Source organism: Antechinus flavipes, chromosome 3, assembly GCF_016432865.1.
Source record: "Antechinus flavipes isolate AdamAnt ecotype Samford, QLD, Australia chromosome 3, AdamAnt_v2, whole genome shotgun sequence".
Taxonomy (NCBI): domain Eukaryota; kingdom Metazoa; phylum Chordata; class Mammalia; order Dasyuromorphia; family Dasyuridae; genus Antechinus; species Antechinus flavipes.
Window position 1 is genome coordinate 339,797,118 of NC_067400.1, and position 72,089 is coordinate 339,869,206.

General features: G+C 35.3%; 1 protein-coding gene across 1 annotated transcript; it reads right to left on the minus strand.

Annotated features, from left to right (window-relative positions):
- Window positions 1–5,352: 5,352 nt before the first annotated feature.
- PROC (protein C, inactivator of coagulation factors Va and VIIIa) lies at window positions 5,353–24,987 on the minus strand. Its single transcript, XM_051990625.1, has 9 exons — window positions 24,942–24,987; window positions 23,763–23,849; window positions 20,906–21,066; window positions 18,914–18,938; window positions 18,264–18,374; window positions 16,662–16,802; window positions 13,248–13,360; window positions 11,363–11,480; window positions 5,353–6,544 (listed from the first exon to the last, which is right to left on the minus strand). The coding sequence occupies exons 1-9, from the start codon at window positions 24,985–24,987 to the stop codon at window positions 5,964–5,966; spliced, it is 1,383 nt and encodes a 460-aa protein (XP_051846585.1). The 3' UTR covers window positions 5,353–5,963.
- Between the last annotated feature and the right edge of the window lie 47,102 nt (window positions 24,988–72,089).

Consider the following 72,089-nt stretch of genomic DNA (forward strand, 5'->3'; position numbering starts at 1 on the left):
GAATTAATGGCCAAAGAAGAACTGAAGAGCATTATGAAAGACAAAATGAAAAATTTTGGTTACATTAAATTTTTTAAATTGCACAAATAAAGTCACTGCAGCCAAGATTAAAGATTTTAAACAGAAAACTAGGGAAAATTTTTACAGCCAGTATTTCTGATAAAGACTTCATTTATGAAACATATAAAGAGCTGATTCAATTTATAAGAATGCAAGTCATTGTTCAATTGACAAATGATCAAAGGATATGAACAATTTTCAGATTTAGAAAGACATTTCTAGTTATATGAAGATATTCTAAATCACTATTGATTAGAGAAATGCATATTAAACAACTCTGAAGTTGTTTTTTTAATACATTATTGGTAGAATTGTGAAATAATCCAACCATTCTGGAAAACAATTTGGAACTATGCCCAAATGGCTATCAAAGTGTGCATATCTCACTGCTGCGTAGTCCCACTGGGTCTGTATCCCAAAGCAATCATAGAAGAGAAAAAAGTATCCATAAGTACAAAAATGTTTGTAGCAACTCTTTTTGTAGTGGCAAGGAACTAGAAATTGAGTGGAGGCCCATCCATTGGGGATGACTGAGTAAGTTAGAGTATATGAAAGCAATGGAATATTATTGTTCTATAAGAAATGATGAGCCAGCTAGTTTCAGAAAAGCATGAAAAGACTTACATGAACTGATGCTGAATGAAGTGAGCAGAACCAGGAGAACATTGTAACAAAATTATGTGATAATCAACTGTGATAGAATTTGCTCTTCTCAGTTGTGATTCAAAGCAATTCCAATAGATATGGGATTGGAAAATACCATCCTTATCCAGAGAGAGAACTACAGAGATGGAATGTGATTGAAGCATAGTATTTTCACCTTTTTTTGTTTGTTTCTTCTTTTCTAATGGCTTCTTTCTTTCTTTCTTACAGTTTTTTCCTTTTGGTCTGATTATTCTTGCACAACTTGACAAATATGGAAATATGTTTAAAAGGATTGCACATATTTAACCTATACTGGATTTCTTGCTGTCTTTGGAGAGGGGAAGTAAGGGAGAAAAATTTAGAACACAAAGTTTCACAAAAATGTATGTTGAAGATTATCTTTACATATGTTTGGAAAAATAAAATATTATTGGGGAAAAAAAAAGTTCATTTCAGGAGTCTTTTCTTTCCCTTGATATGTCCTATGGTGCTCATCCTATACACCAGAATTTCTTGGTATCACTCTGACAGAGGCAACATGGAGAAGTAGAATGAGTACATTATGCCATTACTAGCTGGGGGAATTTTGGGACTGGCCTCTATAAAATGAGGGAACTGAACAAGATGATCACAAAGATCCCTTTCAACTCCAACATTTAATGATTCTATGGCAAGGATTGTGTTTTATCTTCCCTAGTGCCTAGCAAAATGACTCACTTGTACTAATATCTCAATATTTGTTGAACAAATGAATCTCATTCTCCTATCTTGGGATTTGAGGCTAAATTTTCTTACCTACTTATTCATTCTATATTTAAATTTTTTTTTGACAGTTAACTCTTATCTCTTGTAGTTTTAATTTATGAACTCTTGAAATACAGCTCTGAAAAACCTGACTTCTATAAAAAAAAAACCCAATGGGATTCAAATGCAGCTATTTGACTATGCTTTTAAACCCAAATCACTCAGGCTCTCGCTGATTGGCCAATAATAGGTCCCAGTCCATGTCTCATTTACTCCTTGTTTTGGTTTTGATGGCTCTAAGTGAGGGAAAATTGCAATTGTCTCTGTTCTGTCCAGAAACTCTGAGGGTCTTCCTGTTCCAGACTGATGCTTTTGAGAGGACAAACTAGATCATCTTTTTTTACCCTCAGTTCTTACCTAGCTTTTAACCACTGAATGGGTGTTGTTTCAGACAAATTGAAACCTGGGAAACATTTTAATTTTAAAATGGCCACAATCTTTTATCGGGAACCATCACCAATCATCCAAACCTATGTCTCACAGGAAGGAGAACTGAAATTAGTACTCAAGTCTCCTGACTTCTAATCTCATCTTCTTTCCATGATATGTTGTTTCTTCCAGTCCCCACTTTTATAGATGGGCATCAAGAAGGACAAAGAGGAGAATCACAGGACCTGGGTCTCAGTTTCCTCACAGATGATATTTAGGGCCCCTTCCTACTCTAAAATTCTCTGATTCTATGAAATATGTAAGATAAGTTCTTAGGCCATGAATAACTAAAGGTTATTTGTATCCCTGGATAGTTCAATGGTCTCTCACATTTCCAAAAAAAACACACAAAAAAACCCAAAAAACCTGGGGCAGCTAAGTGGCCCAATGGATAGAGCATCAGTCCTCAAGTCAGGAGGATCTGGTTCAAATTTGGCTTCAAATACTTAACACTTCCTAGCTGTGTGACCCTGGGCAAGTCATTTAACCCCAATTGCCTCAGCAAAAACAAAAACAAACAAACAAACAACAACAACAACAAAAACAGGGCAAATATATCCTCTTTTGACCATCCAAAACTTTGTAGTATTTGTTGTTTCCCATCTGTGAAGTTTTGGTATTCTCATTTTAGGATAGAAAAACTAAGGCCCAGGGGAAAGCATTAAATACCTTGTTCAGGGTCACACAACTGGAATTATATTAGAAACTGGAATAATATTAGAACTCATGAAACATAGAAAAATATTTATGTTGCTTAATTCTCTGAGACTTAGTCTATGTCTTCATATATACTGAACACCTATTATGTATATCACACTATCCTGAGTGCTGGATATAAAATGATATATTGGAAAAAGTACTGGTTCTGGAGTCAGAGAAACTGAATTCAAAATCTGACTGCTGGAAAGGTCTGGAGAGACTTACATGAACTGATGCTGAGTGAAATGAGCAGGACCAGGAGATCATTATATATTTCAACAACAGTACTATATGATGATCAATTCTGATTGACGTGGCCCTCTTCAACAATGAATGAGATCAGTTCCAATAGAGCAGTAATGAATTGAACCAGCTACACCCAGGGAAAGAACTCTGAGAGATGACTATGAACCACTACATAGCATTCCCAATCCCTCTATTTTTGTCTGCCTGCATTTTTTATTTCCCTCACAGGCTAATAGTATACTATTTCAGAGTCCGATTCTTTTTGTATAGCAAAATAACTCTACATATGTATACATATATTGTATTTAATATATACTTTAACATATTTAGCATGTATTGGTCAACCTGCCATCTCGGGGAGGTGGTGGAAGGAAGGAGGGGAAAAATTGGAACAAAAGGTTTTGCAATTGTCAATGCTGAAAAATTACACATGCATATAACTTGTAAATAAAAAGCTGTAATTAAAAAAGATACAATATGAATGCATAAAGAGGGAAAAAAAACCTGACTTCTGGTTATGATCTTAGAGAAGCATTTAAACTGTATAAGTCATAATGGAAAATTAAAATGAAGAGGCTGGACTACATGATTTATGATCTTCCACCTCTCAAGTCTATATCAGGATGGGGAACATCTGGCCAACTTTTCAGCCAGCAAAGACTCCTAAGAATTGAACTCTACTTTCCCCTATTATCCTTTAATGATTCTTACCCAACCTTTTGTCAAATAGTTACAATGTAGAGTTCCAAAGGACCTCAGTTTATACAGTCCAATGCTTTTCTTTTCCTTACACCAATGAAGAAATGCAGAGAGTTTCTGGAACTGTGTAAGGTCTGTGAAATCATTTGCCAAGGCAACTACGGTCAATGATGAGCTGAAAGCTAAGTACAACAAACTTCTTACTGCTTGAGTTCCATAAACTGATAATTTTGCAAGTCCCTTGAATGATGTTATGAATATCCAAATGATCCTTGGCAGAAAAAAAAAGCTCCCCATCCCTAATCTATGTCCTTAGTACCAGAAAACATAGGAGATGAAACCTTTTCCTTTTGCCCCTAGTTCTACTAAATATAGAGTAAAGATAAAGGAGTTACTCCTAACTTTACTTTACTAACTTACTAATCCTAATTTTACTTTACTCCTTATTTTTATAACTAGTAAACTAGAAGTTAAGTAAAGTAAGTTACTAAGTAGAGTAGGAGTCTACTCCTCTAATACTTAAGAGTCCTTGGCTTAATGCAATTGATGTGGAGCTGAAAAACTGGTTTTAAATCATCACACTTATAAGTCCCTTCCTTGCTTCTCATTGATTTACACTGTGATTTCTGATGTGAGTTATCTTATTTCCTAACCAACATTTCAGCCAGCAAAGACTCCTAAGAATTGAACTCTACCTTTTCCTACAATCCTTCAATGATTCTTACCCAACCTTTTGTCAAATAGTTAAAGATCTACAAATAAAGGACAATGCAAAGTTCCAAAGGACCTCAGATTAAAGTTCAATGCTTTCCTTTTCCTTTCACCATTGAAGAAACTCAGAGAGAGGAAATAATTTGCCTAAAATCATTCAGTTATAAATGGGATAACTAGGTGGCAAGTAGATGGCAAGTGTTGCATATGGAGTCAGGAAGACTAACATTCCTGAATTCAAATATGGCCACAGACACTTATTAACTGTATGAACCTGGGCAAGTCACTTAATCTTGTTTGCCTCAATTTTCTCATCTGTAACATGAGCTGGAGAAAAAAATGGCAAACCACTTCAGTATTTCTGCCAAGAAAACCCCAAAGAGGGTCACAAAAAATCAGACATAACTGAAACAATTGGACAATAAAAATACAATTAAGTCTTTTAAGACTCCAGTCTTAAATGACACCCAAGTGTTATTTCTTACAGAAGATCTTTCTCATTTCCTCCCAGCTTCTAGAGCCTTCCCCTCTGAGAGGTTTTCTCCAATCTGTTCTGTACATATCTTGCTTGTACCAACTTTTGTACATTTTGCCTCCCCATTAAAATGTGATATTCTTAAAGGAAGGGACTATTAATCATTAGCACAGTGCTTGGCACATAATTGGATCTTAATAAATGCTTGCTTTAGTTGATTGATAGAGCCAGAATTTAAACCCAAGTCTTTAAACTTTGTCTTTGACAAGTCTTTGACTGAAATTTACAGAAATCTTTTTTTTTAAATAAATAACTGTATGTCAAGAGTTATGTATATGGAGTTCTCTTAAATTAGGGTTCATCTCTACTTTGTCAATTTGTAATTATGGATATGCTTTAGCTATCATATTTGAAACTCAAGAACCTTAGTAATAATCTAGTTCAGACCAGTAATTTTACAGATGAGAAAACTGAAGTCTGAAGAAGTGAAATAATTTGTCCATTTTCACATAAGTACTCATTTATAGAGTCCAAGAGTAAAATCTGGTCATCCAAACACCAAATCCAGTGTTCCACACATATCATTCCATTTTCAATCAATAAAGCATTTATTTAGGTTAATTAATTGAAAATATTTATTATTACACAAATATCCTCCAGGCATTGTGCTGGGTGTTGGGCTACAAAGAAAGGCAAAAAAAAACCCCAAATCAGTTCCTGCCCTCAAGGAGCTTACATACTAATGGAGGGCTCCTAAAGAGGTGACAATATATAAATAAATAGGGGCAGTAAGATATGTACAGAATAAGAGGAAGAAAACTTTGAAATGGAAGATTCATGTGAATGAAAGGACCCCTACAGCAGGTGGCATTTGATTTGAATCTTGAAGGAAGCCAAGAATGTCAAAAGGATAAAGAAAGGAGGGAGAAAATTCCAGGCATGAGGGAGAAGTAGGTCAAAGGCATTATCTGGAGATGTGTATGTAGGGAGATGCTAGATGACAAGTTCAAAGGGAGGTAGGTTCTTGTCATATTCTATTGGCATCTCCTCTCCATCCATCGTAGGTGCTTAATAGCTTTCAGATTAAGAGAAAAATAAGGATGGACATGGGCAAGCTTTGCACTCTGTTTAATGCCAGCGGAAGGCGCATAATCTCACTTTGGGCTCTGAACTCCACTGAGTCCTTCTCTAAGGACTAAGGTGTTGATTCACTCTTTGATGAAAGTTCTTTTGCTTTGATGTGGTCCTGCATCCAGCTGAGATACTGGCTGACTTTGGTGTAGATGCCAAAGTTGTTTGGTCGCCCACAGCCCTCTCCCCAACTCACCAGGCCCACTAGGAACCATGTCCCCCGGTATTCTGTAATCATAGGACCCCCACTATCCCCCTCACAAGCATCACGCTGGTCACCAAGGATTCCTGCACAGAGCATATTCTCTGAGATGCTGTTTTGCATGGTTTGAGAGCATTCGGTATGAGAGGCCAGGGGGATTTTGATGAACCTGAGAATATAGGTGCGATTCTTGGACTCTTCAAACTGACGACCCCAGCCTGTTATCACCATTTCCTTCCCCACCTTCATGAGCTCTCTATGGGCCAGTCCCTGGTTGGGAAGGCAGATGGGCAGGATGTATTTGGAGAAGACAACGGGCTTGTTCAGGTAGAGCAGTGCAATGTCATTGTCCGAGGTACTTTTGGTGTAGTTTGGGTGCACAATAGTTTCCTGTATCCTAAAATCCATCTCTGAATTCTCAAACCGCCGCATGTTGTATTCACCTGGCACAAAGAAGGGGTTTCAGGAGACCCAGAGAGAGGGGGAGAGAGAGGAGAAAAAAAGCAAAAAGAGACTCAGAAACTGTTCCTCCACCTATTTCTTTCCCCCTGCAAATGATTGCCCACATAAAGAAATATACAGGTATGCACTCCTTCAAAGAAAGTCTGGGATTAGAGTCTCTCTATTCTGTGTTTTGACTGTAGTTTGGTATAGAGTAAAAAGTGCTAGAATTGCAGATCAAAGATCAGAGTTAAAGTCCATCTATGCTATTTCCTACTTATATGATCTTAGGCAATTCAATTATGCTCAGTGAATCTCAGTTATCTTTCTGGGGAAAATGTAGTCTGCTCCAGAACATATTAAACTCAGACAGAAATGGATACATACAGCCTCATATTGCCTTAGAAAACCACAAAGTAACATTATCTACAATGTATCGAATCTTTGTTTTCTTAAATATTTCCCGGTTACAGTTTAGCCTGGTTCTTGCAGTAGAAAGTTTTGTGGATTGCATGCTGCCGACAAGCAGCAAGTCTGACTTGTCTGAACATTCTCTTGGGCTCGCTCTTTTCACCTCTCAATCTTACAAACAGGAATAATAGATAGCCTGCTGGACTTCAAGTCAGGAAGATGTGAGTTCAAATCTAAGCTCAAACACTTCCTAACTCTGTAATTTGGAAAATCACTTTTGTTCTTTATGCCTCAGTTTCCCAGTATATAAAATGGGGATCTTACTAAGAGTATCTATCTTAATAAGAGTATCTATCTCCCAGGGTTGTTATAAACTGAAATAATATTTGCAAAGTGTTTTGGAAACCTCAAGTAGTTTATAAATGTTAGCTATTGGGAATCTCTCCATAATCACACACAGAGAGGGTTGTCTTTATGTTTATGTTGAGTGGGTATTCAATTAATTCATTCAACAAATACTTATGAAGCACCTATCATATATGCTAAGCACTGGGAGTAGGAAGATATTCACAGAAGCCATCATTGACCTCCAGAAGCATGTGTGCAGACATCAGTAAATACAAAGTATTTGTATAAATATATATGCATAAGCATGATAAATGTGGAAATATGTTTAGAAGAATTGCACATGTTTAACCTGTATTGGATTACTTGCTGTCTAGGGAAGGAAGTAGGGAGAAGGGAAGGAGAAAAATTTAGAACACAAGGTTTTGCAAAGGAAAATATTGAAAACTATCTTTGCATATATTTTAAAAATAAAAAACTTATGTTTTTTAAAAAATAAAACTTAATCTAAAATAAAATATATATACAAACATAACAAAATATAAATACAAGTAAATTCAGAATATAGTTGTGGGAGGAAAATGCTAGCAATTAATGTTAGGTTTGGAGATCAAGATGAGCTTTGTGTAGGTGGGAGGATTTGAGCTAAGCCTTGAAGGAATGAAGAGATTCCAAGAGACAGAACTAGGCAGAAGGCACAACCTTGGTAAGGACAAAGAGATGAAATATCAAATAGGAGAAAATCAAATGGATCCATTTAAGCTACAATGGGGAAACCCCATTACCTAAATATTTACTAATTGCTAGACCATCACAGTACCTGAAAATTCATCATTATAAATTCATTTATTTGAGTTAAGGAGGCATCTCCCAAAAGATACTCTATAAAATCCTGTTATTTTACATAATGAGAATGTGGCTTCTCTGGGAGAATTACAGTCCTAATAATATTTTCCCCTATTATATAGACCAATTAGTTCATACAAAATATGTTTAAATTTCTCCAAGCTCCTTTTACCCAGGTGGTCATCTAGACCTGTAGGCCAGTCAATGAATTCCAAAACCCCAAATGGAGCTCAGACAATTAATAAATACAGCTTGCACTAAATCATTATCTTTCTAAGTATAGCTTCTTTTGAAATCTAAATATTCCTGGGAGGTTAATACAGTCAGAAATCAATAATATCTTATTCAGATTTTTGAAATCAGCACACTGAGGGAATGGGAATCCTGAACAAGAGGGAGCTAAAAAGACAGTTTTAGAGCATGGGATGTTCACTTTTCAGTGAGGACTAGGACCTGAAAAGAGCAATATGAAGAATAAAGTGCAAAAGAACAAACTTTGATCATCTGGACATTTCTGTAGGATTTATTTAGCATATACTTAAATATTGCCTTGTATTAGTAATTTTTTTATGAAGTTATGTCTGATCTCCTAGATTTAAATCATTAGTCTCCTCAAGGCCAGGACCTGATTTTAATCTGATTATATTTTTATTACCCAGAGAACCCAGTAGGGTGTCATATAAATAATAAGGGTTCAATAAGTGTTTGGTGGACACATCTAGCATCCTGGAGCTGAAATGTCCTTGATGCTATTATTTCATTTCTCCCTCTTTTTCCTATAGGGTAAACTTTGGTTCAAAGAATTCAAAGGATGAAAGAAATGGATCACTCCCACAAACCCTCACTTTCTGTGCCTACTCTGTGCTGTAATGGAAAAAGTAATGAATTTAGAGCCAGGAAACCTGAGTTCCAATCCCAAATCTGCCAATTATAGCTTAAGAGATACTGGATAAATCAGTGAACCTCTTTAAACCTGTCAAATTAGGAGATTGTTCTAGATCATATTTTATAATCCCTCATTGCAGCTCTAAATCAGATTCCTATTCCCATTTTAAGCTGCTTATCTCAGGAGAGCAATAACAATAATCTGATGAAATTCTTTCAAAAGGTAAAGAACAGACTAGCATTCTCCATATAGATTATTTTAATCATAACAGATTTGGACAATAGAGAATCATTATGTTTAATGGAGGGATGCTGAATCATAGATTAAAAACCTTAGAATTCACATCTATTTACTTGATATTCTAAATAAGGAAGCTGAGATCTAAATAAAATAAAGTGAATTCCCATATTTGCTTAGGTAATTACAAAGTCAGGGCTAAGACCTAGATTTCTTGACTCTCAGTCCAATCAATGCTCCTTCCATAATAATACATTGCTTATTATTATTTCACCCATAATGTTCCCACATAGGAACTGTTAAGTCCTGTTTAATGGAGTCTCCTGTGTCTTTTCAAGTAGTGTTTTTTCCCCTCTAGTTCTGTAATAACGAAAAGAATGCTGGTTTGGGAAGTAGAGAATCCAGGTTCAAATTTCATCCCTGAAACTATTTGTACAGCCTCTTGGACCCTCAATTTCCTAATCTATAAAATGGGAGGGTTGGAGTCAATGACCTTTCAAATCTTTTGTAGTTCTAAATCTATGACCCTATGGACCTCTTGCAATATAGTAAAAAAGGACTCCTTTCATAATAATATATTGCCTCTTATTATTTCACCCATAATGTTCCCACATTGAGCTCAATGACTTCTCAAGTCCTTTCTAGTTCTAAATCTGTGAGCCTATATGCCAGATTTTTTTTTTGAATCCTGGTTCTATTATCTATATGATCTTGAACAAGTCACTTCCTTCTCTGAGCTTTAGTTTTCCATCAATAAATCTAAGAGGGTGGATTAAATGCTGTCTAAAGTCTCCTCCAGATCCAACCCTATGACTATGACAGGATATGATCCCTTTATCTTCATGGGATCCCTGTTTGGGGAATTGTCCCACTGTTATGATCCTAACTCACATTTGTCTACCCCATCATATTTGGCAAAACTGTTCTGATCCTTACAATAGCCCTTTGAAAGAGGTAGGGCAACTATTTTCTCCCCTTTTATTGAAGAGGAAACTGAGATATACCAAGAGTTTGAGTAATTTGTTCAAAGATATACAGAACATTAGGTCAAGCATTTAGCAGTAGAGAAATCACATATCACCTTGGAGAGAGCAGTTTCAATCATGTTGATGAGAATTAAATCCAGACTGCAGGGGATTGGAATGTGATAGAGAAGGAAGCGGAGATGATGACTGTAAATATTTTACTGCAAAATGGAAGTCTAATATCTGATAAAGCCTTTTATCACTTCAATATTCAATATTTTTAACAAAAGGGATTATATACAGGGCAGGTATTTTATAATTACCATTTTACATGAGGACCATAGATCATAGAAAGAGTTAAGTGATTTAAGTCACAAAGCTAGTAAATAACAATCAGAAGTAGGACCTAGATTTTCTGTCTTCAGTCTAATTCCATTTCCCTTACAGTATAATGGTAAATATGTGACATGGATGGGAAGTGCTGTAAAATTTAGACACTTCCTATTCACTTAAAGTCTTCTTTTCATTGTGTCACATTACCATTTCATAGTAGAAGACACTGCTAGAGGACAGTTGTTTAACTAGGAAAAGTAACAACCAGAGACCACACAGTTAGTTAAGGCAAAGTCAGAAGTATAAGTCAGATGGCTTTATGCCCTGTTTCTTGCCTCTGGAAACTTAGTGGGATAATGTGACTCAGATTCAGTCACCCTTCCTTGATGAACTGCTTGGTCTGGATCCTAGTGAATCCTTTTCAAGGATGAACTACTTCTTCAAAATCAGTTGGGCATCTATACAGAAATAAGCAGTCCCTGGAAACTCAGACCACTGTTTCTTCCTTTCCCTCAATCCTGATAAAAATAGAAATAGTTCAAATTCCGAGGGAGAGTCTCAGGAAAAAAAATGACTATCTCTTCAGTATTTTTCTGACTCTAGACACACAGGATCACAGGCACATAGAAGTTTCTAAAACCTCATGAAGGATCATAGAAATTAACAAAAAGAAACTTAAAGTTGTCTCTTAAATATCAGATATTAGTTGGAAAATGATTAGATGTTTTCCAATCTCTCCCACACCCCAAGCTTGCCTTCACCAACACAAGCAGAGAGACCATGTGCAATTTCCTTACCAAGTCTTACTGTAAGGTATTTTGGATGTTCCACACAGTGGGCTGCAGTTAGCACCCAAGAAGAATGAATAAGGACACCTCCACACTTTAATTTTTCCCTGGAGTCCAACAGTATCACCTGAAACAAGAGTTTACAGGATTCAGAGATGAAAAGAACACTAGAGATAGTTTACCCATTCATTTGGCAGAGGAAAAGAAACTAAGGCCACTTTTGTCTTTGAAGAATATGTTCAGCTTTGTGGAACAGCTGATTTGGGTATGAAATCCAGTTTCCCTTGATTTTCAGCTTGTTATATTCCAGTTCTGTTATTCCTAATTTCTGATATGGAGTCTTTCTTTTTTGGCTGCTTATAAAACAATCTACTTATCTTTATAATCCTGAAGTTTGTGTTTAGTTAGGTTGAATTTGTGAATGTGGGAGGTCTGAGGTACAATGTTGAAGAAAATATTCCTGAGACATTTTCTAATATTCTTTCTTTTTAGGAGGCATCAATAACTTAATACTTAGGTTGTCAGTATGAATTTTGTAATATCTCTACCCCCTCCAGATGTATTACTTTTGTTTGCAAAACTTCCAAGTACCCTTTTAGATGAATATTTTTGGAACTTGTCCACTCCATCCTCTAGAAAAATTACTTCTGGGGTAGCGAGGTAGTGGTGGATAGAGCACCAGCTCTGAAGTCAGGAGGACCTGAGTTCAAATGTGGCTTCCGACACTTAATACTTCATGGCTGTGTGACCCTGGGCAAGTTACTTAACCCCAATTGCCTCAACAAAATAAATAAATAAATAAATAATGAATTATTTCTTTTTCTCAGTGAATCCATTGTTTTACATGCACTTGACAACAAGTTAACACTTAGGTTGTCACTCTGAGTTTTGTTGCACCCATCTACCCCCATCTAGATCTATTACTTTTGTTTGCAAAATCTCCATTCTTCTAGATGAGTAATTTTGAAATTTATCCATTCTGTCCTCTAGAAAAATTCTTTCTTTTTCTCAGTGAATCCATTGTTTTACTTGAAAATTGTCAAATTTCATAATTTTATCTTCATCTTTTAAAGAACTTTATCTTTGATAATTTTCCTCACTTCACTTATTCCTTTATCTTCTTCAGTGTGTTTATTATTCACATTAATATATCTTGAGAGCTCCACCTTCATTTCTGGGGGACTATCACTGATGCTAAGGAGGTAAAAATCTTTCAATTCCCTTTCTCTAGTCTTCACTCAAATTTCCATATGCTTCCTATACATCTTACCTGGGTGCTTTATCACTCCTTGAGTTTAATAGTTCTAAATTAAGATCATAAAGCCAGCAGAAAGAATTGATTTTTTTTTGTATAAAAATCTTATCTCTATATGTATGTCATTTGTGTATTTCTTTTATTCCTTAGCACCCTGATTAGAGTGTAAGCTCCACAAGGACATAAAATGTGTTTTATTCATGTTGTATACAGAGGGTATGATATATTATATTGTACTAGGTGGTATAGTGGATAGAGCCCGGTCCCTGAAGATATGAGTTCAAATCTACCCTCAGGGAAGTGAATTTGGGCAAGTTATTTTACCTGTCTGTCTTTTTCCTCCTCTGCAAAATGAGGGTGATAGAACTTACCTCCTAAAATTGTTGTGAGGATAAAATTAGATAATATTTTTAAAACTGAGATAACATTTGTAAATTTCTTTGTAAACCTAAAAGTACCATTAAATGCTAGCTAGTTATAGTAGTAGTAGTAGTAATAATAGTAGTAGAAGTAGTAGTAATAATAATAGTAGTAGTAGTGAGGAGGAGGGGTAGTAGTAATAGCAGTAAAAAGTTGAGAATTATTTGAATGAATAAACAAATTAAAGGTGGTTATAATTCTGAACGGAGACTTTCTTACCTGCCATGGGCTGTCCCCTTTGTTTGCTGGTCTCCCTCCTAAGATTCGGATTTGTAATCCTTCAGAATTTGGCATTGGGTAACTCACCTTTGGTTTCCCACATGGAAAATTTGCTAGAAAACAAGGAGACACTGTCAGTGAGAAATCAAATAGGCAAACTGCTCAGTCCTCAAAAGTCCTTTACAGGAACATCCAGCCAGGTCAGTATCTTTCCATCTATTCATAGTCACCTCCTTCTTACAGATTTACTGGTGATGCTGACCCAGCTGTGTGATCTCAGGTAAATTACATCCTCTACTTCTTCATTTGGATCAAGGGTCTCTAAAAGCCTTTCCAATCCAAACATTTCATGGTTGCGGCTATTTCGCTTCAGAGATCAGTCAGTATACCAACAATAAGCACTTATTAGGTTGCCTGGGCATGTAGCTTGTTAATCAAAAATAAAAGCTACCATATGCCCAGTTAGTTCTATACTAGGACTGTGGTGGATATTGGATCAGTCATAGTCCTTGACCTTAAAGAATTTTCAATCATAAAACACAAATATATAAAAATTAGAGAACCATTAAATACCTGGGTTGTAGACTTGGAATAAGGTATTATATGGCAAGCACTGTAAGAACAAAGGTAGCCAGAGTGATCTGGGAAAGCTTCATGAAAGAGGTAAGATTTGAGTCAAGATTTCAAGGGGAATGGGGAAGCATTTAGCTAAGAGGAGACATAGGAAGAGCTTCTGAGAATAAAGAGCAAATCCTAGAGAGGCTTGAGAGCAAGAATGTGTCTTCAAGGTAATTGTTCTAAAGTAGAATGTATGCTACTTCTGAGATGAGACACCCAAGACAGCTTGAAGAGAATAAAGAAAAGATGGGCCATTCAATATTCCTATTCCATTTTTGTTTTCTTTGTCCTGGAAATAATAGGATGAAAATGGCTAACAGGGAGTTTATATTCAAAATAGTTCAGAAGATAATGAGAGGACATTATTATCCTTGATAAATTCTAGTCACTATCCAGGCCTTAAAAAATTGACAGGTGGTGATTGCTGAGCTCCTATTGCTGATGTTTGAAAGGTCATGGAAAATGACTGATGGAAAAGATAAATGTCCTGATTTTTTTAAAAGGAGAACAAAGTCAGAAAATTGTAGGCAGCAAATTTATATTTGATTCCCAGAAAATTCTATTGTAATGACAAATAAATGGCAGCAACCCCTCCATGCTACCCCTACCCCACCACCAAAATAAAAAGCATAGGCTATTCTTCCTAGAGTCCAATTGGTGTGGTACTGAACCTATGCCCTAGATACTTTCAGGAAAATATATGGCTCAATGCTGAAAGGACTTGGTGCTTTGATATGATATAGTAAACTCTGAGTATTCTCTGGACCTCTCTCTGAAGAGACGTGAAGTATTCTGTCATTAAAAGGGAGAGACAGTTTCCAGCACACTCTCTCCCTTTGACTTTTCTAGGTAGCAAGTTGTTTTCCCTGAATTCTCTGTAAGAGATTGAGGGCTGGGGATAGGAGAAGCCATTCTTCCCCACCTCAGCAAAAATGGCAAATTCTAAACATATAGCAACTAAAATAGGAATGGAAGAGCTAAGCCTGGGCCTTTATACTTCTTTCTTTCTTTCCTGAATATGAGTGATTAAGTAATCACCCTGAGATAGATAGTTCCACCCTTAGAGTCAATCTTGTGATTTCAAGAGATTAAAGTTCAGTAAGAACAAATTGGCAACAAGAGGAACTCCAGAATCAGAAAATATGACTAATAGCAAAAAGAAGAGCTTATCTCCTAAAAGGCTTACAAGAAAGTATGGATCTGAAGGGGATTGACTGAACAGTGCAGAATTGAGGTGAAGTGTAAAATGCCTATTTATCAACTCTTGCTTCATATACTAATGTTTGTCCTAATTTCCCTGGAAAGTATAATGATCATAATGTTACTACTATACTTAAGTATTTCAGCCGATGAGCATTTGTGAGGTTTGTATTTATTTAAAATGTCATTTTATAGAAGAAATAAATACCGTCCTATATATGATTTATATTGTACCTTAAGAACATTTCACTCTACCTTTGGGGAGATCCTGAACATAAGCCTAACAAGTTAAAATCACTCTCTCTAGGATTTTGAGCCAATCATCATAAAGCCAGAGAGTGAAACAAAAGAACCTCACTCCTATCATTGGAGATTAGGCTCTATTAGGACTATGCACATGTAGAGGGTCCAGAATTCAGGTCCCTCAGTGGAAAAAGAAAGTGACTCAGTCTTGTCTCCCTCTTCTGGGGGACTGGACCTCTTCTGGGTCCAGTGGCAGCTGGTTTTTATTGTTACACTATTCCTTAAAGAAATAGTGAATATCTTACAAAAGAAGTGGTATGAGAATTAATTGAAGGACTTGGGTGTGTCTAATCAGGAGAGGAGAAGACTCAGAACATGGCAGCTATATTCAAGTATTTAAAGGGAGGTCATTTGGCAAAAAACAAAACAAAACAAAGAAAAAAACAAAACTAGATTGTTCTGTTTAGCCCCAGAGGGGAGAATCAAAAGCAACAATGGAAGCTACATAGAATCAAATTTAGGCTTGATATCAGGAAATTTCTCAGAATTAGAACAACCCCAAAGTGATACCTTGGAAGGTAGTGGGCTCCTCTCTTTAGAAATCTTCAAGTAGGAGTCTGGAAGACCACTTATCAAGAAGGGATTAGATAGGATGAACAACCCATAAGGGTTGGCCATAAGGACAAACAAAATAAGAGTCCACCTTATTATATTAGACTATAAGGTGGACTCTCTACTCAACTCCCAGCCAAAATGTGCCTCCCCTGTCATTCTTTGATATCTGAGATTCCACTATTGGTCTGGGAATGCTCAATGGGAACACACTAATCCAGAGGTTCTTTGCCCCTCAGCATCCTGATGAAGCCTATGATAGTCTTGGAAAAAATGTTTGTTGCTTACATTAATTAAAAGGAAATGTTAAATTTCATTTAGTGATTAGTGCATTTTTCCCATCCAAGTTCATATACCCTTTTTAATCTATTTATGGGGATTGATAACCCCAAATTAAGAATTCCCATTTCAAGTCATTATGGATTATCACTTTAGTTTAGATTACTTGACCAACAGTTGAGAATTAAGTTTCTGAAGGAATGGAACATAAGAAAGGCACCATAAGAAGACGTGTCAGATCAAAAAAGAAAAGAATTTGATCACTAAAGACAAACACAATTCAATGATTCCTAATTTTCTTGGGTTGGCTCTCAGTGAAATGACATACTTATATGACAATGGAGCCAAAAATTATGGCTAGTTCTCTCACAAAGATCCAGTTCTGCCCTATCTTCTCTTTTTGTATAAATAAAAGGCCCTGGATATAAATTCCCCCATCCTCATTTCTGTTTCCCCACTCACCAATAGGTTTGCACACCATAGGGTTGTCATCCTCCTCGTATCCAGAAGCACACATGCAATAACGTTGCTGATTCTTGAGGTCCTCAATGCAATAGTGAGCACAGCCACCATTGTTTAAGGAGCAATTGGTATACTTCACAACTGAGACAGAAACAAGAGCAGGAAGTTAATCAATCAGGCTCTGGAGGTTCCCAACACTCTGAAAGGGAGTGGTCATGGGGGGTGGGGGGGGGGTGGAGGGAGAAAGAAGAGAAAGTAGGTTTTTATCCCTAATCAACAATACTGAACTATGTCTGAGGGGGTGTATGAACAAATAGATGATGGCAACACTGATAAGTATAACTTCATACAAATGGAAAAATGTCTTTCACATGATGGCCCTCCTAAAATGCTCAGGGAAAGTGTATGCCAAAGAAAGAATGTACTTCTCAGTTTAATTTAATGAGCATTATATAGTCCTTTAATCTATTATATGAATCAAAAGACCTGAGTTCAAATCTTTCTTCAGATGCTCACTATCTGTATGATTTGGGGACAAGTTTCTTAACCTTCCTGGGCCACATTTTCTTCATTTGTAAAATGAAGGAGTTGGAATAAGTGGCATCTGAGCTTCCTAGCTCTAGGCAGGGATTCTTAGCCTGGGATCCTCCCCTTCTCCCCCAATAGAATTCTGGGGTGAGGGGTGAACTTGGATGGAGAAAAATTACATCTTTATTTTCTTTAATCTCTAACTGAAATTGATTATTTCCTTCAATTATTTTAAATTATTAAATTTAATTATTTTAAAAGTTTAGCCTGAGAAAGGGTCTATAGGCTTTACCAGGTTGCCAGAGGAGTCCATGACTCAAAAAAACGTTAATAATCCCTACTGTAAGAATGTGATCCTATGAAAAATCCTGCTTCTCAATTCAACAGCATCAGGTAGAATTTAGAACCGGAGACCTGGAATGGAATACTAGTTCTTATATTTGCCACTTTTGTGATCTCAAATACTTTGTGACCTCACCTCGCTGGGTCTCAGTTCTATTTGTAAAATGAGAGGGTTTCATGAGATGAGTTATAAAGTACCCTCAATTCCAAACCCTATGATTTTTTCCTACATTTATTAAGCACTTATTGTATTATCACTGAGGATACCAATTCAAATCATTCTTGTCCCCAAGAAGCTTACATTCTACTTAGCCACTCATCAATTTCCCATCACTAATACACAAATCTGTGTCCCAGCCAAGCTTGCTGCCCCCCTCAGACTTGCTCCTTCCTGTTTGAGCTCATTGAGCTTCTCACTTTATCCCCTTTTTCCATGCTATGCTCCCCACCTCAAACATGTTCTCTGACTTCCTAGTCAAACACTGCCACTGCCACAATTTTAATCATCTTTCTCTGAAATACCTGAGGAAAGTAGGCAGGGATTTAGTTAGAAAAAAAAGAAATTGAAACTTAATTTAGGGTGAAAAGGGACCAGAGTCATTCCTGCTATAAAGCCCTAAACCCTCTCCTGTTGGGAGGGTTCCCAGTTCTTCCTTAGCAAATGCTACTTTGACCTACCATGTTGGGTCTCTGGTCAAGAGAAGAAATCAAAGATAAGCTTCTGAGAGTTACCATGCTCACAAAGGCGTCCTTCCCAGCCTTTATTGCAGATGCACTGAAAGCTACCAATACCGTCAATACAGGTCCCATTATTGCAGGGATGGGGCTCACACAGGTCTCCATCTGGAAGATATTTAGAGGATGGGAATTGGGAGAATAATGAGGTGGGGAAGATTGTTCATAAAACAGTCTTTTCTTTATCCTCCCAGCTTTGGCCAATTTCCTAGTGTTTGATTTAATCCTGGTAGGCTTGGCACAGTTTGGAGAGAGAAAATATATACCAAAGTTCTTAAGGATGCCCCAGAGAGGGCTGGTTGTCAAGGGTTTTTGCAGATCTAAAACATTGTGTGAATGTGACAAAGGAGTAAGTACTTTTCCTTAAGGGTAGGAAAATGGACTGGGGCTCTGAGGCCAAGAATACTCTGTACATCTGTAAGTCTGGTTCAATGGGCCAGATATTGTCACAGAAGATATTCTGAGGATAGTAACAGGTCTCAAAAAGCATGAAATCAATTTTCCATCTCCAGATAGAATAAGCTTATAGTGTTTTCTCCTAATTTTCCTTAAAAATTAAAGAAAAAGTCAGGCAAAGCTGGAAGAACCCAGAAGAAATTAATGTCTATTGGAATAGCAAAAGTCACAATAAGAAATTTGATACTCACCCATATATTTTGACCAGTAAGCTAACTGTGAAGGGAAAAAACACAAGTTTTAGTGGAGGGTTAGATCAAGACAAATGCATCAAGTATAGGTAAACTTATCTGTCTTTCAGGCTAGATTTCTTCTCAAAACAGCACTGTTTTACATATCTGCCTGCAGGCCCATACTAAGTCAGAAATGGGAAAAAAGTTGCTGTGTCAATAAGACCAAGCAAAGGGTGGCCTATACTGTGCCATAGGACAAGTTCTCCTTGGTCTCAACTTTCCCATTCTGTAAAATAGGGTTATTCTGACCCTATCCATGAACATTTGTGATTTTGTGACCTTCTGCTTTTAATTCTAGATCCTATTCTCTAGGCTTTGTCCTGGGGATCACCATTCACTTACCATAGGAACAAATCAGAGGCAGTTAATTAGGGCAGTGAATAATATGCTAGCTCTAGTATCAGGAAGACCTGAGTTTAGATCCAGCCTTAGATCTTAGATCTAGCTTTGTGGTCTTGGGCAAACTGCTTAATTTTTGTTTGTTTCAGTTTCCTTAAGGAAACTATGTAATTCCTATAATATAGGAATAATAATAGTACTTATTTCCTAGCATTGTTTCAAGAATCAAATGAGATAATATTTGTAAAGTGCTTAGCACAGGACCTGGCACATAGTAGGTATTTAATTAATGCTTCTTCCCTTACCTTCCCACAGGTAATTGTTCCAAGATTATTGCTGATTAGTCAGATTGTCCTTAAGATTCTTTCTTCTCATCAGTCCCTTCTCCCTTTTCTCCAAGCAGAGAAAGGAGAATTTTTGTTTGGGAACTTTCTCCTGGTCAAGGAGATGAGCTAAGCGATCTCTAGAAATGGAAGTATTCTAGTAACACATGGGAGCCTCCAACTGGAGACTGATACTTGTTTTGAATCAGAATGGATCTCAGTTTTCTATCTTTGCAAAATGAGAAGTCCTAACTCAGCTACAGCAAAATAAAATAGTATCTGAAACTGGACTTGATTCTTTGGAAGAAAAAACTCATCCTATTTTGGAGTGCCATTGTCATTATTATTCACCAGCAGTATTCCTTTCATCTAGCTCCCCAGGATAAATAACCCAGTTTCTTGTCTACAAGGAGTTGTGGAGGGGAGAAAGATCCATTTTTTCCATGTTGGTGTAGTGAATAGGAAGGAATGGAAGAATTGAACACAAAGATCTCCATCCTCCAGAAGTTTGAGAGAGAAATAGAAACACAGATAGACAGAGAGAAGGCAGGAAGGGACAGACAGAGAAGGAAAAAGGAGCGAGAGAAAGAGGAGAGAACAAGAAGAGAGGGAAAAAAAAGAGCATCTCTAAGATTCTAATTCAATCTAGTAAACATTAAGTGCTTTCTATGTGCAAGATACTACACTGAGTTCTGGAGACATAAAAACAAAGCAAAAAAAAAAAAATGCAACAAGGAAAGTTCCTACTCTCAAGGAAGTTAAATTTTACAAAGCATTCAATATCGAAATAAATAAGTCTAAAATAATTTGAAAAGAAGATAAATTAATATTTACCTACTAATATAAGTACCTACTACATGCCAGCTGTTGTGCAAAGCACTTCACAATTATTACCTATTTGATCCTCGAAACAACCCTGAGAGGCAGATGCTATTATTATTCCCATTTTATAGATGAGGAAATGGAGGCATATGGAGATAAGGTGATTTGCCCAGAATCACACAGCTGGTGAATATCTGAGAAAGAATTTGAACTCAGGTCTTCATAACTCCAGACCCGATAATCTATCCATTGCACCACCTAGATGCCTCTGGAGGAGAAGAGAAGGAGGAATGAGAGCATTAACAATTAGATAATCAGGAAAGTAAAACAGCTCCTCTGCTGGTTTCAGAATAGCATCCAACTGACCTCTAACTTGACTCTGAACTTGATTCCTTGCTCAGTATAGAACCTCTTGTAGTGAGTGTTCATTGACGAGAGGATATGACATATTGCAATCCCAACTTACTGTTTCTTCCCTAGTTGGAAAAATCTCCCGGACTTCTTCCAGGTCACATATCTCCTCATGGCATTCCCGCTCCAGGTTGCCAGGTTTAATCTCTTCCAGGAACGAATTAGCTCGTTTCTGAATCCTCAAGACTTGGTTGGCTTTCTTGCTGCTAGAGAACACTAAAGAAAGGAGGAGTGGTGGGTGCAGTAGGAAGAGCATGAGTAGAAGTCTATGTAAGCCAATATTTGAATCCTGACATTGAAGTCAGAACTTCCACCACTCTGCAAGACTGTAAGCCTGAGGGTGGGTGGTGATTCATGGCCAGGAACCCAGAACTGGCATCAGCGAAATTGTGAAGTCCACAGAAGTTCCTTTGATTTATCCCCAGCTTCCCTTTTCAGAATCCTCTTTTCCTTCCTATGATGGGTCTTTTTGGCCACCAGTATCCTTTTTATTTCTTTCCTCTGTCTCCAGAGGAGAGATCAGAAGCAGGAGGTGTCAGGCTGGTCTCCTCACTCTCCCCTAAATTTTATATTTTTTTCCAAGTTAAGGGGCATAGATTTATTATACTGCTTGAGAGTGAGTTAATTCTGAGGAAATTTAGCCCCTAAATTTCCCAGGATGTATGCTTCATTTTCCTAATTAGATGGTAGACTCTATTCATGGCTAGGACTATAATAGTTTCAACATTCAATATTTCCTTAAAATGTATTGAGCTTCTTCTCTGTATAGAGCTGTGTATTGAGTGAAGGGAGTGTAAAACATTTAGAAAAGGTATTGTCTGCCCTCAGAAAACACATCGTCTAGAATAGGGCTATGGCAGCAGCACATTTATAAAACAGACTGCTATGTGAAATCTCTGGGGCAAGATCACTATTGTATTAAAGAGAACTTCATGGAACTGCTGAACTTTGGGGTGAGTTTTAAAGGATAATGAAGAATTCAACTACCAAAAAATATTCCATTTCAATAGAGGTTTTAAGTAGGTAAAATAAGATAAGTTCTTGTAATATGGAAATGTTTTGTATGATCACATATGTATAATCTATGTTAAACTGCTTTCTCAATGGGGGAAAATTTGGAATCAAAATTTGAAAAAAGAATGTTAAAATTATTTTTAATGTAATTGGGAAAACAAATTATTTTTGAAAAGTATTTAATATTTAAAAGTATTTTTAAATGTATTGCTAAATTAAGGAAAGTTTTTAATGCCAAGCAAAAGAATTTGAATTTTATTTGCTAAGCAATAGGGAGCCACTGAAGTTATTGAGCTGGAAAGTGATATGATCAAATGTATGCACAAAGAAAGCCATTATGACAGTATCTTGACAGATGGATTGAGGCAGAGAGGGTGGATCAAGATAAGAGGCTACTTTAATAGTCCAGAAAAGTTGTATCAAACACCTGCATTAAGGTGTGCTGTACATTTTTGTATCCCTCAGAATGAGTAGCATATAGTAGTGTACAACAATCATCCATATAAAAAGAGAGGACATGGAAGAAAAGAGGAATAGTAACTAACATTAGTATACACTTGGAACATTGGATGGAAGAAAAGGGGAGACAATAAATTTAATCTAATGTCACAAAGTTAAATCAATTGATAAGGGAGAGATGGAAGTATGAGGAAAAAACAAAATTAAAGGAAACTCTTGATTACCCCAATAAATCAACCAATAATTATTGAGCACCAAACTGCCTCTCAGGGCAGCTAGATGGCATAGTACACAGAACACTGGACTTGAAATCAGGGTTCAAGAAGACCTGAGTTCAATTTTGACCTCGAACAATTACTACTCATGTTATCTAGGCAGGTTACTTAAAACTGTTTGCCTCAATTTCCTTATCTGTAAAATGAGCTGGAGAAGTAAATGGCAAACAACTCCATTTTCTTTGCCAAGAAAACCCCAAATGGGGTCACAAAAAGTTGGACATCACTGAAATGTTTCAACAACTGCATATTCAGATATATGTTAGGTATGTTGATAGTACAATATAGTATATTATGAAATATGCTTCCTGAATTCAGGAAACTTGACATCATGTTGGGGAGACCCATGAAACTGCAGCAAATAATCTAAGGAACTAGGTAATTAAATGTCCATTTTTAAAAAATAAGGGATCATTGACCAAGAAGACTCTTTAGAGAGTCCAGTCCCCCTCATCTTAAAGATAAAAAAACCAAATCTCAAAGGACCAACTTCCAATTCTGACTTTTTCCAAAAGCTTTGAATTAAAAGGGGCCTGAGAGGCCACTGAGTCTAATCCCCAAACTGAAGTGTGAATTCCCTTTGCAATAGGCTAGAGCTTCCCAAGATAGCATCCTGTACCCACCAAATAGCCTTTTTCTACATCCATCCATCCTCTGTGATGCATCTTGCAAAACTATAACTCAGGCATACAACTTCCTAATTCAGGGTTCTTTCCACTATAAAAGTTTTTCTGGTCAGTTAACTGCACATTTATTCATCAGCAATCATTTTTAAGTGCCTACTGTGAAGCAGGGAATAGATGCTGGAGACACAAAGACAAAAATCAACTAGTCCTTGATTTGAAGGAGTTGATAATCTATGACAGATGTAAATTGGTTGTTGGAAGTAGATTGGCTACCAAATCCCTATCACTGGAGATCCTCAACACAAGTAAGAAGGTCACCTCTAGGGAATGGAAAGGAGATTTTTGTCCACATTCTACTAGAGCACAATCTTGCAGGAATCCATTCCAATTCTGACCCTGGGAACTAATTTGAAAGCATCATCATAATCATCCTCCTCATCATCATTATAGTATATACCCTGTCAGTGTTACAGCAGATTTGATTAACTGCATATTTATTGTATTGTATCTCTTTATGGGATGAGAATCCACCTTTTACCTGAGTTGGCGTGTCCACCAAGTGAATCCCAGGAAGCCACAAACACCAAGAAGCTCACCAGATGCCACATTTTGAAAGAACTGATACCTGGCAAAGAGAAGAAGTTAACACAAGTTTCCTTCTCTGCCCTTACTCCCTTCCATTCCCAACTATCCCACCTAGAAGAAAAATGGAGGTACTGAAGTCAGTCTGAGGAGATAAAACATAAGAATTAGTTAATTGGGTAGCTGAACTATTTCTAAGTAATGGCATTGAGGTGATGGTCCTCTGCCAATTCTTTGAAGGTCTCTGTCCTAAGTGATTAGGCCATCACTTAGAGAAACACCAACCAAAGTTGATCTTTCGACTCTTGTTTCAAAAGACCTGAGATTCATATATGCAAAATATTCTGACATGTCTTCACCCCAATTGTATCCAAGTTGAAATGGGTGGGATGGCCTCCCTCCCTTTACGATTCACACCCTTATAAGCAATAGCATTTTCATTTTTCTGACTTATTTTTCTCCTTCAAGACTACTGATATTCATTTTAACCTGATTTTACCTGATTTAAAACAAGGGAGGAAAAGGGGAAGATAAAGAAAAACTACATGGTGAGATTTGTACAGAGAAAGCTGAACTTTTCCAGGAAGGACCCACCTAATTCTTTTCCCACCCTGTCCCCCTCCCACCACAAATTTTTCACCCACACAGAAATAGCTCTGGCCAGGAAGTCATGGGTCCTAGGTCTAGGTTTTCAATTTCTTTATGCCCTCCAGCTTCTTCTAGACCTCCAATACTCCTTGGGAAAAGAATTAAAATCCTAATAAAATCTCTGACAAAACTGGAAGAATGACATTTGGTTCCTTTGCATACCCATTATCATAGAAGTGTCAACTAATCACTTAGTTCAGTTCATTCTACGAACCTATTTCATTTTCCAATTATGCCCCCTTCGTTTCAAAAATTGTTTGTTTCCTTGAAATATTCCTTGGCTTTCAGACCCACCCTGTGAAGATACCAAGAATATCAAGCTTCTATCTCAAGTCATGCTTACTTCTATATTGCTCTTATCCTCCTGCACTCTCCCTTTGCCTCCCTCTCTTGTTTTTTTTTTTTCCCTCTCACACTTTCCTTTCTATGTTTTGCATTTTATATATTCTACTTTAAAGGTTTAGAAATCATTTTGGGGAGAACTTACAAATGTGGGCAGTGGAGGACTGGCTGTATCGTCTTCTTGTCGCCATGATTGCCTCAGCTGCCTGAGTTAATCCATAACCTCAAATATTTGCTCATCACTGTTGCACTAAGGTCTTCCTCTCCACAGATAAACAAAAGGACACTGACATTACCGAACTATGCTAATTGGATTTGTCTTTTTTAGGTGTAGATTATGCCTAGTATAGATCTGCCTATCTCTCCAATATCTAGAAGAGTAGCATAGTATTATATACACATTTAGGCATTTTTACAAATATCTGTTGAATTGAACTGAAGATATTTTGGTTCAAATTCTAGCTTTATTCCTAATCCACCTTATAATCCAGGATAAATCACTTAATCTTTCCTAAATATTAATTAATTAGTTAATCCTTCTTGAGTTTTATCTCTAAAATGGGTATACTTCATTATCACCACTATTATTCAATATTATACTAGAAAAGTAACTATAGCAATGAGAAGAAAAAGAAATTGAAGGAATTAGAATAGGAAAAGAGGAGACAAAACTATCACTCTTGTAGATGATATAATGATATACTTAGTGAATCCTAGAGAATCAACTAAAAATTAGTTGCAATAATTAACAACTTTAACAAAGTTGCAGGATATAAAATGAGCATACGTGTACTATTTGCCTTAGAAGGTTGATGGGAGAAATGCACTTAGCAAATTTTGAAGTGTTGGAGAAGTGTTAGTTATTATGGAGGCAGCAAGGTAGCATAATAGATAGACTTTGGGTCCAGAATCAGAAATTCAGTTTCAGTCTCTGACACTTATTAGCTGTCCTGGATAAGTCACTTAATTCCCATCTACTTCAATTTCTTACAAACATGGGGGATGGGAAGTATAATTATATAGTGCCTACTATATGCTAGATACTATGCCAAATGCTTTGCAAATAATTCATTTTGTGCTTTGTAAATCTTAAAGCACTACATAAATGTGAGTTGTTCTAACATTCTTCTCATCTTTTTCTATGGGCTTATCACTTAGCCCAATGCCAAGCACATAATAGTTGTATAATAACTGTTTATTGATTGATTAGATTCACATAGAAATTATATTGAAACAAGTCACTAATCTGTTGCTATTCCTACATGCTTGATCTCTTCTAATCCTGTTGCATAGCTGAATAAAAATAACACTTTTCCAAAATTGAATAAAGTTGTTTTTCAGTTGTTTTCATTCATGACCAATTCTTTGTGATTCCATTTAGAGTTTTCTTGGCAAAAATATTGGAGGAGTTTGCCATTTCCTTCTCCAACTCATTTTACAGGATAAAATTATTAGGATGGAAATTGTAAACTTACTGATAACAGTTTTTGTACAATTCTAGTACGACAACAGGGATGATATGTATTTCCCACATGATTTTGATCTCCTTAATGAGATGTCCATATTTTCCATTCCATTTAATTTGGAGGTTATGAGAATTTTGAGTTGTTCTTAAGTTTTTATGGATCAATGTAATGTCCAGGCAATTGTTCTGTCTATGATAATGAATAATTTGGTTCTTGTATAATTTATTGGTTAAGTTCTAGTCCTCGCCCTTCTTAATCTCTGTGCAGCCTCCAACTATTAATCACCATCTCTTCCTAGACATCCTTCCTCTCTAAACTTTCATGATGTTGTTCTTTCCTGGCACTTTTCCTACTTGTCTTACTGCTCCTTCTCAGTCTTCCTTGCTAGATCTTCATCCATATCATTATCATTAACCATAAATGTCCCCAGAGGCTCTAAACTGGGCTTTCTCCTTTATCTATACTGTTTCACTTGGTGAACTCAGTATCTCCTGTGAATTCATCAACTCTATGTAAATGGTTCTCAACTCTGTCTATTCAGACTTAATCTCTTTCCTAAGTCCAATTTTACATCACTAATTTTGCAATACTTCAAATCAACTGTGCAACAGGTATTTAAATTAAATGTGTTCAAAACAGAACTTAGTATATTCTCTTCACTCCTATCCTAATCCTTCAGATTCACAACCACAGGATCATCCTCAATTACTCACTTGAACTCTTACTTATTATACTTTACTTCCCTCAATGTAATATACATTTCAGCTATGCCAGCTCACTTGCTATTCTTTATACATGATAGTCCATTTCCCAATTTCATTTCTTGGGCATGTGTACTATACCTGGAATGTTCTTATTCTCACCTCCACCTCTTACAGTCTGTAGTTCCTTTCAAGACTCGCCTTCTACAACAGATCTTTCTGTCCTTCCCTCCCACCCATCCCCTTTCCTCTATCTGTGGTACCTTCCTTCTGCTAGTAGTATCTTCCCTCTTTGATTCCCTTTTATATATTCTATATATATCTGTATGATGGCCATCTACATGCTGTCATTCCCTATTACTATGTGAGCTTCTTGAGGGCAAAACCAACATTTTTGCCTTTCTTTATATTCTTGCACTAGCAAAATGTCTAGCACAGATTAAGATCTAAATAAATGTTTGTTGATTAGTTGAACTGACCGACTATCCCAAGAATATTTTAAGATGGGTATCTGGAGTACAGGGTTATGATCTGGCAATCCATGAAAATTAGAGAGCTTCTCACATATAATTTTAGCCATCAGATCATGCCTTACTAGTTATTATTATTATTATTATTTTGTATTATATTGGGGTATGTGAGATATTCAAGAGGACTAACACCTCTAGTGTGAGTGCTTGCCAAATCTTTTTAGGACTTTGTTCATCCATTTTGATGTCTACCTGATTCACACAGCTCTTACCTTTGGCTCTAAGAAGCTATACTATACATAATATCCATACTTTGGTAAACTATCTCTGGGTACTGGGTAAACTAGGTTGAAAGTAATTTACAGACCTCAAAACCATTGACGAATTAGAGGATTATCTACTCTAAGCATGTGAAAACTTTCCCCAGTAGAATGGGTGGATAAAAACGTTTTGTTCCTACAAGCATGAAGGCAGCTGAGGTAGGTCCTGGAGAGTGCTTAGAGCTTGGTCAGACTGCAAATATATGTCAAGATCATCCACTGCATCCTGAGCCATTGTTAAGGTGTCTTGACTTTTGTCCTGCCAATGTACTTGGATGACTCTAGAAGAAAGAGTGACGCTAATGAGTGTACAATTCTGCCTCACTTAAATCCAATCCATGAACATTAAGACATCATTTTTGATATTATTGATCTTCTTTGAAAATGAAGTACATACATTTACTAAACTGAAGGATTCTGGAGTCCTTCAGGTCAAGAATAAATATGACTAGGGTACAAAATTGAATTATTCTGTGAAAGAAGGAAATTTTCAATATATATGCTCTCCTTACACTATTCACTGTTACAGTTCTGATAAACATTAGTTTTATTTTAATGTTCTGGTAAATATATTTTTATTACAATTTGTACTTTTTTAAAAATACTGCTAAATTTGAAACCACATCATTAAAAAAGGACATTTAATTTAAAAAAAAAATAAAGAAAATGAAGGAGAAACAGCAAGAATTTTAAATAGTTTTTTTTCCAACATAAACTATGTCTACATTTTTCTTTTATTCAATTTGTACTGAATTTTACTTGTACCTCTTACTTCTTAGCCATCTAGATACTTGTCCCTGCTTTATAGATCCAAATCCCTATAGAACACTAAATAGACTATATTATTACATTTATAATTATTGCACTCTGATTATCTGCTCCCTTGTTCTAAAAGCTCATGTCTATTGCCTCCTGATATAGCAGCACATTCCTGATATTTGCCCAAGAAAAGAATCAATAGACAGGTAGAATTTATGTGAAAGGCTACAAATTCTACCTCCTGAAGAAAAAGAAAGCAAAATAATTCACAGATGCTGGGTTTGTTCCCTTCGTCTATACTGGAAAAGATCATGATGGCCCAACAAGTACCCTGCCACCACCTAGTTTGACAGGATCTGTCAGGTGTGGCAAGTGGCTGCACTGGCTCTCCGGGCTCTATCTTCCAAACCTGCTCCCTAGATTAACTATTATCCATTGTTCAATCTGACAGGAAGGAAGAGGCATAACCCTCTGTTTTGTCTCTTACCCCTTTTGATAGCCTGTCATTGATAGCATCCCACTTTCAGACCAATCATCTTATAAACAAGAATGAATTTCCTAAAGATGTTGACCACCTTAGAAGATGATAAACTCCATTTGAGCTAGTAATTACAGATAAAATCAAGTTTAGCTTTATCAAATTAAGACAGTCATGCTCTTTGGATTCTTCCATTTAACAACCTAAATTGACTTCCAAGCCCAGAGCAATGCAGGGATGGGAGGGTCAAGGGTATGAGGATGAAGAGACAATCAAAACAAAACACTGAATTTGAGTCAGAAGAGCTGAGTTTTCAATGTTCCCACTTCTGCTAGTTCACTCTCTTGTGAAATTTTGGATGAGCCCTTTTTCTTCTCTAGGCAATCAATTTGCTTATCTGGAAAATGAGATTAGAAAAATTATTTCCAAGATTTCAAAAATATATGATCCTAAGATCCTTCTTTCTGAGCTCTGAGAGTTCAATCTTTTCTACTTTCAGTTTCATTTTGTTCCTACCCTTGGTCTAGATTCTTAACATTATTTTTTGTATTGTGGATCCCTTTGGCAGACTAGGGAAGCCAAGTAATCTTCAAAATAATGTTTTTAAATCACTGAAGGAAATGCTCATTCCAAGTAGATATTAATGAAAATAAAGTTGTAAATTTTCCCCTATTAAAATTCATGGGTCCCCTAAAATCTATCTGAGGACCCCTCACACAGACCACAGTTTAAGAATCCTTCGTGAGATTCTCTGGTTATCCATGTGCCCAACTCTTTTTTTGAAGTATAAAACTGCTCTTCAACTCACATTTTCCTTCATCCAGGAATGGGAAGCAGTTTTCTTCTTTTGTTTGCTGAAATCTAAAATTCCTAGATTCTTCTAGAAGAATTAGAAAGCTATCTCTTGTTTAACCATCAGGAAATAAAAATAAACAAAGTGACTTTGGAATTTGAATAGAGGTAAATAGTATATCAGTATTGCTTTTACTTGGTGGGATGGAATTCATGCCTAGATTTTGATAATTGGAGGTTTTACTTCAATGAAGCATGGTGTCATTGATAGGGACATTGACTCAAAGGAATGTAATACAAAGCCATTTATTTCTCTTCAATTGCTGTGATCTTGTAGAGGGGATATGTCCAGTATTTTAAAAGTTTTCCTCTAGATCTGATGTGGGAAAGATTCCTTTCTTTGTGATTTCCCAACCCCGCCTTGTTAATGTAATTACCCTTTGACTCACAAATCCTGGTCCCTTTGAATTCCAATAGAAGATCCAAACCTGTCCCAATCCCACCCAGATCTGAGCCAACTTTGGGACTACACCCAAAAGCCCCTCAAGCTAAATCTCCCTTTATAAAAGGGAGATACCAGGACCTCCTCTTTGCAGAGGTTCCAAACACGCTAGCCATGTGAGACCCTCTGTCCGGTGCCCTCCTTATCTCAACCTTCACCTATCTCCTTACCTCCAAACCCAATAATAAACCTCTTATCAATCTAGGTGTCGGGCCAATAAATGCTTTTATTGGGGACTCGCGCCACTACTAAATCTCCTTGTACTGAATCCAAGGGGGTTGCAAGGGAGCTCTGTTTGACTCCCTGTACCCCAAACCTGTCATTAGACCTCAACTAAACCCTAATTTCATTTAGGTACCCCAAATCTAAACCTCAACAGATCTTTTTACATTCTGTGGCTATCACGGTAACTGTAATAGTCAAAACAGGTACTAGGTAAGAATGTGTGGGTCAGAAACCATTAATAAAACAACTGGATAGATCTCTAGAAGCAAAGCAAAGTTTATTTACATTCTCGAGAATGGGTGTCCCACCCATCGAGCAGACAATCGAAGGGAGGAAGCACTATAGGGAGCAAGGTCGATGCTTTTAATCCCTAACGCAAATTCCCCTCCCACCACTGACCCTCATCCTTATTGGCTGAGGATCTTACATTCTAAACGGGGGAACTATTCAAGAAATTGAACTAGACCAATAAGTACATAGGTGCCCATATTTGGCTGAAATAGGGAGGATAACAAGAAGGGGACTTAAGTATGACCTTGGGGGATAATAGGGAGGAGACACTTTAAGTATGCCCTTGACTTAATACTTAAAGTCCTTCAGGCCTACTCAAACTTTGAAATAGATGAAACCTTACTCAATTTTCACAACTGTCTTGAAAGATCTCACTTTATCTCGTTCAAGAAATAGAATGGTTGATTAGTAGAATAGATTAGGTATACACTATACAGAAGCAAATGAGCACAGTAAAGAGCTCACTTAAAAGGGAGGCAAGTACTCACTTTTTGATAAGAACTATAGGGAAAACTGTAAATTAGTGTAGTTGAAACAAAATAGAGCAGTATCTCACACTATGTACTAAGAGAAGTTCAAATGGATACATGATTTAAATGCAAAAACTGATATCATAAATAAATTATTGTAGCATAGAGGAAATTATCTTTTAGATTTATGGATATAACAAGAAGTTCACAGAAGGTAAAATAGAAAATTTTGATGACAAAATTCTTCACAAATAAAATCAATGTAGATAAAATTAGAAGAAAAGGAAATGGGAATCTTTGCAGCAAGTTGTCTGATAAAGGTCTCACTTTAAAAATGCATAGGGAATTGAGCCAAATTTAAAGAATTAGAGCCATTCTCCTGACAAATGGTTAAAAGATATGAACAGGCTGTTTTTAGAGAAAGAAATGTTATCAGTAATCATGAAAAAAATACTCTAAATCACTAATAACTAGAGAAATTAAAATTAAAACAACTCTAAGGTAACCACCTCATACTCATTAAATTATCTAAACTCACAAAAAAAGAAAAATGACATTTGCTAAAGTGATTTGTGAAAATTAGAACAAAGATGCATTATTTATTGAGCAGTGAACTATTCCAATCATTCTGGAAAACAATATGGAACTGAACGAGATAAGGTGAGATCTTTCAAGACAGTTGTGAAAATTGAGTAAGGCTTCATCTATTTCAAAGTTTGAGTAGGCCTGAAGGACTTTGAGCATTAAGTCAAGGGCATACTTAAAGTGTCTCCTCCCTGCTATTCTCCTAAGGGCATACTTAAAGTCTCCTCCCTGCCATTCTCCTAAGGACATACTTAAAGTCTCCTCCCTGTTATCCCCCTAAGGGCATACTTAAACCCCCTTCTGGTTATCCTCCCTATTTCGACCAAATATGGGCAACTATGTACTTATAGGTCAAGTTCAATTTCTTGGGTAGTTCCCACGTTTAGAATGTAAGATCCTCAGCCAATAAGGATGAGGGTCAGTGGTGGGAGGGGGAATTTGCGTTAGGGATTAAAAGCGTTGACCCTGCCTCCTATGGTGCTTCCTCCCTTCGAGTGTCTGCTCAATGTGTGGGATTGCGGATTCTCGTGAGAACGTATAATAAACTTTGCTTTGCTTCTAGAGATCTATCCAGTCTTTTTTTTATTAATGGTTTCTGACCCACACAGAACTATGCTCAAAAAGTCATTAAACTATATATATCCTTTGATCCAATGATACCACTATTGCTGTCTAGACTATTATAATGTGAAGTATAGTCCATTTAGAGGGTGTATTAATACAAATAGTTATGACAGACATTGCAAATTAATAACGAACTATACCTCAAAGTAAAAAAGTCTCTATGTATTAAAAAAAAAAATTATAGCAACTCTTTTTGTGACACCAAAGAATCGGAAGAAAAGAAACTTTCTACCAATTGGCAACTGGTTAAACAAATTGTATTACATGAATGTAATGGAATAATGTACTATAAAAAAAGATGAATATGAATAATTCAGAGACACATGGGAAGATATGTGAATTGATGCAGAGCAGAATAAGTAGAGCAAAAAAAAAAAAAATCCAACATAAACAACATTAACGAGAATGTAAATGAAAAGAACTGAAACACAAACTGAAATTCTATGTAATTATAATAGCTAAACTTTTCCCAGAGGGAAAAAAAAGAGGAAATGAATCCTTTCCTTTGCAAAGGTGGAATACTATAGAAGTACAATGTTTTGTAAATTGTCGAATGAGATAGATGTTATTTTTATTAAGCTGCTTTATTTATTTCTTTTTATATCATTGCTAAAAATAATTTATTGCCTGCTGTGTAACAGTGGGGGAGAAAACTTCAAAATAATTGTAAATAAAAATAAGATTTCTTTTTAAAGAAGCACTTTTGTGAGCTAATTACAATTATTAAAAGTAATACATACTCTTTAAATGCTACCCAACCCACTATCCTCCTCTTGTTTTATTCTTAATCCAGTTCATTGTTAAATTATACTGTCTGTTATAGATAGATGTAGTAACACACTAAACGAATTAGATTTAACATTATAATAGTCTAGACAATAAACATTTTTTTGTACTTAGTTTTTTCAGTGTGGTCTCATTTGAGTAATTGTGGTTCACACTAAGGAAACCAAGTAACATTCTAAGCCTTTATTCAATCAACACAGTATTATCCCCAAACAGAAGCACTGAGAGAATTCTACTGACTAGAGAGAATCTCTTTTCTAATTTTATCTTGAACATAGTATCTTTCATAATAGTAGCAAACAATTTTGCTAGGCAAAAATGTCCATTTTATGTTTTGCTTGATCTTAATAATCAGAAGTCTTCAAAAAGTTATTTCTGCTTTGGAATTTATCAAGAAATCTTTTAAGACATTAAAATATGCTCGAGAGACTAATCTTAGGGTTCCATTCTGCCTGAGTCAATATTTTTTGCTAGTTAAACAATTAACTAAGAAGAATGTTGTATTTTCCACCCCTGACATTCAATTGTGTGACTCTAAAAATATTGTGTCCAAGAGAATGTCATTTGGGAAAACTTGCCCCCTTTTCAACTTTTCTTCAAGTATATTCATAATACATGCACAGATCACTCCTAAAGATTTTTCAAAAATGAAAAAGTAGGGTAGTTATTGACATCCTTTCAATTGTCATTTGGGATGATAATGGTGCCTGCAGTGTGGCCTGTGGGAGGTATAAGCAGGATATAGCATTTTACAAAACAGAGATTACTTAGAATCCTTGAAGAAATATAGGAGCAGAAGCAAAGATGAGCTGGTCACAAGTGAAAATGAAAAATAATGCACCATTAAAAATAATGCTTTAGCTCCAACTCATGTGCTGCTGAAAGCTAGAGAAATCGAGGAGAAAAAATCATGAAAACATGCTGACTGGATCCACTAAAAATGATATTGTACAATTTCAAATGGGCCCTTACTGTGACCAGTCAATTCTTACACACTATCCCAATTAACTCACTGTTGTCCTCACCACAGTGACTTTTTCTAATCTTTTTATCTCTCTTCAAACTTCCAATAGATCCTCCTCTCTTTACACTTAGCTGAGAATCTTATATCATATTTCATTGAAAAAAAAAATTGAAGCCATTCACCATAAGCTCCCTCTCCTCCTCTCTTACTCCTTTTACAACTCTGATGCCCCCTGCCACTATCTACTCCTTCACCTCAGCCTCATACAATGAAGTGGCCCTTTTCTGCACAAGTGGTCCTATTCCACCCTTCTACATGCACAAATGATCCCATTCTGTACCTTGTGTTCTTAACTGGACACTTTTGTTTCCCCAGATTTTGTCCTTGACCTTGTGCCAATCTGTATTTTTATCAACAACCCAAAAAAGACATAGAAGGCATGTGTACTAGAGCTGTACTTTTTAATATTTAATAGTATTTTTTCCTAGTTACATATCAAGACAATTTTTAGCATTAATTTTTACAAGATTTTGAGTTCCAATATTTTTCTCCCTTCTTCCTTTCCCCCCTCTTTTCCTAAAATGATAGACAATTTGATATGAATAGTACATGGGCTGTCATGTACTATATATGGAAATATTTCCATATAAGTCACAATTGTGAAAGAAGAAATAGATCAAAAGAAAAAAAAATGTGAAAAAAAAAAAAAAGAATAAAGTGAGTGGGGAAAAGTCTGCTTTATTCTGCAATTAGAGGCCATAAGCTCTTTAATTGGATGGGGATAACATTTTTCCTCATGAGTCCTTTGCACCTGTCTTAGATCATTGTGTTGCCGAGAAAAGTTGAGTCATTTATAATTTATCATCACACAATTTCTGAGTATGTGCATAGTATTTTCTTGGTTCCCATATCCACATCTTTCCACGTTTTTCTGAAATCTGCTGTTCATTAGTTCTTGTTGTACAATAGTTTTCCATTATATTCCCAAATTGATAGGCATCCCTTCAATTTCCAACATTTTGCTACCACAAAAAAAGCTGCTATATATCTTTGCACAGGTAGGTTCTTTCCCATCTTTTATGATGTCTCGGGGATACAAACCTAGTAGTGGTATGCTGAATCAAAGGGTATACACAATTTAGTTGCCCTTCCCAATTGCTGTCCAGAATGATTAGACCAATTCATAATTCCATCAACAATGCATCAGTGTCCCAGTTATCCCATATCCCTCTTGAAACATGCTATTCAGGGCCTTCTTTTGATTACAAGTCCAGTAATTCTGACATTGTCTCTCCTGGATCTATTTTCCAAATCAGTTGTTTTCCCATGAGATATTTTACATTTTCTTCTATTTTTTAAATTTTGTTTGATTGATTCTTGATGTCTCATAGTATTATTAGTTTTCATTTGCTCAATTATAACTTTTAAGGAGTTGTTTCCCTCACTTAGCTTTTGTACTTCATTTTCCATTTGGCCAATTCTACTTTTTAAATAATCGTTTTCTTTTTCCAATCTGTTAACTCTCTTCATTATCCTCTTGCATCTTTCTCATTTCTTTTCCCAATTTTCTTGTAATTTAAAAAGGTTTTCTTTTTAGTTCTTCTTTGAGTTCTTTCTAGGTTTGATACCACTTCCCATTTTTCTTTTAGCTTTTGCCCCTAGGTGTTTTGACATTGTTGTCTTCTTCTGAGTTTATGCCTTGATCTTTCTAACTTTCTAAGGTCAGGTTCCTTTTGTGGTTTTTTTGGAACTTTTTTTGGACTTTTGCCTTTCTTTTAAATTTGATTTTTGTCTCCAAGGTAGAAGGGACACTGCTGCTGGTGCTCCTGGAGGCTGTAGGGGTCTGCCAGCTTACCTGGTGCTGAGTTGGGATCCTAATGCTGGTGATTGGCATGTACTGAGGCCAATGGGATGTTTCTAACCTGGGTTTATGCTGAAATATATGGCTTTCTGGCTACTGGAAGATGTTTGTTTGCCCTGGGCTAAGCTGAAGGACTTGAAGGTTTTTGAAGCTGGAGTCTGCCCATTTCCTGGCTATTATGAGGCACATAGAGGGTGTAGGTGATGTTTGCCTACTCTAACACACTATGACTCAGGATCCCTAGCTGATTTGCTAAAGTGGGACTCTCTGCTAGTTTAATGAAATGCTTCCTATCCTGGACTATGCTCCCCAATTATTCCAGTGAAACATCTTTCTTGCCAATCTTCCAAGTTTCTTGGGCTAAAAGATTGTTTCACCCCATATTTTTGCTGACTATGCTGTTTCAGGATTTGTTTCAGGGCACAATTTTATGGTTGTTTAGAGATGAATATGGAAAGTTACAACAACTTACTGCCTACTCCGTTATCTTGGCTCTAGATCTGCACTTTTTATATATGAAAAGTCCTGTCTTAGGCTACAAAAATTGATTATATACATATGAGATATGAAAGACTTGAAGAGAACATTTTGGGTGAAAAAGAGAAGACATATGTTTTAGTTGACTACAAGCTCAATATGAGGCAACAATGTGATGCAGCTGCTATAAAGGCTAACACTAGCTTAGTCTAAATTAATTAATAGGATATAGTCATTTAACTTCTCACTTATTTGTGGCTATACAAGCTAAAAGTTAAATATGAATGTTTGTATCCAAGATTTATGATTTCTTTTTTTAATATTTGTTTTTATTTTGAACTTAAATGGAAATAAAATGAGCACATATATGTTGTGTGTTTGTGTGTGTGTGTTAGATAAGAAAAAGAGGTCTTTATCTGCAGCTATGAATTTCTATTATGCACAGGTTGTTTTTCTTTTAAATATGTAATAAATTCAACATATAAGATATCATGTTTGTTCCTCTTTCTATTCTTTCTTCTGCTTTATTGTGCATTTTTTTAAAAATGTTTTACTAGATCTCTTTTCTTTTCTCTCTCATCTTTCTGTCTTTCTTTTTCTACATTTTCTATTATTATTATTAATAATTGGCATTTATTTGCTTCAAGGTTTGCAAAGCATATGTGCTATCTCATTTGATTCTCATAATAACCCTACAAGATAAATGCTATTATTATCCTCATTTTACAGGTAAATTTGAGATTTAAAGAGATTAAATGATTTAGCCAGGATCATAGAACTAGTAAGTATCTGAAACAGGAATCAGTATCAGTTCTTCCTGATTCCAAATTCTGTGCTCTATCTGTTGTGACACTGAACTGCCTCTAATTATGATTAATTATTATATGATTATATGTATGTAATATACATATAATCTAAATATAATAAATATATGTGAAATATGTAAGCTCCTCTCCCCTTTCTTATCTCGAATAAGATATAAATTCTCTCTTCCAATGTGAATTCTCCTTATTTGTCACAGCTTTTCTTCCAGCCTTGACTCAAGTTCACCCCTTTCAAAGTTATAGTCATGAGAGAGCATCAGGGAGTCAATATCTTAGAAATTATTCATACATCTAAGCTGGCCTTTGAGTTTGCCTTTAAAAGACACAGATGAGACTTTTTGTGCCAAGATGGAGGATCAAGGGAGGAACCCTCTGAAGTCTTCCCAAATTCCCCTCCAAACAATTAGAAAAAACCATCTCAGCATTGATCTAGAAGTAGGGAAGCACTTCACCAACATAATAGGAAAGGTCAGTTTCATTAGGATGAAAAGAAAGCAAGGTCAAGAGCAGCAGCAGCAACCTGCAAAAAAAAAAAAAAAAAATCCATTGAAGAAAACAACACCTTCAAAAATAAAATTAGCTAAATGGAAAAAGATACAAAAGCTAACTGAAGAAAATCACACATTAAAAACTAGAATGGGGCAAATGGAAGCTAGTGACTCTGAGACAGCAAGAATCAGGCAAACAAACTAAAAGGAATGAAGAAATGGAAGAAAATGTGAAATACATTCATTGAAAACACCTAAGCAAAAGAGCAGTCTGAGGAACACAGCAAGGCCCCCACCCAAAGACCCAATCTCTAGCACAAGCCTCTTGTTAGGCCTTGACTGATATCACTGCTGATCAGAAGCTGTTGGAATACACAGGAGCTGGAATACATGGGAGCCACCTGACAGTGGCTGCTGGAGATCCAATCCAGAATGGATCTCCTTGTATGAGAGGATGATAGAAGGAGACTGAGAGGCTGTAAGGTTCTCTGACCTTTCTCCTCTTCCCTCTGTCTCCAATTTATTCATTCCTGGTCCACAACACCTGTGTCAGCAAAGGCTGCCCTGCAACTCCTTCAGATGTTATGATTCACAGCTGTGGAGGCTCTCGGAGAACTGATCTGTCCCTTAACAAGTAGCAGAAATCTTACCCTGCAGCTAGTCAATGGTAAGACCTTACCACTGAGGTCTGTCATCAGAGAGACCCTGTATCCATAGCAACTCAGCAGCAGGGTCCCACCTCTGGGGTAGACCAACAACAAGATCCATCCTATAGGATCAGACACCAGAAAGATTCTGTTACAACAGCAACCCAGAAGAAAAATCCTATCCCTGGGACAGCCTAGCAGGAAAAGCCAAAAAGGGAGGCCCCTAGTAGAAACTAGAAGGATACTCTCCAAGGAAAGCAAGTAGCTAAGTCCTAAATCCCAGTGAAAGTCAGCAGCAAGAATCTGTTTTTTTGTTTGTTTGTTTGTTTTTTAGCAGTAAGAATCTGAGCCCCAGCACAAAAAAGAACTTAACTCGCAAATTAAAAAAAAAAAATCACAAAAAAGTAAAAAGAAAATGAACAAAAAAAGAATTTTACTTTAAAAAGTTTCTAAAGTGAAAAGGATCATTTAGACATAAACTTAGAAGACAACAAGAGTGTCAAAATGGATACATGCAAAGTTTCAAAGAAAAATGTAATTTGGTCTCAGGCCCCCAAAATTTTCTAGAAGAGCTTAAAAAATGTTTTTTTTTTTTTTTTTTTTTTTTTTTTTTTTAAAGCAAATTGAAGAAGCAGAAGAGAAATTGGGGGAAAAAACGAGAGTAATGCAAAAGAATCAAGGGAAAAGAGTCAATGGTATGGGAAAATATATGCAAAAAAGAATTTCCAAGGAAAAGAACTCTCTGAAAAATATAATTAGCCAAATAGAAAAAGAAGTATAAAATCTCACTAAAAAATTAACTGTAGAACTTATGATAAAAAGTGCTGTGTATCTCCAGAGAAAGAACATGAATCCATATCAACAATACTTTTTCTTTACTTTATTTTCCTTTGAGTTTTTTGTCCATGTTTTCTTTTACAGAATGAGGGTAAGTAGAAATGAGTTTTGAATGACTGACATATATAACCTATATCAATCTTGTCTTCTTAAAGTACGAGAGGAAGGATGAAAATAATTTGGTGCTCAAATTTGAAAAAATAAAAGACAAATGTTCAAAATTTAACTTAAGCAAGTGGAAGCTAATGACTCTATGAGATATAAAGATATGATAAAATGAAATTTAAAAAATGAAAACAATGGGGAAAAAATGTAAAACAACTGACCTAGAAAAAGATCCAGGAGAGAGAATATAAGAATTATTGAACTATCTGAAAGCCATGATTTTTAAAAAAAGAAACCTGCACAACATTATTCAAGAAATTATCAAAAAAAACTACCCATATATATGAAGATCAGAAGACAAAATAGAAATTGAAAGAATCCAACAATCACCAGCTGAAAGACAGCCTAAAACGCAAGTTTCCAGGAACATCATAGTCAAATTCCAAAGCTCAGAGATCAATGAGAAAACACTAAGCAGACAAAAGGAAATAATTGTGGAGCTATAGTCAGGATTTACAGGAATTGCTAGCTTCCACATTAAAGAACCAGAGAGCTTAGATGAAGGCAAAAGAGTTAGATTAACAACTAACTGTAAAATTGAATATAATCTTTCAGGGTGGAAATGAATATTTAACAAAATAGAAGACTTTCAATCATTCCTAATTAAAAGACTAGAATTGAATAAAAAAATTCAATCTCCAAATAGAAGACTCAAGGGAAACATAAAAAGTTTTAAAAAGATAAAAAAAAAAGAAAAGAAATAAGAGAAAATATAAGAAATTCAAAAAAGTTAAGCTGTTTAAAAACATACTTGTAACTCTTAAAAACCTTATTACTATGAGAGCAATTAGAAGGAATATAGACAGAGGATGTAGATATCAAGTGACTCTGATGGAATGATACCCTCCAAAAATAAAACAAATGGGATAGGAAGAAGGAGAAGGGAGATGGGATGAGGGAAATTATTCCACACCAAAAAAGGTATGAAAGAGATATTATTATGAAGGGGAAGATTGGGTAGGGGTAATGGGCAAAGCTTAAACCTTACTCTCATAAAAATTGCCTCAAAGAAGGAACAACACATACACTCAGTTGCATATAGAAATCTACCTTATCCTTTAAAGAAGTAAAAAAGGAATAATAAAAGGGGGAGGGAGAGCTGATAAAAGGAAGGGTATCCTGGGAAGGACATAAATCAAAAGTAAAATAGAGAGATTAAAGCTTAATTGGAAATCAAGCTTTACTTATTTACTTTTTTAAAAAGTGAGTAAAAGAACAAATTGTAGGAATAATAAAAAAAATTTTTTTGAATTAAAAAAAAAAAGGAATAATCAATAATTTCATTAAAGAAAATGATAAAAATGAGACAACAAACCAAAATTTATGGGATGCAATCAAAGTGGTACTTAGGGGGAAATTGTTTATATCAATAACTTTATATCAATTACTTTGTTCCTGATTTCTAGGAAGACTTCTAGCTTATCCTATTACAGATAATGCTTGCTGCTAGTTTTATATAAATATCAAATATCACATTAAGGAAAGCTCCATTTATTTCTCTGCTCCATTATAACATCTATTGTTTAATAATATGCTAGAAATGCTAGCTATAGCAATAAGAGAAGAAAAACACACTGAAGGAATTAGAATAGTCAATGAGGAAACAAAACTATTGTTTTTTAAGATATTGATCTTAAGATGATTAAGACATGATATTACACTTAGAAAATTCTCAAGAATCAACTAAAAAGCTACTTGAAATCATTAATAATTTTAGCAATGTTGCAGAATGCAAAATAAATCCACATAAATTATCAGCATTTCTATGCATATTACTAACAAAGTCCAGCAGCATGAAATAGAAAAATTCCATTTAAAATAAATGTAGACAATATAAAATACTTGAGAGTCTAGCTGCCAAGAAAAATCTTGTTTAAATATAAGTATAAAACACTTTTCACAGAAATAAAGTCATATCTAAACAATTGGAAAAGTATTAATTGTTTGTGGGTAGGCCAAACCAATATAATGAAAATGACAATTCTACCTAATCTATTTATTTAGTGCTTTATCAATCAAACTATCAAAAATTATTTTATAGAGATAGAAAAACATAATAACAAAATTCATCTAGAAAAACAAAAGCTCAAGGACATCAAGGGAAACAATAAAAAATGCAAAAGAAGATAGCCTATGTGTATCAGATCTCAAACTATATTATAAAACAATAATTATCAAAACGATTTAGTAGGCTAAGAAAGAGTGCTAGATCAGCGAAATAAATTGGATATAAATTACATTATAGTAAATGACCATAATAATCTGGTATGTGATAAAACCCAAAACCCAAGTCTTTTATCTGGCAAATTCATTATCTGACAAAAAGTTCTACAAAAACTGAAAAACAATGAGACAGAAACTAGATATAAACCAGCATCTCACACTGTATACCAAGATATGATCAAAATGGGTACTAAAGGATGATACCATAAGCAAAATTTTTTTTAATATTTTATTTTATTTTATTTAATAATAACTTTATATTGACAGAATCCATGCCAGGGTATTTTTTTTTTACAACATTATCCCTTGCACTCGTTTCTATTCCGATTTTTCCCCTCCCTCCCTCCACCCCCTCCCCTAGGTGGCAAGCAGTCCTATATATGTTAGATATGTTGCAGTATATCCCAGATACAATATATGTTTGCAGAACTGAACAGTTCTCTTGTTGCACAGGGAGAATTGGATTCAGAAGGTAAAAATAACCCCGGGAAGAAAAACAAAAATGCAGATAGTTTACATTCATTTCCCAGTGTTCTTTCTTTGGGTGTAGTTGCTTCTGTCCATCCTTGATCAATTGAAACTGAATTAGCTCTCTTTATCGAAGAGAACCACTTCCATCAGAATACATCCCCATACAATATCGTTGTCGAAGTGTATAATGATCTCCTGGTTTTGCTCATTTCACTTAGCATCAGTTCATGTAAGTCTTGCCAAGCCTCTCTGTGTTCATCCTGCTGGTCATTTCTTACAGAACAATAATATTTCATAACATTCATATACCACAATTTACCCAGCCATTCTCCAATTGATGGGCAGCCATTCAATTTCCAGTTTCTAGCCACTACAAACAGGGCTGCCACAAACATTTTGGCACATACAGGTCCCTTCCCCTTCTTTAGTATTTCTTTAGGATATAAGCCCAATAGAAACACTGCTGGATCAAAGGGTATACCATAAGCAAATTAAGAGAGAATTTGTCAGATTTATGGATAAGGGAAGAATTTAGGACCAATGAAGATATAGAAAATATTAAAAATGTAAAATAGAAGATTTTGATAATTTAAACTAAAAAGGTTTTGTACAAATAAAGTCAATGTAACCAAAATTACAAGGAAAATGAAAACTGAGATGAGAGAGGATTTTGCAACAAGTATCTCTGATAAAGGCCTTATTTCTTAAATATATGTAGAAAACTAGTCAAATTTATAAAAAATACAAGTAACTTTCCAACTAATAAATGGTCAAAGGATATGAGCAGAAAGTTTTCAGATAAAGAAATCAAAACTACCAACATCAGATGAAAAAATGTTTTATATAACTATTGATTAAAGGAATTAAGTTAAAAATTACTTTGAGGTATCACTTCCTACCTATCAAATTGCCTAAGCTGACAAAAAAATGAAAATGTTGGATAGTGAAGGGAATGTGGGAAAACTGAATACTGTTTGTGAACTAATCCAACCATTCTGGAGATCAATTTGGAACTATGCCCAAACAGTTATAAAAGTATTCATACTCTTTAATTTAGAAGTATCATTGCTAGGTTTATATTCCAAAGACATCCCCCCCAAAAAAGGAAAAGGATATATTTATACAAAAATATGTATAGCAACTCTTTTTGTAAAGAATTTATAAGAATTGGAAATTGAAGGAATGCCCATAATTGGAGAATAGCTAAACAAGTGTAGTATATGATATGTAATGGAATATTATTGTGTTATAAGAAATTTCAAGCAGTATGATTTTATTTTATTTATTTATTTTTGGCAGAAAAGCAGAAGTATTTAATACATCCTTTTCAGTCCATAAGGTAACAATGCAGTAGAATCATGCAATGCAAACCATTCAATAAAAGACTATAGAAACATGATTGAAAAATTAATTGGAAACTAAATAACAATCATAATGAATGATTAAATGGTAGAAACAACAAATTAGTTCATTAAAAAGAATGGCAGCAATGTGACAACATACCAAATTTTATGGGAGACAGCAAAAGCGGTGATCAGAGAAAAATGTGTATTTTTAAAGGCAGTATGATTCTAGAAAAACCTAAAAAGACTTAGGTAAACTGATGCATAGTGAACTGAATAGAACCAGAAGAACTTTATACTCAGCAACAATAGCATTGTTCATTGAAAAATTGTGAGTAACTTAATTATTCTCAACAATACAATGATCCAAGATAATCCCAAAAGACTGATGAAGAGGCATACTATCTGCCTCCAAAGAAAGAATTGATATTGTTTAAATACAGATTGAAACATGCTACTTTTCACTTACTTTCTTTTTTTTTCTTTTGAGTCTTCTCATATAGAATAACTAATGGAAATGGTTTACATAATTCCATATCTATCTTATTCTATAAGAAACGATCAGCAGGATGGTTTCAGAGAGGCTTGGAGAGACTTACATGAACTGAAGCTAAATGAAGTGAGTAAAACCAGGAGATCATTGTACATGGAAACAACAAGATTATACAATGATCAATTCTGATCAGCTGCAGGCAGCTGAAGAGGTTTTTAGGAGATTTTAGCCACATACTATTGCTCCCAGTCTGAAGGGCACAAAACTATTATTAGAGACCTCCAAGGTGAACCCATTTTGTTATGTCATCTTGACATAACATAAATGACTAAGATTCACTTAAATACAAATTATGTATATATTCTACTTAGTTGATATGTTTTCATATAAGGAAAATGTACCCATAAAGTTGCTGAGCAGAGATATTGATAATCCTAATCATTCAGAGAGAGTCCTGGACTTCAGGTCTAGAATCGAAGGGCTCTACTTCAAAAGACAGAGACTTTTGTAAGTCTTGGTATTTTAACTGGAAAGTTTTAATTCACAAGATTTCCCCTAGCAGCAGACCTCAGGAGAGGTTTATACAGTGAGCAATACTGAAAAGGAAAAGTCTTCAGAACTCTGATTCATTTAACCTTATTTGATTTTTTTTTTCCTCCTATGATGAAAGTTCTTTCTTGCCAGAGCTTATTTTTTGTGTGTGTGCCAAAAGATAAGCCTGTTTTTATTTCAATGTTTTATATAATTCTATGAGCATAAAAAGAGGATAAATGATGCTATATACAACAGTGGAATAACTATATGAAATGTAAGTAATTGCAAATATATAAATGTATACAAATATACGTAAGTAAATGCAAACATATAAATATGTACAAGTATACAAATATATTATGTCAGAGAGATATTTACTGGAAAGACTCATGCCCTATGAATCAGACTGTTTAAAACTAGGTAGGTTTCATGGAAGAGAAAAACTTTGATCTACATTTGGGAGTTGGGGACTGGGAATCTATGGAAATATGGTCCCCAGCCTTGAGTGCCTGCTGGAATGCATCAATGTTTGCCATGGTCTGAGTTATCCTGTGTCCTTATCTGTTTGGAACTAATCAGAAGGACTTGGCTTCCAATTTGTAAGACAACTCTACTTTGTGAGTTAATGATTGTAATGTTGATTTTTATCAGGGAGAAGTCTTTTCAGTTACTGGGTATTTACAATTACTTTTGTTTCTTGCTTCTAGTACTTTGCTTATAAGTATAATAATTATTATCATCATCATTATTAGGTTATTATTGGGAAAGCCCCAGAGTGAACCCAATTCATTATTATCAAGCTCAAGACCAACTTGAATACAAGTTATGCATGTATTCTGTTATGCATGTATTCTACATAATATGCTTTCAAATAATGAACATGTACCCATTAAGCCACTGATGTAGTCATTTAATGCAAAAAATACCTACCAGGATGGGATCTGAGCTCTACTACTTTGGACAGGTCCCTTGAATTCTATGGGCTTCAATCCCTCATTTGCAAAGTAAGGGGATTTAGGTAAACTATTTCTATGGTCCTTTCCAGCCCTAAATCTTAAGATCTTCTGAGTCTACGTTCTATGTCTGACTTCAGAATGAGTCTTAGATCCTTAAGGGGAAATGCTATCTTGCTTTTGCCAATCCTCAACTTTACTGTGATTCATTCTATCTACCTTCCCTTTTAGATTGTGGTTAATTTACTATCTGGGGTCACTCATCTTGTTTTGCTACCAAGGAGCAGGTGATTCATGCTAAGTTGTGGGAATAGGGGGTCAAAGATTACATACATTCCGTCTGTGGAACTGGTATATTTGATTGGTCTTTTCTCTAGGTTGCCCTTCCCAGGTCTGAATTCCCCAGCTGGCTATGTTGTTCTGTATCTGATCGACTCTGCTGAGAAATACAGCAGTGAAATGCCCTCAGAGAACTTTGGTCCTGGGCTGCCCATGTACCATGAATAACATTATTCATTCATTAGCTAATCATTAATTAAGATTTTATAGCACTTTTCTGCTTAAAGAATTCAGGGACTTCCCAGTCTGCTTGTTGGTATTCTAACAGTATTTTTACAAAAAAATTTTTTTCTAAAGTTAGGAAAGTAAAAGAAGAAGGGAGGTGTAGAAGCAAGAATTGAAAGTTCTTCAGAGAAAAAAACAATTATGTCCAAAGTATAAAAGGAAGCACATGACTCAAGTATCAGAAACTAGCAGCCATCATTATGCTTGCAGACAATTTTTTTTTTACTGTTCTATTCCCACAGCTCTAGTTTCATCAGAAGGTGTTTTCTTTTCCTCTAGACTTATGGCAATATTTTTAGCTTGTACTAGTTGAAAGGTTGACCTTTAGGTATTAATGGAAAAGGTGAGCGCTTAGATTGTATAATATGGGGGATACTGGAAAAGCCCCATCCAAACAATATATGTTTTTAAATTGGCATTACTTTATTATTTGAGATCCATTTGTTTGGATTATGAAAGCTTTTCAATATTCTATTGAGGGCTCATGGCATCTAACAAGATATCAGTACCTCAGAGACTAGAGAATTGACTCAAATGGTTTACTCAGAAATTCAATGATCTCTGACTATAATATAAAGTCACAATCAACCCAATTTTTTGGTGTTCTTTGTGCCTCAGGCAGCTCATCACAAATCATCACCTAGCCCAGAAAGCTTCCTCAGAGACACAAAGAATTGTAGCCATGGGTCCACAGAGGAAGTCACTCAGGAACTCTCTTCTTCCCTTTTTTTGTCCCTGACAGCATAGATTAATACAGTCTGGACATCTAATGGGCACTATGTATTTATACTTATTAAATTGAAATGAGGAGCTGTTAAGGCTGACCTATAACAGAACTCCCTACCAGGCCCAAGTCTGGACAAAAAATAAAGTGTAGAAATGAAATGGTGTTTATTCTAATATCTTCGACTTCTGCATGTGTGTCTACATTACTTCCTATCTTAGACTGTAAACTCTTGGAAGGTAAAGACTCTGAAGTTCTATTAACCTTCCATAGCATTACAGCAAAATATTTAAGAAAGACTTTTCCACATTAATTACTGTTGGCTACCTCATCACCTGCTCAATCATGAACTTCTTGATGTCAGTGGATTGTGCCTAATCTTTAATATATACTGCTAGTGCCTAAGAAGGACAACAGTGGGCTTATTATTTGTGAATTCCAACCTAACCCCAAAAGCATACTGTGATTACAAAAATAAAATAAAAAATTTAAGACGTTTACATTCTATCACAGACTTGTATTAAACCAGATATCAACAATCTTTCTGAACTGACACACTAACCTGTTTCTACATATCTAGTTCTATCACATCTCTGCTCAAAACATTTTAGTTGCTCTCTGTTGCTGAGTAAAATTCAAATGTCTGGCAATTAAAGGCCTTTGGTCATTTGATACTACCGTACCTGTTCAACTTTATTGTGTGTCATTTGTCTCCATAGCTTCTATATTCCAGAAATATTAGCTTTTCCCCAATATGCTTTGTGCTCCCTCACCTACCTGACTTTTCTTATATTGTTCCTAAGTCTGGAATATTATTCCTCCTCTTTATCTGATGATATCCCATCAATCTTTTAGTACTCAGTTCAAATGCTGTCTTCTTCATGAAGCTTTCCCTAACCTCCCCAGTCAATGACATTTTTCCTCCACCAACCTCTTACATAGTATTTTTGTTTTATACTTAATATATTTATAATTTTTAAATTATAGTTATATCCCCTTTGGAGGTATTTTCATGCCCTCTAATGTATTCATTTCTAAGTAGGGATAAGCATAAGGAATAAAGCCTTAAAAAAACAATTTAACTGGTTGAAAGTTCCTGTGGTAGAAATACTTGGTTGATAAGAATATTGAAACTACTGGTTAAAATGTATTTTAGGAATTATCTGTGCATTTCAATTACTCAAGTTCTCTCTCACTCCTCCACAACAGATTAGACTATCAGCTCTTTGTGAGTAGAGATAGTTTCATTTTTTAATATTTATTTCCCCAGTGCCTAGCCCAGAAGCTTAGAACATACAAAGAGGCCAATAATGGGTTGTTGTACCTTTCTTTCTTTTTGTTCCCAGCTTCAACTGCTGTAACTCCTGCCTTGTTCCCTTTTGATTTTGCTTTAATAATTGTAGTTTTCGGGGCTAAAAGGGAGTAAGAGGACATTTTAGCCAAACTAGAAAAGCAGGGCCTGATGGAGTTCATGCTGTGGGATTGTGCAACAGAGACACATCCAGCCCTTGGCTTCCATCCCATCCCATGTACAGGAGTTGACTCTGCTTACTCCCTTGATAGAGGTCTGAGAACAGCAACAACATTAACGATTTCAGTCTTCCAGTGAACAGTTGCCAAGAACTTGCCTTTCTCTGTGATGGCTGAGGAGGGAGCCTGTGCGTCCACTGCATTGGTTGATCTTTAGCTTTCCGTCTCCTGGCCATGAAATCTTTCACCCATCTCTGACTCACGCCTGTGAGTCAGCCCCTGCTGACTTGCCTTTGGTCCTTCTGTGTCCGTCTGGAACCCATTTAGCAACAGACCCAAAAAAATTTGTTTCCCAAATATGGAGGTACCTTATAAAGCAGCATCCAGAAGCACACACAGTTAATGCAGGCACTTGTGTTATGATGGATATGATTGTGTCTGTTTGTAAGCTAGAATGCTATAGGATAAATTGGCTAAGTCTTGCCACTAGTCACACTTAGGCTGGGAATAAAATTCCAGATCCTTACAAGGACATAAAGCCCTGGTAAGGTCTTTTTTGATGAGTTACTCCTTTTCAAATCTATGAAAGCAACACAAGACAGCAGCAAGACCACTGGATTGCTTAACAGTAGACCTGGTATGGTTTTGCCATAACTTGCTTTGTAAACATTGGTCCTCAATCTCTCAGAGTCTCAAGTTTCCTCCTCTGTAAAATGATAGAGTTGAACTACATGATTTCTAAGGTCTAAGTGAAGTTCTTCTCTTCTTAAAAATTAAATAATATCTATGAAATTGATAGACTGCCCACACATGTATTTGTACACATTAGTATAACTATTACTTAAAAGCATTTATCTCATAAGAGGGCTTTGTTAAAAAGGAAATAATGGATTTAAATAGGAGGAATAATGGAAGATATGTTTTAGACCTATAATTTCATTGGTATGGAGAACTCCTGATGAAGGAACTTCTTTTACTAGTCCACATAAGTAACTGTAACTTATATTTTTAGAGAGTTTTCTGGGGCATTCAAAAATTCACTAACTTATTTATCGTCACAAACTTATGTGTCAGATGCAGGATTTGACCGTAAGGTTAGCTCGCCATCCATTATACCATATTTCCTCTCAATGGATGCAATATATATATTTATATACTGTAAAGCACTATTTTGTTTTCAGGGATTATTTGCATAATCCAAACTTCTTCCCTTGACTTTCAGGATCTCTTAGACATTCTTTCCTCAACCTACATTTTCAAGCTCATTTCCCATCATTCTCCTACACAAACATGCAGATCTGCTTGACTAGCCAGGCATAGCTCTTTAATCCCATTTAGCTGTAGAAATATCCTAGCAGTGTTTCACTTCTCCTCAGAGAAACTATTTCAGAAATCACCTCATGCTGGCTAACCAGCTCCTCCCCTTCTTGTTGGAAGTCCAAAGGGAGGCTGCCTCAATCCCGAGTTACACCCTCAAATGAGGAAGGAAATTTTCTCTTTGGTCCTTTATATAGCTTCCTGAGAAGACTCCACATCCTGGCTTATTAGTAAATAATATTTGACAGTCATTAATTAGGGTTACCTATACTTCAATAAGGTCTCCACGTATGTGATTACTCTAAGGTTGCAGATACCATGTTCAGCCCCATCATGCACATAACAACCAGAATACTAGTCATTAGGTGATGAATTTTTGTTGGAAACAGTAATTCCTGCGGCCAAGCATTGAGATCTGCTCTTCTGGAGAGTATATGACTGAGGCATTCTGTTACAGGAAATAGAGCATTAATTTTGGAACCAATGGACTTGAGTTTAAATCCTGTTTCTGATGCTTACTACCTTTATGTCCTTGGGCAATTTCTGTGGGCTGTAAATTATTCATCTGTAAGATAAGGGGGTCTGTAAGATAGGTGACCTCTCTGGTCCCTTCAAAGCTAGGATCCTAATAAATATTTAGTTGATGATTATACATTTTGTTCTCAGATAATTTTCAAATTAAAATGTTTTCTTGCCTTCTCTTTCTCTCCCTCCCTCTTTCCCTCCCCCCCTTCTATTTTTTTTTTTTTAACATGGATTTTATCAGTTTTGGGAGCTCCCAAGGAGGAATTCTTTCTTTCAGAATAGATTAGCTCCTTCTCTGCAACTTATTTATTGTTTCATGAAGTGTTGAAAGGTTACATGACTTCTCCAGAGTTACACAATCAGAATGTGGACAGGTAGGATTAGAATTTAGTTCTTCCAGATTTTGGAGCCAGTTTGCTGTCTTCTCTACTGCCATGCTGCCTCTCCTAAAACATTGCATCCATGGAAAGAGTAGATAAGAACTTAGAGCACAATGGTGATGGCACATGTGACCAAGATAACTTACATCTCTGATACTACTCGGTCAAAATGGTCTTTCTCTTCTCCCCAATCCTCTCCACAGACTGCTCTCAATTGCCAGGTCTAGTTTTCTTTTGAGTCTATGATCAGATCTTTTTTGTTGTTGTTGTTTAAAACTGTTTCCTCTCAAGTTTTTGTCTTTTTGTGTATGTATCTGTTTTGAAAATACAGGTCACTTGCTCAGCTACTGGCTCCCACCTAAATCCCTCATACTAAAGAGTTCTTGAACTTTTGAATGAGATATTGTCTCCTGGTCTCTAATGCTAGAAGCTATGGCCAATAGTGGGAGGAAGAACACAGGTGAAAATGTAAATCTTTTCAGGGGCTGGGTTCTTCCTCAGCTAGGGGTTCCTGCCTGGAACTTCAGAGATGATGAGTTTAGTTTTTTAAGGGACCATGAGGGGCACATCCAATTTTTATCTAATGATATTGCTTCATCAGTCAAAGAAATTTTTCACATTTCATAAAGGCATGTAAGTTACGGACATGTTTTCACAATTAATTTAACACATCATTATCTACTCCTTTATTTTCCAAAATTACATGCTTGACTTCTGGGGCTAAAAGTTGGTCAAAAACCAATATTCATATCTATATCTCTATATCTACATTCTGTGTATGTGTGTGTGTGTGTGTGTGTGTCCCAAAATCAATTTCCTTTAAAAATCATAATCCTGTGGGATAACTTCAAAGACGAAATATGGTACAGATTTTAGGCAACTCACTGGAAGTCCTCTATTCTAAGATCTAATTCTCACTGTTTTAACTCTTAGCATTCAGTGAGATTTTAGACATATTACTTTACAGGAATGGCAACCTCCTCATCTATCACAGATGGGGCTAGTAATACCAGTTTGACTTGTTAGACTGTTATATATAAGAACAGTTGCAAGCTAATGTTTTACTTGCATGTAATCCCAAAGAAAAATAAGCTCAGCATACATATCCTAGCCTTATGGAATAGTATCAATTTTCTAAGTAGTATTTTGCTTTTTCTTCTTTTTCCTGGTGACTAAAATGCTAAAAATATGATACTCTCAAAATCTCCCTAATAATATTTGGTTTAGCTGAATGCTTCCCCAAATGAGTAAGAAATGAATGGGAATACAAAACTTTGGAGCTAGAGAAGCTTTTAGTTATCAAAATTAAGTTTTTCTGGTATCTGTGCACTGGACCTCCAGAAGCCAAACCCTGAATACTTGGAAAGATTAATTCACTCATATTTGAATGAATTAATGCAAACTAGCCAATTTAGTTCACAATATTTACTAGTGAACTTAGATTCTGAGCAATACTTCATCTTTATGTATCATTCAGCTGTTTACCTAGGTCACCTAATCATCTTCATGGTGCTGCTACAGTAATCAAATCAATTGACCACACTATATATTAACTCACCATTTCTCCTCTGGCCACTATGTATAATATGTCCCCTATGTACAATAGCAACTTGTGTGCAGGGACAATTTCTTTTTATATTTGTATCCCAACTGCTTAGCATAGTACCTGGAACATAAAAATCTAATAAATGCTTTTTGATTCATGTATGCATTCTCTAGCTTAGCCTTTTTTCACTTGCTTTAATTCACCATTTCCAAAGAATTCCACTATCCCCTTACTCTTTCCCCTTTATCCCCTAAAAATATTTCTCAGATCTTTCACTTATACTAAAGTGTGAAAATACATTAAAAAACATACTGAAAAAAGTATAAATTATTATAGAAGTTTGCATTTTAATAGAGATCCCAGCCTTAACATGAAAGGATAAATCTGTATCCCATGGAGTTCCAGCCTTCTGGGAGAAGATTTCATGGGAGGAAACTTCAGATCAGAACTCTGGAGCAGATAAACTAGTAGTCATCCTCCTCATTTTAGAGTTAAAGAAAGTGTCTCCCATCTTTCTTACATGTAGGGAGGGACATATCCTGCTTACTACATAGGTAGAGAGAGAAACGCATGGGAATTCAAAGCGTTCATGCTGTATCTGTGTATACTTAAGCCATGTATTTTCAAAGTATAGAAACAGGACAGAACTTCCCACTGAAGAAGTAATGATGTTTGCTATCGAATATAAGGCTTCCCTAGGGAAAAAGCAAAAACTTTTTACCCTTCAGCAGTCATATTACTTGGTTGAAAATTACCTGTGGCTTCTAGGCTCAAGGGGAAGAAAAGAGGAAAGATGTTATTGTTTTATTGGGGAGGTTTTTTCCCCCAACAATCAGACATGTTTTAGATAGAAGCAGGAACAGTGTGGTACCTAAACAATTGTATTGGGCCAGTGTCCAAGGCGTGGGTGACTGGAACTGATAATATTTTACATAAAGAAAATATCAATTTGTCTTTGAAATAGAATTGTAAATTATTGAGCACCAGTAGCTCATGGAATAAACAGTCTCTGCCTTATAGACTGGGCCTTTCACCTGTTGTGTGATCAAAGAAGACTTAATATTGCCAAAACTCCTGGGCATTCTCCTTGATTTCAAACAGGAGAGCATTTTTTTCCTCCTTTAAGCTAAGAGTCCTGAGTGATATTATGGTTGTTGCTGACGTCTGGGTTGACTTTAACTTTGGTTAGTAGATGTTCATGGATATTGTTATCCATTAACCATCTGTTCTTCAAAGAATGTTTCAATGAAATTAAATTTTTGAGTTTATTGTCAACTTCTAGGAATTATTACACACTTCATCACCTCAGTCCTTAGACAAACTGTCTTGGGATTTCTGATGTTAACATTTTAAAGTGTGGTTTAAGGAATAACATTAAAGATAGCTTTGGGCCATGGCAGTGGAAACTGTCTTCTCCTGTCTTTTAGTGTGAGTATTTATGAAGATTAAAAAAATCAATGTCATTCAATCAATAAGCACCTGTTGTATGCTCAGTACTGACTCACAGATGTCAACTCCAGCCCCTTCAATTTTTTTTATATAGCTTTTTATTTACAAGATATATGCATAGGTAATTTTTTTCAGCATTGACAGTTGCAAAACCTTTTTTTCCAATTTTTCCCCTCCTTCCTCCCACCCCCTCCCCCAGATGGCAGATAGACCAATACATGTTAAATATGTTAAGGTATATGTTAAATGCAACATATGTATACATATCCATACAGTTTTTTTGTTGCACAAGAAGAATCAGACTTTGAAATAATTTACAATTAACTTGTGAAGGAAATCAAAAATGCAGGTGGACAAAAACAGAGGGATTGGAAATGCTATGTAATGGTTCACACTCATTTCCCAAAGTTTTTTTGCTGGGTGTAGCTGGTTCTATTCATTATTGAACAAATAGAACTGATTTGGATCATCTCATTGTTGAAGAGAGCCACTTCCATTAGAGTTGATCATCGTACAGTATTGTTGTTGAAGTGCATAATGATCTCCTGGTCCTGCTCATTTCACTCATCATCAGTTCATGTAAGTCTCTCCGGGCCTTTCTGAAATCATCCTCCAGCCCCTTCATTTTACAAATAAGGAATTAAGGCTTGAGTGGTTACAAGGTTAAGTGACTTGCCTAAAATCAAACAGATAGTAAGCTTCAGAGGCAGTATTTGAACTCAGGTTCTCTGGCTCCACAGCCAGTGTTATTGCTACTCTTTCACCTTGATTCACTATATATACACTATTGAAAATATGGAAGAAATAAAATCCAATGGACATGTGATCTAACTAACATGAATGTTCCCTCCAGAAATTTGGATCACGATCCATCTAAGCCTGTTCATTCATCTTATACACATAGTGACATAAATTTGCTAAACAGTATTCACCCAATATGCTGGAGATCTTCGAGTTTTCTTGACATTATATGAATACAAGAAGAATGCTATTCATAGTTTATCTTTCAATTTCATTGTGTGATGAGGCCATTCTTTTTCTTTTTTGTAAGTTTCCTTGATAATGTCTTTTAAACTATTGCCTTCATAATTATTTGTGTATAATTTGTTAAAGTTACTCAAGCCTGCCATGCACAGCTCCATTGCCCTCAGCTTCATTTCTTTGGAGAATATATTATTTCAAGACTTGCAAACATACAAGATCACCAAAGGAATATTATTCTATTTTTTAATGGGCTTTCATTTTTAAAAAATAACTTGGAGTTATTAAAGGAACAGTACAAATTCCCAAAGGAAATCTAGCCCACTCTATTCCTTCTGCTTCTATTTAATGTTGGACACAAATCATAATCCATTTGTGATATCTGTCACAAATATATGTATTGCTGAAATAAAAAACTCTCTGTATAGATTGTCAATGCAGACCCAACAATAGATATTCTTCATTCACTTGATTTTTTTCTTATGTGGATAGTTAAGCTAAACTCTTTTGAGGGATTATGAATTTTTTAGGTTTTGCCAAGTTTTGGAGATTGATGCAATGAATACAATGTCATCCACAAACAGAAGGATTTGGAGGAACTCCTCAATTATTAGGAATCTCTCTTTGCTTAAAGTACTGTGCTTTATCTACACCATGACAAAGAAAACATCTTTGGTGAGTATGCAGTTCCTTTATTTGAGCCTCCCTTAATATCAGACTAAAATTATCTCTGGTGTTACATGTTTACATGTTATAGGATTTTGATTTATGTATAAGAGACATTGGTTAGAGGAGAGATTGGAAGGTGATGTTTTTGCTCTAAGGAATCCTGGGTTGTTGTTGTTTTTTTTTTTTTTTTTTTTTATAGCAAATGATAACCATGACTCAGGCCAGTTTCAATGATCTTGTGATGGAGAGAGCCATTTACACCCAAACAGAGGACTGTGGGGATTGAGTGTGAATCACAAGACAGTATTTTCACTTTTTGTTGCTGTTGTTGTTTGCTTGCATTTTGTTTTCTCTCATTTTTTCCCTTTTTGTTCTGATTTTTCTTGTGCAACATAATAATTGTGGAAATATGTATGTTAAAAATGTAAGAAATAATGTTCAAGTTGATATCAGAAAAACCTTGAAAGACTTACATGAACTGTTTGTTACTGAGTGAAATGATCAGAAACAAGGGAATATTGTGCACAGTAACAATAAGATTATGTGATGGTCTGTGATGGACTTGGCTATTTTCAACAATGAGGTGATTCAACACAATTCCAATAGATTTGTGTTGGAAAGTACTAATCATATCGAGAGAGAAAACTTGGGATACTGAATGTGGATCAAAACACAGTAGTTTTATCTTTTTGTTGTTATTGTTGTTTGTTTTTTTTTCTTTCTTTTTTGTGTTTTTCCCTTTTGATTTTTTTTTTTTTTTGCACAGAATGACAAATATGGAAATATACTTAGAAGAACTGCACATATCTTTCCTATATCAAATTGCTTGTTGTTTTGGATAAGAGGGAAGAAGAAGGAGTGGGAGAAAATTTTGGAACACAAGGTGTTAACAAAGATGAATTTTCAAACCTAACTTTGCACGTATTTGGAAAAAATAAAATATTGCTTAAAAAATTTTTAAAACCCTTAGTAATACTCTTTTAAAAAGAAAGAAAATAAAATGAAAATATGCCTGCCCATGAAAATATTTCTCCTCAATATCTACTGAGATGATGTTAGTAAATGAGACAATTATAAAATAGTACAGAATAACAAAAATTAATTACTAATTATGTGGATTTTTATTTGATATATAAGACTTAATGATATTGGAATCAATTCTGATTTTATATTTGTTAAATAGTTCCTTTGTTATTAATATTGCAAGATTTCTTCCATCCTAAATGAGAGTCTATACAAGAATATCCTGATGGATGATTATCAATTTATCAGGGAAGATATGTGAAAGATAAAATTTTCCTCAGTGTAAGAAGGGTTATTAAACATTGGAATTTGGATTATAGACTTAGGCCTGAAATTATCTTATAGTAGTATGATATCATAGGTTCACATCTGGAAAAGGCCTTAGAGTTTATCCAGTCCAATTTCTTCAGATTATATATTAGAGATGAAGTTTTTTACCCCAAATCCCACAGATAATAAGTAACAGCATCAGTATTTGTACTTTAAGATCCCTGATGCCAAACTCAGCATTCCTTCCATTACACCACACTGCCTCTCAATTGGTGACCAGAGGATGTTGTAGAATCTCCATTTAATAACTGAATATATCCATGTCCAGCTGAGATAGTTTAAATCAATATCTTATTATATGGTTCCCTAATCTTTTCATGAGTAAAAAAAGCTCTAAGAATTTTAAGAAGAACCTGAATGGGAATGAGAGGTACCAAAAGAAAGGTTCTTGAGTGGGGCAAGAAAGGGATATCGTATCAATTGTGTTTCTCTCCTAATTGTGTTAGGAATTCAACAAATCTGAGCCATCAGAGAGTAGATCATACCTGTAGGAAACTGGCTCAGAGATTAATAACAAATGTTGATTTAATACCTACTATATGTAAATAAATATAATACTGGTGCTATGAGAGGTACAAAATTTAGGTAATACTCAGCACCTGCCTTCATGGATCTCATAGAATAATAAAACAGACAAAAAAAATACAATGTGATTCATCACTGACAGATATATCCTATTATATTATATTAATTACGTTATAATATTATGTTCTATCATGTCATATCATGTTATATCATGCCATTTCATAGCATAATAGAAATCATATTGTATTATATCATATTATTTCTTATTACATTATATTACATATGTTGTGTTATATGCATTAAAAAAGTACTAAGAGGAAGTGAGTGGATAGCCCTCCAGCCCTGGAGTCAGGAAGACGAGTTCAAATGTGACCTCAGTCACTTAATATTGATTGCCAAAAAGAAAAAGGAAGAAAGTGCTAAGTAAAGTTCTATTTAAGGTCAGAGGGAGAAACTGTTATGTTATAGAGATGGGAAAGTATCAGGAAACAATACATGGAAGAAGTGATATTCAAGTTGTATTTTAAAGAATTGGTAGGAATATAACATGTGAAGAAAGAAAGGGAGAACATTCCAACAAAAGAAACAACAATAAAAAACAACAAAAGAACAACTGATTCAGGTATATCTATATCTATATAAAAAGATGGAGACAGATAGATGAATAGAAAGATAGATCCATTCCCTAATAGAAATGAAAGGAAGTTCCCAAAGGAAGGACAAGATATCAATAACATTATGGGGAAAAATGCTTCAAATGGGATGAGAGAGCACAATACATATTCAGAGAGCAGAGAATATTCCAGTTTGGTCAGAGGATAGATTATAAGAGGGAATAATTCATATTAAATCAGGAATAATTAAGTGGTACTAAGTACGTGAAGTACTCAGAAGGCACTTGGAAGGCTTCCTTGCAGTGCCTTGAATTAGACACTCTATCTCCCCTGTGTTTCACTGTCTGATCCCTATTCCTGGAATTTTCTCCTTTATTTCACTCTCCTTCCTTTTTTCATATCTTAGCTCAAAACTCACATACAAGAAGCCTTTCCTAGTCCTTGTGCTTTTCTTGTTAATTGCTTCCAATTTACCATAAATATACATATATATTTCAGTATATATTATATATGTACATACATAGATAGATGGATATAATATTGTTACATAGTTGTTTGTATGTTATCTCTTCCATCAGATTTTGAGCTTCTTGAGGAGGACAGACACTGCTTTTGCCTTTTTTTTTTTGTATCCCCAGCTCTTAGCCCAATATGTGGCACATAGGAAATTAATAAACATTTGTCGACTTAAATCTTACTTATTAAACAATAAGGAAACAATTAAGATGTTTGAGTAGAGAAATGACATGATCAGAGATATGGACCCCCAAAATATATGATTCTGGTAGCAAAAGAAATATTGGAAGAAGAAGAAAGTAGAAGCATTATTGTTTAAAGGTCATTGCAATAGTCTACGACCAGTCAGGGGTCCTCAAACTATGGCCCGCAGGCCAGATGCAGCAGCTGAGGACATTTATCCCCCTCACCCAGGGCTATGAAGTTTCTTTATTTAAAGGCCCACAAAACAAAGTTTTTGTTTTTATTATAGTCCGGCCCTCCAACAGTCTGAGGGACAGTGAACTGGCCCCCTATTTAAAAAGTTCGAGGACCCCTGGACCCTGATTAGGATCAATAATGGATAGTGGAAGCAGAAATAGAAAAGTTGTTGAGAAAATAGAAAATTGTTGAGAAAGTAGAATAAATAAATCTAGGAAATTACTTGAACAAGAGAGACGAACAAGTGAGATGAGGGAGAAAAGAATTAAAAATCAAACCAGAGTTAGGAAGATGGGAGACTGCCAATTAGACAAGACCCATTTCCCACCTACCTACCCCAAGAGAATGTGAACTATACAGAAAGTTAAAGTGGTTGAAGAATATCCATGAATTCTGCCTCTGATTCCAAAAGAATTGTCCCAACCCTGTATTCAGCTTTATCTGATCAGCTTGAGATAATTTATCTATGAAAGACCCCAGTTATAGTTCAGCATAAAACCATACATCCCTAGAATCTGTAGGTCATTTGGAAATGGAGTTATGATCTGACAAGGACAGGCTTTCTAGGGACATCCTCATATACTTGTGTTAGACAAGAACAGAAACCCAAGAGATAGCACTGAAATTATGAAAATTATATTTGAGGAGTAGGATTTTTTTTAATATTGACAAAATAGATCAAGGATTTGTATATTTTCTTTTATCTTCATTAGTATGTATGTGCAGTTTGTTTATTAGTTAATAAACCTTGTATCAAATCAACTTAACTTTTTTTTTGGTGTTTCTTAAAATTCTGAGCTTGATTAGAACACTGAGTGAGTGGACACAAAAAGAGCAAATTCATAAGAGAAGCAAGTTTGGGGACAAAGATAAACCAGTTCTGAATGTCTTGAGTTGGTGATGCCACTGGGACAACTAGACGGAAATGTCTTATGGGCAATGAAAAATGCCATTCTGGATTTAAGAAATATCAGTCAACCAACCAATATCACATAAAAAGCATTTATTAAATGTCTTCTTCTGTATGCATTGGAGATTAGAAAAAAAGAAAGAAAGAAAGTTTGCCCTCTAGGAGAGATTCCATTCCGAATACAAGAGACAGTATGGACATAAGTAGGTATATTCAAAATAAATATGAAATATAAAATAGGTAATTTTTGAAGAGAAGACATTAAGATCTGTGAGAATAAGGAAAGGTTTTTTTCTCTAGAAAGTAATGTTTGAATTAAAACTTGAAGGAAACAAAGGAATCTAAGTGATATAAGTGATGAAGAAGTACATTCTAGGCATGTAAGGTAGTACAAAGGTAGAGAAATAAAAGAGAGAGAATTGTGTATATGTGAAACAGCAAAAAGGCTAATTTAGCTGGACCATAGAGTTTAGAAAGAGGAGTAATGTAGGTGAGAAAGGTAATTGCAATCAGATTGTTAAGGGCTTTAAATATTAGGGGTAGAAATAATTAGGAATCATCTAAATAGAGTTGAAGCTTGAAGCCATGAAAGTGAATAAGATTTTCAAGTAAGAGAGCAGAGATAAAAAGACAAAAGGGAAGGGAAGAGCCCTTTGAGACCATCCTTCTTGGGGGAATCAGGAAACTGAAAAAAACAGACTGAAAAGTGGTTGGAAAAGTAGGAGAAATGAGAATGCAGTAGCCTAGAGGCTACTAGAGGAAATTTAACCTAGAGAGGAAAGAATTTAAGACTTAGCAGTAGATTCTGATCATATAGTAATATGGTAAAATGGAAAATAATTATGACAGAAAACTGGACTTCTCCAATACTTTTGACTAGATGGATTCAGAGAGAATTCTGGTAACTTAATTTTATCTGAGATTTTAACTGTTGAACTATTTCTTACTCCTGTGATGATGTTCCTCTTGTTTCTATTTTTCTAAGTGTATGAATTGTTTAACAAAGCTTTATTCCTCTGTTATACTTCTTCATTAAGTGGGTTGAGAAATCTTTGGTCTATGGGAGAACCACTTGTTCACAAAGAAAAAATTTTGAATCCAAGACCACACACAAGCAAAAAGAAATTTATTTTTAAGATAAGAATCAAAAAAATAAATATCATTATTAAATAATAAAAAAGAATTAGCTGTGAAGCATTGCAGGGCTCTCAGACCACAGGAGAAAAAAATTACCTTGCAAAATAAATAAATAAAAATTGCTGTGTATAATGATCTCCTGGTTCTGCTCATTTCACTCAGCATCAGTTCATGTAAGTCTCTCCAGGCCTCTCTGAAATCATCCTGCTGGTCATTTCTTATAGAACAATAATATTCCATAACATTCATATACCACAATTTATTCAGCCATTCTCCAATTGATGAGCATCCATTCAGTTTCCAGTTTCTGGACACTATAAAGAGAACTGCCACAAACATTCTTGCACATACAGGTCCCTTTCCCTCCTTTAAAATCTCTTTGGGGTATAAGCCCAGTAGAAACATTGCTGGATCAAAGGGTATGCACAGTTTGATAATTTTTTGAGCCTAGTTCCAAATCACCAATTCCCTCTTAGAAGAAATCCCAAGATGAAAATTCCAGGAATATTAGAGTCAAATTCCAGAGTTCCTATGTCAAAGAGAAAATAATTGGAAGTATCCAGAAAGGAACAATTCAAATATCATGGAATCACAGGCAGGACAGCACAAGATATAGCAGCTTTCAAGTAATCAGAGGGCTGGGAATATGTTATTCTTGAGGGCAAAGGAAGTAGAATTATAACCAAAGAATCATCAACCCCCAAAGTGATATGGATTTCCTGAGATAGCACAGAGATTTGAACTCAGTTTTTCTGAATGCAAATTCAGAGATCTCTTTTCTTTACAATGATGTTTCCTTCTAGACTAATCCATATATTTTAGCAAATGGAATTACAAAATCATAGAACAGCAAAGGACCCTAAGGGTCATTAGACTCCTTCAATTTACAGATGACAAAACTGAGGCCTAAGGAAGTAAAGTGATTTGTTCAAGGTTTCAGAGTGAATTTGGGGGAATTAAGTTAGATAATCTCTTAAGGTCCTTTTAAACTTTAATTTCTGGCCTTTATGACTGAGTGTTTCAGATGGTTAGAGAAAAGGAATATTGATGAGGGCTGGAATAAAGAGAGATTAATAATAGCACCTATCTCACAGAATTGATGTGAAGATAAAATAAGATCTTTATCTTTGCTTTGCAAATTTTAAAACACTATGTAAATCCTATGAGAAGAAAGGGGACTTTCTGTATGTGCAAGAATATCTATGGCAGCCCTCTTTTTAGTGGTCAGAAATTGGAAACTGAGTGGAAACCTATCAATTGGAAAATGGCTGAGTAAATTGTGGTATATGAATGTTATGGAATATTGTTGTTCTGTAAGAAATGACCAACAGGATGATTTCAGAAAGGCCTGGAGAGACTTACATGAACTGCTGCTGAGTGAAATGAGCAGGACCAGGAGATCATTATATACTTCAACAACAATACTATATGATGATCAGTTCTGATGGATGTGGCCCTCTTCAACAATGAGATGAACCAAATCAGTTCCAAATAGTGCAGTAATGAATAGAACCAGCTACACCCAGCAAAAAAACTCTGGGAGATGAGTGTGAACCACTACATAGCATTTCCAATCCCTCTATTTTTGTCTGCCTGCATTTTTGACTTCCTTCACAGGTTAATTGTACATTATTTCAAAGTCTGATTCTTCTTGTGCAGCAAAACAACTGTATGGCTATGTATACATATACTGTATTTAACACATACTTTAACATATTTAACATGTATTGGTCTATCTGCCATCTGGGGGAGGAGGTGGGGAGAAGGAGGAGGAAAATTGGAATAAAAGGTTTTGCAAATGACAATGCTGAAAAATTACCCATCCGTATAGCTTGTAAATAAAAAGCTACATAATAAAAAAAAGAAGAAGAAGAAAGGAGACTTGAATTGGAGTTTGAGGAAAGGGCAGAGTTTGGAAAAGTATAAAGAAAAAGAAAAGGCAAAGAAATAGAAAATGGACTGAGCAAAGAGACAGAAATGAAAAGAGAAGGACTTAATCCACATCTTCTTTATTTGCATTTAGCTTATGTTGAAGACCTTAGTTTAAAAGGCCAAGGTGTCCCACTTCATTCAGGGCTATCTCCAGTCTATATGTAACCACTGGACCCAAATGGCTCTGGAGGAGAAAGTGAGACTAATGACCTTACACAGTCCTCCCTCACTTATATACAATTCACACATGTCATGGCATTACCTCCCTGATGTCATGATCCTCTTTAAGATTGAAGGGAAACCAACAATCTACCCAAAGAAATTGCATATAACTCTTTAGGGAGAACAATGGCTATTCAATGAAATAGAAGATTTTCAAGCATTTTTGTTGGAAAGATTAGAACTAAATAAAAAATTTAACTTAGATATACAAGATTCAAGAGAAATCTTAAAAGGTAAAGAGGAAAGAGAAATCATAAGGAATTCAGTAAGATTAAACTGTGCCTATACCTACATAGGAAAACAATATTTGTATGTTATTAGGGTAGTTAGAAGTAATATACATAGAGAGTACAGATGTGTGTTGTTTATGATGAGATGTTATCTAAAAATAAAGAGATGAGAAAGGGATGGGGAAGGAAAAAATAAAATAGAGTATATTATCTCACAAAAATAGGCACAAAAGAGCTTTTACGATGGAGGGGAAGGTAGGGAGTTTGTGTGTGGCAACCAATGTTTGAGCCTTACTTTCACTGAAATTGACTCAAATATAGAACATACATATTGGATTGATATAGAAACCTACCCTATAGGGAAGTAGGAGAGGAAAGGGTTAAGAAAAGGTAACAGATTAATAGAAGGGAAGGGTGGATTAGGGGAAGCCAGTCGTCAGAAACAAAATACTTTTGAAAGTGGGACAGGATGAAAGAAGAAGAAAAAAAGGATAAAAGGGAGGGGAGAGGATAGAGGGGAACATAAGCAGTAATAATTATGACAAAAATATTGTAAGTTTCTCTGAAATAGGCCTCGAAAAAATGAGAACAAAAATTGAGAACTGAATCAAATTTATAATACAAGTTATTTCCCAATTGATAAATGGCCAAGAGATGTGAATAAACAGTTTTCAGATGAAGAAATAAAAATACTCTAAAATGATTGGAGATATGCAAATTAAAACAACTTTGAAGTACCACCTCACACCTATCAGATTGGCTAATATGACAGAAAAGAAAAATGACATATGTTAAAGGAGATATGGGAAAATTGAGATACTAAAACACTGTTGATAAAGTTGTGAACCATTCTGGAGAACAATTTGAAACTATGCCCGAAGGAAAACAAAACTACATATCCTTTGACCTGGGTCTGTAACCTAAAAAAATTTTTTAAAAAGGAAAAAGACTTATTTGTATAAAAATATTTATAGCACTTTTTTGATGGCAAAGAATGGGAAATTGAAAGGATGTCTATCAGTTGTTGTCCTTTGTTCTTGAAGAGGACTAAAATGACATCACTATGTTAGAATCAAGTTACATTGTATCCAATTGTGTGACTAATCAGATCAATACAAGCTCAGAATGCTCAAGCACAGAGTTGGGCACAAATAGTTCATATGAACATTTGTGGTCAATTTTCTAATTATGTGTGTCGCCTTTTTTTTTTTTTTTTTTGAGTTATTTTAATTCTGCTTTACTCCTAGACCACAGCATTTTTTCTAATGAGGGCATGACATGCTGGGCAATCCTATTCAGTGTCTCCCATGTCATACGATAATTCTAACATTTTTAAGAAAGACTTTGAGAGTTTCCTTGTATTGTTTTTTTTTTTTTCCTTCTGACCACCATGTGAGTACTTACCCTGTGTGAGCTCTCTATAAAATAGCCTTTTTTCAGACATACATTTGGCATTTGAACAGGGTGTCCAGCCCAACAGACTTGTGCTCTCTGCAGTAGAGTTTGAATGCTTGGCAGTTTAGTTAGAGAAAGGACTTCAAATGTCTGGCATTTTATTCTGCCAGGTGACTTCAGAATCTTCCTAAGACAATTCAAATGAAGGAGATTCATTTTCCAGGCATGGGCAAAACTGTTCAGGTTTCACAGACATATGACAATAAGATCAGCACAACAGCTCTGTAGGCTTTCAATTTGGTAGTCAGTTTAACACCTCTCCTTTCTCACACTTTCCTTTGGAGCCTCCCAAACACTGAGCTAGTTTGTGTGTGTGTGTGTGTGTGTGTGTGTAACCTATTTTTTTGTGTGTTATTTTGTGGCATTTTGTGTGTCAACCCTATTATCAAACGTGTACATCCCTGGAAAATATATTGCCAAGATAAGTGACCTATTCTACAGCATTCAAAATTTCTCCATTTGCTGTAATTAATACTTTCATGCTATAACTAATGCTTTCACATATAGATAGTGTGGTACTGGCTGATTTAATATCTATGTTTTTGTGATAGGGATTGCGACACCAAAATTAACATAAGCAGCTGAAAACTAATCTTTCTGAATTTCAGTTTCATAAGGTGCATTGAGTATACAATCATTTGCAAACAAAAAGTCATGCACTAACACTCCCCCACTTTAGGTTTGACTTGTATCCTTTTTAAATTGAAGACTTTACCATCAGTGTAGTAGCTGACTTTGATGCCATGTTTATACTCATTAAAGATATTTAACAATGTGCCTGAAAACATCAAACACACGTCCTTGTTTCATTCCATGGGTGATTATCAGTTGAACAAGTTGTAGTATATGGTTGTGATAGAATACTTTTGTCCTATAAAAAATGATGAGCAAGATGCTTTCTGAAAAACTTGGGAAGACTTAAATGAACTGATGCAAACTGAAGTGAGCAGGACCAGGGGGATTGTACATAGTAAAAACAGTATTATAGAGTGCTCAACTGTGAATGACTTAGCTATTCTTTTTAAAATTATTTTTCTGCTTATACATATATATTAAATATGTATTTAATACATATGCATTTCTTCATAAATCATGTTGGAAGAAAAAAATTGGAACAGAAGGGAAAACCATGAGAAAAACAAAACAAAACAAACAAAAAAAAATGAACATAGCATATGTTGATTTACATTCAACTTCCATGGTTCTCTTTCTGGATGCAAATCATATTTTCTATCCAAAGTTTATTGGGATTGCCTTGATTACTGAACCATTGAGAAGACCCAATTCTTTCATTTAGAAGATCATCACATAATCTTGCTGTTATTTGTAAAGTACAGGCTAACTCCCTGGAGGGCCTCAGGGTCAGCCAGTCAGAATGAATTAAAGTCCTTGGTCTTTTGCGGGAGAAGTGAAGGACCTAGACAAGCAAAAACCTGGATTCTGGAGTCCAGAGTCACTAGCCTCTCTCTTCCTCATCCTGTGTCAAGTGCCTTTGGCTTCTCTCCCTCTGCCCTCCAATCCTTGCCTATGGTTATCTTTTTTTTTTTTTTTTCTATGATTATCTTAACACCAAACATTCAGTAAGCATCAATGGTGAGAAGAGCCATTTATCCAAATATATGCTAATAGAGTCATTGTCTCACATCTAATAGGTAATTAGCCTTAAGTACTCAGTTGTCTGATTCAAGCATACCTTTTTGGAGTTTCAGCTCTCTACAATCACTGTGAACAATACATTCCTAGTTCTGCTGGTTTCATTCAGTATCAGTTTGTGTAAATCTTTCCTGGTCTTTCTAAAATCAACTTGTTCATCATTTTTATATTTCATTATTTTTATATATCTTAACTTATTCAGCCATTCTGCAAATGAGGGGCATCACCATTCGTTTTCCAATTCTTTGCCACCACAAAAAAATTGCTACAAACATTTTTGCACATGTGAGTCCTTTTCCCTCTTTTACGATTTCCTCGGGATACAAACCCACTAATGGCACTGCTGGGTCAAAGGATATACACAATTTTATAGACCCTTGGGCATAGTTCCAAATTGCTCTCCAGAATGGTTGTTTCATTTCACAATTCAACCAACAATGCATCAGTGTCCCAGTTTTCCCGCATCTCCTCCAATATTTATTATTATCTTATCCTGTCATCTTAGTCAATCTGAGAGGTGTAAGGTGCTATCTTAGAATTGTTTTAATTTGCATTTCCCTAATCAATAATTATTTAGAGCATTTTTTCATGTGACTACAGATAGCTTTAATTCTATCATCCTTGAGGAGGCCTTAGCCTCATTTCCAAAATATATACAGAACTAACTCTAATTTATAAGAAGTCAAACCCATTCTCCAATTGATAAATGGTCAAAGGATATGAACAGACAATTTTCAGATGATAAAATTGAAACTATTTCTACTCATATGAAAGGGTATTACAAATCACTTATTGATTACAAATCAAAGAAATGCAAATTAAGATAACTGAGATACTACTACACACCTGTCAGATTGGCTAAGATGACAAGAAAAAATGATGAATGTTGGAGGGGATGCGGGAAAACTGGGACACTGAAATATTGTTGGTGGAATTGGGAATGAATCCAACCATTCTGGAGAGCAATCTGGAATTATGCCCCAAAAGTTATCAAACTGTGCATACCCTTTGATCCGGCAGTGCTACTATTGGGCTTATACCCCAAAGAGATGCTAAAGAAGGGGAAGGGACCTATATGTGCAAGAATGTTTGTGGCAGCCCTGTTTGTAGTGGCTAGAAGCTGGAAACTGAATGGATGCTCATCAATGGAGAATGGTTGGGTAAATTGTGGTATATGAATGTTATGGAATATTATTGTTCTGTAAGAAATGACCAACAGGATGATTTCAGAAAGGCCTGGAGAGACTTACACGAACTGATGCTGAGTGAAATGAGTAGAACCAGGAGATCATTATACACTTCAACAACGATACTGTATGAGGCTGTATTCTGATGGAAGTGGATATCTTCAACAAAGAGATCTAATTCAATTCCAGTTGATCAAGTATGGACAGAATCAGCTACACCCAGAGAAGGAACACTGGGAAATGAAGTGGACTACTTGCATTTTTGTTTTTCTTTCCAGGTTATTTTTACCTTCTGAATCCAGGTTCTGCACACATATATTGTATCTAGGATATACTATAACATATTTAACATATATGAGACTGCCTGCCATCTAGGGAAGGGGGTAGAGGGAGGGAAGGGAAAAGTCAAAACAGAAGTGAGTGCAAGGGATAATGTTGTAAATAATTACCCATGCATATGTTCTGTCAATAAAAAGTTATAATAAAAAAAAAAAAAAGAAATGAGGCCTTTATCAGAAACATTGGCTGTAAAAATTTTTTTTCCAGCTTTGTACTTCCCTTTTAATCTTGTGTTGGTTTTGTTTGTGCAAAAAGGTATTAATTTAATGTAATCAAAGTTGTCTATTTTGCGTTTCATAATGCAATTCTTCTTGGGTCATAAATTCTTTCTTCTTTAAAGATTTGATAGATAAACGATCCCTTGCTCTCCTAATTTGCTTGTGGTATTACCCAAATCATATTACCATTTTGACCTTATTTTGTTATGACGTGTGAGATATAGGTCTATGCCAAGTTTCTGACATATTATTTTCCAGTTTTTCCAGCAATTTTTATGAAATAGTGAGTTCTTATCCCAGAATCTAGAGTTTGGAGAGTTATCAAATACTAGATTACCATTGATATAGCTATTCTTAGTAATACAGTGATGCAAGACAATTCTGAAAGATATGAGAAAAAATGATATCCATCTCCAGAAAAAGAATTGATGGAATCTGAATGCAGATTGAAACTTTTTTAAATTTTATTTTTCTTGGGTTTGTTTGGGTTTTCTTTCACACTAAGCCTAATATAGAAATGTTTTGCCTGATTGCATAAGTATAACCTAAATCAAATTATTTGCATTCTCAAGGCAGGAAGAGGAAGAAAGAGAAAGAATCTAGAACTCAAAATTTTAAAAAATGAATGTTAAAAATTGTTTACACATATAATTGGAAATAAAATACTTAAAAATAAAAAGAAATTAAAAGAAATCATGGAATCATTTTAGAAAAACCTGGAAAACTTGTATGAATTGATACAAGATGGAGTAAAACCAGGAGAACAATTTATACAATAACAACAATACAATAACAACTTTGAAAGACTTGGGAAATCAGATCAATGTAATGACTAGTCACAATACCAAACAGCTCAGGATGAAACATATTATGCACCCAGATAGAGAGCTAATGAAGTTAGAAGTAGATTGAGGCATATTTTCTTTTGTTCCTTTCTTTCCCCTTTCCTCTCTTTTTTAACATCTAATGTGGAAATTTGCATTCATGATTGTGTTCTCTTCTTTAAAATATAATGGTTCTCTCTGAGCAGGTTTCTTAGGGAGGTTTTCTGGAGGCAGCCTTAGTTTCGGTTCAGAGTAATAATCACTCCAAATACAGCCAGCTGATAAAATCGAAATGTTTATTTCTTATCTCTTTCCTTGCGCCTGGTTAGCTTTCTTAGAGACCTATCTCTCTGCTTGGTTCTAAGAGCTGTTGCAGCTTGTCCTTTCTCTGCTTTCTTCAGCCTCCAGCCAGCACAAAGGTGGAAGATGGAATGAATCTGACTCCTCCTCCAAGAGTGGGCTTGTGGGCTTCTATATCTCCCAGAGTGCCCTTTGGCCCTGAGAGTTTCTTGCTTATATTCTGTTCACTAAAGGTGTGAACACAAGCATTGTTTCTATCAGTTCCACTTAGTACCTTGTTTCAAGTTCTGGCCCATAACATCTTGTAAGATCAGATCAATCATACTTCATGCTAAATTAGATAATTATTGTCTCTATCAATTCTAATGACTTAACAGCTTGTGAGGATTCTAACACATGATTGTACATATTTATTAACATATTTTGTCAAACATAATAAATGAAGCAATAAATATGAAAATAAGGAAACATAATATTTGTTTTTCATGTCTCCTCAATGGGTAAGGCAGTGGGAGGAAAGGACAGAATTTGGGATTGAAAATAAAATTGCTGGAATTGCTCATGGGTAGGCCAAGCTAATGTAATAAAAATGACAATTCTGCCTAAATTGGTCTACTTGTTCATTGCCATGCCAATCAAACTATCAAAAAATTATTTTATAGAACTAGAAAAAATAACAAAATTCATCTGGAAGAACAAAAGGTCAAGAATATCAAGGGAATTATTTTTTAAAAATACAAAGGATGGTGGCTTAGCAGTACCATATCTAAAACTATATTATAAAAACTATAATATAGTCAGTACCAAAACCATTTGGCTAAGAAATAGAATGGTGGATCAGTGGAATAGATTAGATACACCTGATACAATAGTAATCTAGTATTTGATAAATTCTCAAACTCCAGCTTCTGGAATAAGAGCTCAGTGATTGACAAAAATTTCTGGGAAAACTGAAAAATAATATGTCAGAAATTCTACAAAGCGTTTCTCATACTCCATAACAAAATAAGGCCAAAATTGGTATGTGATTTAGGTATAAAGGATGATACCATAAACAAATTAGGAGAACAAGGGATAACTCACCTATCACACCTTTGGAGAAGGGAGAAATTTATGACCAAAGAAGAACTAGAGAACATTATGAAAGACAAAATGAACAACTTTGATCACATTAATTTAAGAAGTTTTTACACAAACAAAACCAACACAAATAAGATTAAAAAGGAAGTACAAAGCTGGGGGAAATCTTTAGTCAGTGTTTCTGATAAAGGTCTCATTTTTAAAATATATAAAGAATTGTGTCAAATTTATAAGAATACAAGTCATTCCCCAACTGATAAATGGTCAAAGGATATGAACAATTTTCAGATAAAGAAATTAAATCCATTTCTAGTCATATGAAAAAATGCTCTAAATTACTATTAGAGAAATGCAAATTTAAGCAACTCTGAGGTAGCACCTCACATCTCGGATAAGATAATGATAAATGTTGGAAGGGATGTGGGAAAATTGGGTACTAATGCATTGTTGGTGGAGTTGTGAAATGATCCAACCATTCTGGAGAACAATTTGGAACTATGCCCAAAGAGCTATAAAATTGTGCATATCTTTTGACACAGCAGTGCCATTACTGGGTCTGTATCCCAAGGACATCATAAAGAAGGGGAAAGGAGCAAAAATATTTGTAGCAGCTCTTTTTGTGGTAGTAAAGAATTGGAAAGGGAGTAGATGCCCATTAGTTGGGGAAATGTTCTATAAAAATGTTCTATAAAAAATGACAAACAAGTTGATTTTAAAAAGGCCTGGAAAGATTTCTATGAACTGATGCTGAGAGAAACAAGTAGAACCAGGAATACATTGTATACAATAACACCAAGAATGTGCGATGATCAACTATGAAAGACTTAGTTCTGAGAAGTGATCCAAAGCAATTCTAAGAGAATTTGGATAGGAAATGCCATCTGCATCCAGAAAAAGACTGAATGTAAATCAACACATGTTATGTTCACTTTGTTCTGATTTTTCTCTCCCAACATAATTCATGAAGCAATATGTATTAAAAATAAATGTAGTAGAAAAAAAGAGAAAATAATTTTTAAAAATGGAAGGCCAAGGGGCAGTTACATGGCTCAATGGATAGAGCACCAGCCCTGAAATCAGGAGGAACTGAGTTCAAATTTGACCTCAGACACTTAACACTTCCTAGCTGTGTGACCTTGGGCAAATCACTTAACTCCAATTGCCTCAGCAAAAAAAAAAAAAAAAGGAAGGCCAAAACCAGAAGAAAATTGAAAAGTAAAAATTATGGGGAAAAGAGAGAATATATTCAAAGAAAAGAGAAGAAATATTCAGGTCAAAGCAGTGAGATGGATAAGTGAGGCAAAAAGCAACGAAGAACTGAGGGCAATTCATGGGAAAAGAATGAGACATGTTCATGAAAGTAAAATGGGAAAGAATCTCATGGAGAAAAACAGAAAGCAGGACTGAAGTATAGAGAAAGGTCAAAATCTCTAATCCCTCATCACGGGCCAGCTTCCAGTCTCCGCCTCCTCCCTCCCCTCTCCCCCCCTTCCCCCCCCCCCCATTTAATCTAGGTTTCTGCTCTATAGCATTTATTCTACCTTCTAGTTTTCTGGTAGATTTTTTTTTTCTTTGTTCTATTGCTACATTCTTTGAAACATGTCCTTTTTGCTCTGTAAGTTTCTTTTAGTGTAGCAGTAAGGAATTGAATTATTTTTCAAAATACTTTGTCTTTTTGATTCTCGCCTTATATTTATTTTGGATTTCCAATAAAGTATTTTAAAATAGATACTAGGCTTTCTGGATGTAACAACCCTAGGTTCTCTAAGGCCAGGCCAGGGCAAAGCAAACTCTCATAGGACAGAAAATCTCCTAGAATAAGCTGGGCAGATCAATGATGGACAGAAGCAGCTACACCCAGAGAAGGAACACTGGGAAAGAGTGCAAACTGTTTGCATTTTTGTTTTTCTTCCCAGGTTATTTTTACCTTCTGAATCCAATTCTCCCTGTGTAACAAGAGAACTGCTCGGTTCTGACACATATATAGTATCTAGGATATACTTT

What these genes read in the sequence shown, in the direction of transcription:
- PROC (XM_051990625.1), bottom strand. Translation starts at nt 24,987, where the DNA reads ATGGCGACAAGAAGACGATACAGCCAGTCCTCCACTGCCCACATTT. An exon ending in GTCCTCCACTGCCCACATTT is followed by an intron (nt 23,850 to 24,941) that starts GTAAGTTCTCCC and finishes TCTCTTTGCCAG; the next exon opens with GTATCAGTTCTTTCAAAATG. An exon ending in TTCCAACTAGGGAAGAAACA is followed by an intron (nt 18,939 to 20,905) that starts GTAAGTTGGGAT and finishes TTCCCTTCACAG; the next exon opens with TTAGCTTACTGGTCAAAATA.